The 71,639-nt window shown below is 32.9% G+C and overlaps 7 protein-coding genes across 7 annotated transcripts; 2 read left to right on the top strand and 5 right to left on the bottom strand.

Annotated features, from left to right (window-relative positions):
* Window positions 1-16,945: 16,945 nt before the first annotated feature.
* LOC114719451 (uncharacterized) lies at window positions 16,946-17,857 on the bottom strand. The gene is made up of 2 exons (XM_028904957.1): window positions 17,246-17,857; window positions 16,946-17,157 (listed from the first exon to the last, which is right to left on the bottom strand). Exon 1 carries the CDS (start codon window positions 17,829-17,831, stop codon window positions 17,409-17,411), a length of 423 nt encoding a protein of 140 aa, XP_028760790.1. The 5' UTR covers window positions 17,832-17,857; the 3' UTR covers window positions 16,946-17,157; window positions 17,246-17,408.
* Window positions 17,858-24,987: 7,130 nt separating this feature from the next.
* Window positions 24,988-26,947, top strand: LOC114719421 (probable E3 ubiquitin-protein ligase RHY1A). The gene is made up of 3 exons (XM_028904916.1): window positions 24,988-25,406; window positions 25,508-25,626; window positions 26,363-26,947. Exons 1-3 carry the CDS (start codon window positions 25,254-25,256, stop codon window positions 26,652-26,654), a joined length of 564 nt encoding a protein of 187 aa, XP_028760749.1. The 5' UTR covers window positions 24,988-25,253; the 3' UTR covers window positions 26,655-26,947.
* Window positions 26,948-31,015: 4,068 nt separating this feature from the next.
* Window positions 31,016-32,283, top strand: LOC114719484 (uncharacterized). The gene is made up of 3 exons (XM_028904995.1): window positions 31,016-31,475; window positions 31,575-32,217; window positions 32,246-32,283. Exons 1-3 carry the CDS (start codon window positions 31,152-31,154, stop codon window positions 32,281-32,283), a joined length of 1,005 nt encoding a protein of 334 aa, XP_028760828.1. The 5' UTR covers window positions 31,016-31,151.
* Window positions 32,284-35,368: 3,085 nt separating this feature from the next.
* On the bottom strand, window positions 35,369-40,103 carry LOC114719482 (uncharacterized). The gene is made up of 6 exons (XM_028904994.1): window positions 39,915-40,103; window positions 38,269-39,083; window positions 38,088-38,181; window positions 37,820-37,993; window positions 36,294-36,436; window positions 35,369-35,498 (listed from the first exon to the last, which is right to left on the bottom strand). The coding sequence occupies exons 1-6, from the start codon at window positions 40,035-40,037 to the stop codon at window positions 35,369-35,371; spliced, it is 1,479 nt and encodes a 492-aa protein (XP_028760827.1). The 5' UTR covers window positions 40,038-40,103.
* Window positions 40,104-44,391: 4,288 nt separating this feature from the next.
* LOC114719401 (probable protein phosphatase 2C 27) lies at window positions 44,392-47,927 on the bottom strand. The gene is made up of 4 exons (XM_028904874.1): window positions 47,769-47,927; window positions 46,652-46,849; window positions 45,618-45,829; window positions 44,392-45,099 (listed from the first exon to the last, which is right to left on the bottom strand). The coding sequence occupies exons 1-4, from the start codon at window positions 47,925-47,927 to the stop codon at window positions 44,529-44,531; spliced, it is 1,140 nt and encodes a 379-aa protein (XP_028760707.1). The 3' UTR covers window positions 44,392-44,528.
* A 6,658-nt stretch (window positions 47,928-54,585) lies between these two features.
* Window positions 54,586-56,375, bottom strand: LOC114719427 (40S ribosomal protein S11-like). The gene is made up of 5 exons (XM_028904929.1): window positions 56,238-56,375; window positions 56,101-56,141; window positions 55,897-55,997; window positions 54,993-55,347; window positions 54,586-54,871 (listed from the first exon to the last, which is right to left on the bottom strand). The coding sequence occupies exons 1-4, from the start codon at window positions 56,247-56,249 to the stop codon at window positions 55,124-55,126; spliced, it is 378 nt and encodes a 125-aa protein (XP_028760762.1). The 5' UTR covers window positions 56,250-56,375; the 3' UTR covers window positions 54,586-54,871; window positions 54,993-55,123.
* Window positions 56,376-58,126: 1,751 nt separating this feature from the next.
* Window positions 58,127-60,017, bottom strand: LOC114719426 (40S ribosomal protein S11-like). Its single transcript, XM_028904928.1, has 6 exons — window positions 59,925-60,017; window positions 59,783-59,823; window positions 59,581-59,681; window positions 58,759-58,903; window positions 58,550-58,639; window positions 58,127-58,432 (listed from the first exon to the last, which is right to left on the bottom strand). Exons 1-6 carry the CDS (start codon window positions 59,934-59,936, stop codon window positions 58,342-58,344), a joined length of 480 nt encoding a protein of 159 aa, XP_028760761.1. The 5' UTR covers window positions 59,937-60,017; the 3' UTR covers window positions 58,127-58,341.
* Window positions 60,018-71,639: the final 11,622 nt, after the last annotated feature.

Below are 71,639 nucleotides of genomic sequence, written 5' to 3'. Positions count from 1 at the left end.
TGATGATAGTTCGGTTGCCATGGTGGCAATGAGGATGATTGGCTCCCCTGTGATTCTTCATTAGATGGATTTTTAATGTCTATTGCAATTTTCTTTATATCCTCTCAAAAACAACGCTATGGTCTAAAGGTGGATAGATTTAATCTCTCAAATAATATGTCTTTTACACACTCTTTGGCGGAAAAAAGGAATCAAACTTTACATCATGAAAAAGAAGATAGCCCTTTGACAATAATTGGGGAAGTAAAACAAATTATCAACTACTAGGATCTTCCATTCTCAACTTCTTTCACGGTAAAGTTGGATAGACCAAAATCCGTTGTTGATTTCAGTCTAGCTTTGCATAATGATGAAGTGAATGTTCTCTTTCACAGATAAAGAAAACATGTTTTTGTCATGAGATTATGTGTTAGAGTGGATCCCCCATGAAGAAATTCTTATGGAAAAATAAAACAGCCATAGGGACAACTTTTCTTTCCAAATGCTTTCGTACTGCTCTTTTTTGAATTCATATCACAAGGATCTTACAAGCAAATGTTAAGGCACCGTTAATGACTTATTTTGTTAGGATATTTTTTCTTCAAACTCATTCACAAGTTTCTTCAACTCTCAGTGTCACTTGGTGGGAGATTTTAGCGTTGCTTCTTAGTTTCTCTGTTGTTAACTTTGGGGTTATTCTAATATCATATTTTTATAATTTCCTAGGAATTCATGTTATTTTTATAACTATTTGTAACTTGTAAACTCGTATTCGTCCGGTCCTTAATATAGAACCTCATTATTAAGTTGATTTTGGTTCTAAATATAAGATCTATTTCTCATATTTATTAATTTTTCCTAAATTATCCATATAGATACTTCCTCAATCATAATCAAGTAGAAGAGAAAGAGAGGATATTAAGGAAAATAATTATGGTATTTTAAGAAAAACATGTCATATTTCTTATAATTAACTAACTTACCTAAATTCCTTAATCTAATTAAATTAGTTAAGTAGGTCTTATATTAAAAACCGGAAGAGTACTATTTAATATCATTTTGTCTCTCTTTCTCAAAAGCAAAAAAGTTGATAGATCAAATCCGAACCTAACGACTCTATGGTTAGTACTAACGATGAAAACCTTAGCTTTCAATCTCCCTATCTTTCATGGAAATGTTGTTCTATTTGGTGGTGGCGAATCCAAAGCATTGGTGATGGGAATATGATTTATCATCGAATATTTCTCACTGTGCAGTCGACCACAAATTGTCAAATTGTTCTTTTTAAAAGTTCTTATCTTCACTTCTTTTATTTTTTTAAAAATTGAATTTATTAAATTTATTTATTTTTTTCCCTCTTCATTTCCCTTATACTCAACGGATCTTTAATTTTTGTTATGGTTGGTATTTTGCAAGTTCTCTTTAGGTTGTATAAATTTTTTTAACTTTATTTTTGTATGCCTTTGCTTTTGAGTTTCATATCTCTTTTTGTCTGTTTTAATGGAAATACTATTTTCTCTAGTAAAAAAAAATACAACATAATTTTCTATTGATCAAATTTATAAATGACATTGTATGGACTCTAGATTTTAATAGAAAACCTGACGTGTCTCTACTAAATTATTCATTCAATTCTTAATATAAAAAAGTTATTTAATTAATTTGAATAGATTAATAAAACTAATTAAATTACTTAATTCTAAGAAATATAACCAAATATCTCATAAATATCTATACATAATATTATTAGTTTATAAGTTGGATAAATTAATTTAAATAATAATAAATTGAGAAATAAAGCGAACTAAAATATTATATCTAGAACAAAATTAACTTCCTAACAAAGTTCTTAGATTCAAAGCCGAACTAAGGAGCATCAAACACTGCAAATCAATAATTAATATATGTGGAGCAGGCAACCATTAAAATAATAAATCTTCAAGTTTGAATGTGAAATGCGCGTGATTTGAGTAGAATTTGAATTCATCACCCTCATTAATTTGGTCTAATTAGAGAGAGAGAGAGAGGAGTATTTCAAAGTTGAAATGGGCATAGAAAAAAGCTTTGAATATGTGATTTAAATAATAATAATAATAACAATAATAATAATAATAATTAAAAAAAAAGGGTATTTCAAAGTCGGCAGTCAAGAGTCAAATGGGAGAGTGGTAGTTGATCGTTAAGAATCAGTTTGGAGGGAGTAGGGTCAGTTAGGCATGGCCATGGGATTAGATAATGACATTTTAAATTCTTAGAAACATGAGACCCCCACACCCACTTTCTCTGCAATACGCCAATGGATAAGACACCTTATTGCGGTTTTTGGATTAGATTGATTCTGTCCCCACCCCCCGCCTCTCTCTCTCTCTCACTCTCTCTCTCTCTCTCTCTCTCCCTCCCCCCCCCCCCCATCCTTCATTTATGGCCCCACCAACATGACCTGATCCCACATTCACACCCCTAATTAATTTTTTAGTAATAAAAATTTAAATTTTTATTATAGTTTTTCTAATAATTAATTTAAATTTCATAGAAAGTGTCTGATATAGAATTATTTTTATTTTAAATTATATATCTATTAAAATAAAAAATTAAATTGAATATGAGTGATCTAAAATCAATTTGAATGGCCCAAGATAAAATTAGTACTTCATGATTTTCTCCCACATGAACTTACCCCCAATTAATTTTTTAAATAAAAAAATTTAGCTACATTTGTGCTTCCTAGAATAAGCCTCCACCCATGTGCTCACATCCACAATTAAATATTTTATTTAGATTGCCTAAATTAAAAAAATAAAAAATGTTTAATATATGTGTGTGGGTGTGGGTGTGTGTAATTTTTAACATTTGGATCTTGCTTAAATGAATAAACTATGTAAAAAAATTTTAAAAAAATGCATGAAAACCAACAAAAAATGTAGAGACAGACTAAAAAACTTCTTTTAAAAATTAGGTAGAGACTAGAAGAGTGAAGAGATGCATTATCAATTAGTTGTGAATACTACAGGTCCTCATAAGTTTTTATATTTTATTTTAATAATTTGATATCTCAAAATTCCAAATATATAAAATATTAAATTAAAATGAAATCAAATCAACATAAAATATGTAAAAACAAACTATATATTTATGTTATTTACAAGTTACATATAATGTGAAGCATTCTTAATAGATGGACCCACCACTGTAATTTAATCTCAAGGACTAAGATGAAATCCATACTTTGAATAGAATATTCAGAGAATCTATGAAACTTTTGGGTGGGTGTGAAACCAAGAAAGTGAAGAAAAAATAATATTGGGGGCATTTGAGACAAAATGTCATCAATTATCATGCGCACCTGAGTTGATATTTTGACACTTTTAGGCCACTCTTTAGCATGTCGTTGGTCAAAAAAGAAATGTTTTTTTTTAAAAGCTAAATTCTTTATTAGCATATTTTTTTTCCTTCTACATTCCATTCCCCTCACCTCTATTGCGAATTTATACAGTTACATTTGTAATGAATTGATTGATTCGATTTAATGTTTAATAATTCTTTAATGTGATAAATATAATATTCTTATAGATACCCATGCAAGTTTCTTTGTCACTTCAAATTTCTCAAAGCATATGCAACTTTTGCAAAGCTTATTAATTTATTCCCTGATTACTTACATTATTATTATTATTATTATTATTATTATTATTATTATTATTCACTTCACATTAAACTGAATAAGTTATAAAACCATGCCTATAAATAAGGAGCATGTATAATGTAATTGGTATTTTGAAAGTAAATGAAAAGAACCCACTTTTTTTTCCTTTCTCTTCAATGTTTCTCCTTTTTATAATTTTCTTTTAGTTCTTGTTGAATATCATATACATTTATTTTATTTTCATATATCACATTTAAACACCTAGAAGAATAGTAGGTTTTTTTTTTCCCCCGCCGATAGAAGAATAGGAGTTAAACCCCAACGATTCACTACATATTTGACAACTAATCAGTTGGTAATTGACCTAATTTTACTCAATTAACCTAATTTTCATCATTAGGGGAATAGCAAATCACATCAAAACTATTATTAAACTTTCTCTCAAAGTTCCATTCTCACTTGCATCTAATAAATTTCTCTTACCCTTATACCTCTCCATCTCTTGATTACTTTGTCTAAATAGTGATGAGTTTTCAAAGTGAACTGTTAATTAACAGAATTAATAGGTAAACTAATAGTAGTGTGATATGGACAAATAATTTAGAAAATGATAAATATAAACTATTTAGGCCCCACTTTTAAATGAACATAAATTTAAAAGTCTATATGTCTACTCAATTAATGCCCTCCATTTCAAGCCTGATTTTGACAATGTTAAATATTAGGTATATACAGAAATGACGTCTTAGATGTGCTAATTGGTTATTTGTTTAATTAAGTTGCTTATAAGTTAAGTTAGCAATCCTTGAAACTACAAAATTTTGGGATCACTCAGCTTCATTTCTCATATTTTTCCAAAAGTTAACTCCCACAAACCATAGTACTTCTTAGAAAATTAAATTCTCAGCAAGTTTAACGCCTTTCTTTTCTTGTTTAATATTTTATTTCTTGAAAAATTAAATTTATTTTTAATATTAATGATATAAATATCCTTGTTCTGGGTTTAAGATGTTTAATTATAAAAAATATTTTTAGAAGTTAATATAAAACATTTGGGAAGCACTGTTACCAAAGTTTTCACTCAAAAAATTGCTTACAATGTTCATGGAAAGTTGAGACTTTCATCTTTCCATAAGAAGCATCACACCACTCCCAGTCCCATTAGATTCCAAACACCGGAAATAAATGACTAATTTGTGTAAAAATTAATTAAATTAATTACTTGCAAAAGAAAATGTGTGCTGATTTTTTTTTAAATACCACCTTTTAATTATTTGCATTGAAACTAGTTAAACTACCCTTCAATAGAAAATGTCATTTTTAATATACACAATCAACGAGGATAATTTGGACTCAATAATACATGATCTAATGGTTGACCAACTAAATCACTTAGTGGGCCAACTGTGTTCGAAATTTTGAATGCCCCCTTTTTAAAAACTAAAAAAATGCACTTATTAGGAGGGGCATCCTAATCGCAAAATCCTGATCTGGATAACTAGTTGCTCGGAATAAAATTTGGAAAAGGATAGTTTAAAAAATTATAAATTTAGAAGAACAATTAAATGAGCATCTATACTTTGAACTAAATAACATTTAGTTACAGGAAAATATGATTGTACGAACTAATCATCAACATATCTCTTCTAAAAAAATCTTCGCTTCTCCTCTTCACTTCTTCCATACTAGGCAATTCGTGGGGGGAAGAGCACTGGTCTCCATGTAACACATAAGCCACACCACGAGCCTCAGGGCTAAGTGAGTCCAGTAGATTAATGAAATTATTTAAATTTGATTATTTCTTATAAAAGATCAAAATCATTTTTAATAAACAATGATTAATTAGAGGGGTTTGGTTAATTAGTTAGGATAAGACATACTCTTCCAGTCCTAAATATAAAACTTTTTTTTTGGTAAAAAGAGGTTTAGGTGGGTTCGGCACCGGTTATCCCACCAAGGCCAGGGCACGACCCCAGGGCTCAAAAAGTACTTACAAGGGACTTATGAGATCGCCTACCAACAGAGCCCTCACAACGGCATGGGGAGTCGAACTTGCGTCCTTGTGGGATACAAGTCCGCTCCACTGACTATCTGTGGCAACGTCTGTTGGCAATATAAGACCTTTTTTGCAGTATGTATATGGGTCTTATATTTAGAACCGAAGGGTTTTTTTTTTTTTTAGGTTAAAGAGGGCTGGTCCAATGGATCAATTTACGTTTTGAACTCTCAGCATTGTGCGCGTGTGTAGGAGTGACGTCTTTCATATGTGAGTTGGTACTTTAATTTGTTCAATTCATTGTCTTACGAATTAATTTAAAAGATAATAGTGTTGGCTGAAAAGAACAAAAGAAGGAGCCAAACATAATTAAGCTTAATGCCGCAATATCATACGCGGTTTTCCCTTTTCACTTTTTCTGTTTTTTTTCCCCTCTTTGGTTGAAATTAAAGAAGACGATTCATAACTATGACGGGCATAGTAAAAGTGCGGAGAAGAAGATAATGGAAAAGGAGAATAATAATGAGGCACAAAACGACAATTTGTCCGACGCGTTTTGAGATCAGACAAAGTTTGAAAGAAAGAAAGGCACGAACTTTTGAATGAGGATAATGGAAAAGTGAAAAGTGATTTTGATAAATTAATTAATTAAAGCCTAAGACGATTCTGGAGCTTGGGTTTCATTATTTAATAATAGTATCATTTGTGTGATAATCTTACTTTTTTTGGGAAATTTTTATAATTAGTTAAGTAAGTTACGTAGCATCATTCTCCACTTACTTGCCATACACGTTTATCTGGTTGTTTCATTTAGGAACGAAACTACTAAACTCTTTGTTTTGTTTGTTTTTTTCAGCTCAACAACCACACTGATATATATATATATATATATATATATAAATATATATTTCTATGTTGTAATATTATATATATTATTCTATCACATGAAATTTGAAAAATGCATCGCATTATTTATGATTTATGAGTAATATTACTTTTTATAGAGAGGGTTTGTGCAATTTTGGGAGCTGTGATATTTCTCGGCTTATGTGGCGAAATAATTTTTAATTGTAGAACAAAGGAAAAAATTATATTGGGAATTTTACATCTTATTTATCCTTGACAATATTGGAATCTAGATTAACTGGTGGTACTATTACTGAATATTAAAAAAAATAAAACAATTTAAAATGTTAAATTATTTCAACCCCCCCCCCCCAAAAAAAAAGTCCCTATAAAATGATCAACCTCTGAGAGGAACTAAGATTGGACAATAAAAATTTCCATGTGAATCTTGGGCGCCAAGTTTGTTTTTTGGCATCGAGTTACTTGTGGACCCAAAATCTAATTTTGGAACAAGCCCAACAAACTTGCATCTTAAATGGGGACAAAAATTTTGATGACGTAAATGACCATTAATTATTATAAAATTTAAATCTCAAGTAGGCTGATATCTTGTTGGAATTCAAGTTTTGACCAAAGGTTTTTGTGGTGTTGTTTGGATCTCTTTCCTCTCTTTGCAAGATAATTGGTGATATCACTCAGATATTGGTGATTCCAATTTTTTTTTAAAAAATGAAAGTTTAGATGTTTAAATTTATGTACTCATTATGCTTACTTTTAATCAAATCAAATTAAAGTTAGAGGATTTTAAATTTTAAATTTGAAATTAACCTAAACGACGACGGTTGATTTGATTGGAATGAAATTACATCAAGTATATGATAAGTTTAAGAAACTAACTACTCCTCCGGTCCTTAATATAAGACCCATTGAACTAATTTGATTAGATTAAGGAAATTAGATAAGTTAGTTAATTATAAGAAAAGTGACACATTTTTCCTAAAACAACATAATCAGCTTTCTTAATACCCCATCCCCTTTTCTATTTAATTATAGTTGAGGGAGTATCCATAGGGGTAATTTAGAGAAAATTAATAAATATGAGAAATGGGTCTTATATTTAGGACTAAAACCAACTCAAGAATTAGGTTTTATATTAAGGACCGGAGGAGTATATAAGACCTTTAGTCCTTCATGAGAAATAAGTAAAAACCCCTTTTTCACCGTACTTTGGAGGACCAAAATAACCTTTCTTTCCATAATTTCAAGCCAAAAGAGTATAATATACATGAAAAATTAATCATTTAATAGAGAATCAAAAGTACTTTTTTCGCCAATTTTCTTTTTTTCAACAACCAAAAAACCATTCTATCTTACATTGAAGCAAATAATATACTAGTGTTTTGAATTTGTGGTGACCAATACGGGTGGCAAAGACCTGAAAGCAAGAAGTTATTGTGTTGTGACTGGTGCGGATGTTTTCACTTATATATACACACAACTCTGGTCATTACTGTCAGTGACTTGGAGGAGTTTCTTACATGTCAAGAAAAACATGAAAATAGATGAAATCTTTCATTTTTTTTCCTTATTAAAAAGATATGAGTATTGGAAAAAAAAAAGGAGTTAATTAATTTTTTATTATAATCAATAGGGGCAAAATTGAAAAAGAAACATTAAATAGTATATAAGTGATTTATATTTAGAACCAAAATTCACTCATAACAAATAATAACGACTGGAGTGATGTGTACGTATGTATATACTACATCGGTGATAGAAGATAACTGATGGAAAACTTAAAGGCATATCACATCATTTCATTAATTTTCACCGCATTAATTTAAAAATATAAATTACACAATAAAATAGATATTATATTGATAACCAGAAGTTACGTATCCACATACAACAAGAGCGATACGACATGGCATATACGTCTCGGTTTCTTTGTGATCTTCCAAATTAAATTACTTCTATGTGATATTTATCTATTTTTCTAGTTATAATAGATTTATCTTTTTTTTTTATAGTCAATATATTATATTTCCTATAAACGGTTCAAATTCACAGGAAAATAATATTTCAATAAAATAATATGAATTCCTAAGTAAGTATCATTCGCGTATAAATTGCACATATTCGAATGGAACTGAATTAACAAATCCGTGGCAAAATAATTTTGCAGGAGAGTTTCGTCAATTCCCGTGAATATTTTTGTTGTTGTTGTGGTATAATTATATAGTTAAATTGAAGTTCAGGATAATATAAGAAGAGATTGAGATTATTTAATTAAATACGTAATTCAAATAAGACTTGGGCACTTTTTTTTTTTCCCGTCAGGGCAAACAATTAAATTAAATGCATGAAAAGTCATAATCATAAACCATGCATGAGACGATGAAACCAAAATGCCAATATTTTAAAGGAAAAATGACATTGAGGTCCCATGGAAACAAAATACATCAAATAGGTCCCCTGAAATCTGATAATTTTTTTGAAGTCCCAAAGGGACTTAGATGCAATTTTCAGAATCCACTAATTACCGTTTTGCCCTGCCCCTGCCATCAGAAAAAAAAGACGGGAGAATGAACTTTGAGGATTTCCTGCGCAGAAGCTTGAGGGAGAAGACATTGGGAAAGAGAGAAGGAGCCATTTATGATGAAAAATCTTCTCCATTACCATCATTGAACTCCAAAGTGCTTCCATGTGAATCTTCACAAATCTTGAGGTGTGAAACTTTCTTTTCTCTCCTCTCCTACCTTTCTTGACAGATTCTGGATTTGTTTGGGAATGAGAAATCAAAAAATCGTTTTTGCCTTTGGTATTTCAAAGCTTTTGTTTTTGGTTTAGGATTCAAAGTTAATGAATGGAAAGGCTGTGTTTTTGGTTGGTGTGTGTTGTGATTTAAGTTGGGTGTGTAGAATGACAATGGGTGCTCTGTTTTTGGATTGTTTTTGGGTGGTTTTCCTCTGTTTTGACGTTACTTTAGTGGCAAAGGAAGAAAAAGATGAAGGTTAGTGAGGGTAGAAACCCTTAGCACGAAATGGGATTGTGTTGTCAATCAGGCCGCGATTTTTGTCAATGTGTGCCGCCACTCTTGTCAATGTAGCTCCTTAAGTTGTCAATGACAGTTGCGTGCTGGTTGATACGGTTTAAGTTACTGATGGTATTTCAAAGCTTTTGTTTTTGGTTTAGGATTCAGAAGTTAATGAATGGAAAAGCTGTGTTTTTTGTTGGTGTGTGTTGTGATTTAAGTTGGGTGTGTAGAATGATAATGGGTGCTCTGTTTTTGGATTGTTTTTGGGTGGTTTTCCTCTGTTCTGACGTTACTTTAGTGGCAAAGGAAGAAAAGATGAAGGTTAGTGATGGTAGAAACCCTTAGCACGAAATGGGATTGTGTTGTCAATCAGGCCGCGATTGTTGTCAATGTGTGCTGCTACACTTGTCAATGTAGCTCCTTAAGTTGTCAATGACAGTTGCGTGCTTCTTGATGCAGGTTTAAGTTACTGATGGCAATACGTCTGGAAAACATCTATTTTGCTTTGTTCACATAGGGAGAAAGTTTATAAATGATGAAGAAGATGATATGAGATATGTGGAGGAAGTGTAAGAACAACCAATGTAAAGGAGGGCACAAGTTATGAAGAATTGAAGGAAATTATATCATCAATTGCTGGAAAAAAAAAGCAACTCATTTCTTCTGAAATTCTCAGTTGTGTGAAGAGAATTTTTTGTAAATGGATATACACCAATAGTTAGTTTTGTAACTATATGCAACCCTTATGTTTTTTTTTTTGGATGGATTGTGAAATAAGTGTAGTTTTATGTATATGAAGGTACAAATAAAAGTTGGCTATGAATTGGCATATTAGATTCTGCTATCATTTCAGTTGTCATTACCTGTACCCTGTATTGTCATTAGACCTGTTATGACTTGTCAATAGAGCACTGTGACTTGTCAATTAATTTGCTGATATAAGTTGTCAACAATATGAATTCAAGTTATTTAACCTGTTTTAGTATCATATGATATTTTTAATTACTTTATCATATTATATTTTGGTTATATTGTCATATATAATCATTATTAATAAAGTGTCAATGGTGACACTATGACTTATTAATGGTCGCACTGTGACTTGTCAATAGTGGCACTGTGACTTGTCAATAGTGACACACTGACTTGTCAATGGTAGCACTGTGACTTGTTGTTTGCCGAATAACTTCTTAAAACGTTGGGTGCCACGGCGAATATGATCAAGAGCCGTGGCGCCTTGCACAGAATGACAGCTACTTGGGACAGATGGGGGGCCGCGACGGATTTATATGGTCACAAGTGATATTAACAATTTCATAACAAATAAATGTGTGAATATTAACAATTGATATTCAAAATTTTTACAATTGAACGTGTTATTTATTTATAATGTTAAGTAATATTTGCATTAAAATATAATTATTAAGAAGAAGGTGTTACTCAAATTTATATTCAATTGATAAGGGACAGTGCCTTCATTAACAAGTCACAGTACTTCATTGACAAGTCACAGTGCTACCATTGACAAGTCATAATGCCACCATTGACAAGTCAGTGTGCCACCATTGATAACTGATAATTTGCCGCGGCGTCTGACCATATCTGCTGCGACTCCCCCATTTGTTCCAAGGAGCTGTCATTCTGTGTAAGGCGCTGCGGCTCTTGATCATATCCGCCGCGGTACCCAACCCTTTTAAGAAGTTATTCGATAAACAACAAGTCACAGTGCTACCATTGACAAGTCAGTGTGCCACCATTAACAAGTCATAGTGTCACCATTGACAAGTCATAATGCTACCATTGACAAGTCAGTGTGCCACCATTGACAAGTCAGTGTGTCACTATTGACAATTGATAATTCACCGCGGCGTTTGACCATATCCGTCGCAGCTCCCCCATCTGTCCCAAGTAGCTGTCATTCTGTGCAAGGCGCTGCGGCTCCTAATCATATTCGCCGCGCACCCAACCGTTTTAAGAAGTTATTCGGCGAACAACAAGTCACAGTGCTACCATTGACAAGTCAGTGTACCACTATTGATAAGTCATAGTGCCACTATTGACAAGTCACAGTGCGACCATTGATAAGTCATAGTGTCACCATTGACACTTTATTAATAATGATTATATATGACAATATAACCAAAATATAATATGATAAAGTAATTAAAAATATCATATGATACTAAAACAGGTTAAATAACTTGAATTCATATTGTTGACAACTTATATCAACAAATTAATTGACAAGTCACAGTGCTCTATTGACAAGTCATAACAGGTCTAATGACAATACAGGGTACAGGTAATGACAACTAAAATGATAGCAGAATCTAATATGCCAATTCATGGCCAACTTTTATTTGTACCTTCATATACATAAAACTACACTTATTTCACAATCCATCCAAAAAAAAAACATAAGGGTTGCATATAGTTACAAAACTAACTATTGGTGTATATCCATTTACAAAAAATTCTCTTCACACAACTGAGAATTTCAGAAGAAATGAGTTGCTTTTTTTTTCCAGCAATTGATGATATAATTTCCTTCAATTCTTCATAACTTGTGTCCTCCTTTACATTGGTTGTTCTTACACTTCCTCCCACATATCTCATATCATCTTCTTCATCATTTATAAAGTTTCTCCCTATGTGAACAAAGCAAAATAGATGTTTTCCAGACGTATTTGCCATCAGTAACTTAAACCTGCATCAAGAAGCACGCAACTGTCATTGACAACTTAAGGAGCTACATTGACAAATGTAGCAACACACATTGACAACAATCGCGGCCTGATTGACAACACAATCTCATTTCGTGCTAAGGGTTTCTACCATCACTAACCTTCATCTTTTTCTTCCTTTGCCACTAAAGTAACGTCAGAACAGAGGAAAACCACCCAAAAACAATCCAAAAACAGAGCACCCATTATCATTCTATACACCCAACTTAAATCACAACACACACCAACAAAAAACACAGCTTTTCCATTCATTAACTTCTGAATCCTAAACCAAAAACAAAAGCTTTGAAATACCATCAGTAACTTAAACCTGTATCAACCAGCACGCAACTGTCATTGACAACTTAAGGAGCTACATTGACAAGAGTGGCGACACACATTGACAACAATCGCGGCCTGATTGACAACAATCCCATTTCGTGCTAAGGGTTTCTACCCTCACTAACCTTCATCTTTTTCTTCCTTTGCCACTAAAGTAACATCAAAACAGAGGAAAACCACCCAAAAACAGAGCACCCATTGTCATTCTACACACCCAACTTAAATCACAACACACACCAACCAAAAACATAGCCTTTCCATTCATTAACTTCTGAATCCTAAACCAAAAACAAAAGCTTTGAAATACCAAAGGCAAAAACGATTTTTTGATTTCTCATTCCCAAACAAATCCAGAATCTGTCAAGAAAGGTAGGAGAGGAGAGAAAAGAAAGTTTCACACCTCAAGATTTGTGAAGATTCACATGGAAGCACTTTGGAGTTCAATAATGGTAATGGAGAAGATTTTTCATCATAAATGGCTCCTTCTCTCTTTCCCAATGTCTTCTCCCTCAAGCTTCTGCGTAGGAAATACTCAAAGTTCATTCTCCCGTCTTTTTTTCTGATGGCAGGGACAGGGCAAAACTGTAATTAGTGGATTCTGAAAATTGCATCTAAGTCCCTTTGGGACTTCAAAAGAATTATCAGATTTTAGGGGACCTATTTGATGTATTTTGTTTTCCATGGGACCTCAATGTCATTTTCCCTATTTTAAATTGCATTTAAGAAGTTTCAAGCGAGGGCCCCACCCGAAAGTCCACGTGTATTCATGGATTCATGCTGCCTAATTTGGACAATGAAGTAAGAATCTTGTGAATTAAGGAATAGGGTCATCAATCACACCACGTAAACCTGAAAATTTCAATTCTCTCCCATTCATATATATATAAATATATATATTTTTAATTTATTATAAGTTTGTGTTTTTCTTTTTAGCATTTTTCTGACTGTAGCTTCCCAAGTTTAAGATATTTTCTTCCTTTTTAAAAAAACTTATATTGTTGATCAAACTTGCAAAGCAAGGAGATTTTTAAAGGTTTACTGCAATTTTATAATGTAATATCCTTTATTTATTGAAGCGAATGGATATAATGCGTTTTAAAAATAATAAAATAATTGTGTGTGTTAAAAAATACTTTTAATTGTTTATTGTAATTTTATCACATTTATAGTTGATACTTGATACACATGACGGTATAATTAATGTCATTCATCGTGCGTGAAATATCTTGTTACTGTATTTTTAAAAAATTATTTTTACTGGTTTGATGGGCTTTTGTTTATCTTTTTAACTATTGATTCTAGGACCTTAAAAATTAGATTTGAATTCTCGTTTAAAAATGCTAACATTTATTACCTGATAGTATTTTGAATAAAATTATCTTTAATAAAAAGATACTTATACTTAGAAAAAAAATTTAAAAATTAGACCAAGTGGGCCCCGATAGCAGAAAATTACATATGATGTTTTATTCATTATAATTATGTATTATTTTAAAAAGTGTATTTGAAATTTATAATATAAATTCCATATTTATGATAAAAATAATATACTCATTTACTTGAAAATAAAAAATTAGAAATTTTTGTCGTGGATGTGGGTATTTTAATCTTTTTGGAAAAAAACTGTCCATGTGTTTAAAACAAAGAAAAAAAAACTTAAGTCAAGTTATTTATATCTATTATATCAAGTTTTTTAATTACACATGACCACATGTCTTTTTTTGTTTCATTTATATTTACAATTAAATGTTAATATTTCATAAATAGGAGGCATTGTCATATGTGATTGAAAAATTTGATATAATAAATTTACTAAACTTATGTAGGTATTGTCCTAAAACAAATCCCAATAAACAGTGAATGAAAGATAGCAGGCATTTATTAGTTTCATGCTGATATTATAAGATGAATTGTAAATAAATAATTATGGATGATTTTGATTTTATTTAGTATATCAATCATTGAATTAATATCAATAGCCTCAAAAGAATAGTGAGTTTACATTTAGCAATGAACTCAATCAATCTGAATCACACCTCACCTGACTATGGAATTAGTCTTTTTCTTCCTCCTTTTCAAAGGCATGATTACTTCTCATTCTGTTATTATTTAGGCGTAATTATGTACATATATTGACGCAGCATATGATTAAGCTGAGTGGAGTCAAAGAACAATGATAATGCACACGCTTACTTCTTTTACTTTTTATTTATTTTAAAATTTTTACATATATATATATATTTTGGTGTGTGTATTTGAGCTATATACATGTAAGCTCCTTAGACTTTAGAAAAATTGACAAAAAAAGAAATTGAAAATTACTAAATGCCAAATAATAAATATTAACAAAAATTTGTTGTCATTTATAAATTCAGTATTGTGAACACCAAATAAAATATTGTTGCCAACCCTGATTTGAAATTTAGTAATTTTCAGGTTTTTTTTGGTTATTTTTTCTAAACTTTAAGTATTAGGTAAAATAATGGGGAGTTATATGCATAAATATATGAATTCAGGAGGATTTGTCGTTCGCGGTAAAGTTTCGACGTTTAATGAGGTTATATATATAAAACATAAAATTTAGGGGAGTTATATATAATTTTTCATTTAAAAAAATAAAAACTTTAACAAAATTAATTGCATAAATAAGAACATAATTTTACATTTTTAAACAAACTTTTGGATTCCATGGTTTCCATAATTTTATAAATAATGTGATTTCTTATAAATTTTATTTTATACATAGATATAATTTTCTTGCTTTGGTCTTGATAACTAGGATAGGGTTTATGTTCTTTGATTGTTGCATATATTGAGGGTTGACGGGCAAATGAACGATAATGACCAAAATTAGGAAAGGTTGGCAAAGAGAATGACCAAAACTAGAAAAGAGGAGCGAGCGGCATTAGTTGGCACATTACACTGTGGAAGATGCTGCGAGTGCGACCGTTGCAATTCCCAAGTTATAATTTTCCTTTTTTTTTTTTCTAAAGAACCAGTGGTCCTTATTTATATGGGAAAATGACTTTTATTTTTTGGTGACCATCACATGTGAAATTGACAACATACCTGAATAAAACAGTTCCTTTAATAAATAACAAAAAAATAACATATTATATCTAGTACTAAATGAAAAATCTAATTATGTAGTGTACAAAATGAGTCTTGCATTTGCTAGCCAAAAAAAGAAAGAGAGTCTTGCGTTTATGACCGTTGGAATACTTGCTTTTAAGTCAAATTTTTTATATCTATCATGTTAACTTCTTCAATCATATATAACTATGTATTCTATTTTTAAAATATTAACATTTAATATCATTTAATTATAAATTCACATTAAAAAAAATAAAACACATGTTGATACAATGAATATAAAGAATTTAACCTAATTATTTTCTTTTTATACTATTCACTCCTAAATATAAGAGTTATATAATGAATTTGTGGACATTAGTTAAATTAATTATTTATAAGAATTTTGTGTTGGTTTTCCAAATTGTTTCAATAATCATTTGCATTGGAAAATGTCCATGATAGAAACTATTTTGAAAAATATATTATAAATTCATCAAACAAGACAAAATAAGCTCTTATATTTAAGAATAAAATAAACTCAGCTTATAAATTTAGGATCGGTGTTGATCAAACAAGCCAATCAATGTAAGTCATGCGGATAGCTTGCTTAGGCATGACTGTGTTTAGCGCAGGGGAGGGGGCGGTGGTATAGGGAGTGGACGAGGTTGAGGGAGGCTAGACTTTCAGTATTTGGGCCACATATAGAATTATAATTGGACTTCCCATTCAGGATTTGTTTGAATTGGTAGTTAAAAATATTTATAAACATGTTTTATGTAAGTAGAAACAAAATTTCTCTAATATATCTTATATTTCATAAATTATGATTAAAAAGCTACTTATAAGTCATCTCAAACGAGTCCAGTCTTTCTTATGAAACATATAATATTTGCATGAAGTGGTTTCATATTTAAATTAAAGCTTGTTAATTAATGATCAAATAGATTATGCTATTATTCAGTGTCGTGTCATAGTCATCGCCATTATTTTTCTAAATTGATCTGACACCAACAACCTCCATATTTATCTCCTGCCCAGTCAAAAAAAAATATCTACATTCTTTTATGAAACAACATATTTTTGCAAAATTAACACCTCCAGCCAATAACAAAAGATACAAAATAGGTTGAAATCTTAAATCCTCTCAGTCTTTTAGTTAGTAGCAACATGAATAGTTTGATCCGCTAGAGCTCTGGAAAATCATGCATCCAATCCAATACCAGCAAGGGGAGAGATAAATGTTGACAGATTCCAAAACAATGGATCGATCGCAGTACAGATTAGTCTTATGCATAACCTTTTTGTATTCATCTTCGATTTTTTTTTTTTTTTGAAAATAAAGGTATGATATTAAAAAGAGGTAAGTTCTTTGAAAGTTAAAGCCATGTGACTGGACTGAGATGATACTCAAATATTAAAAAGTATACACTTTTTCAATCTATTTCTTTGCTATGGTCAATTTCTTTTCTTCGTTCTTTGCCATTTCTGGTTTTGCTTTTCCTTCGTTATTATTCCTCTGCACATATGGTGGATCGCATTCACAATTTACACAAAGACAGGTAATAAGACTAAGAAATAAAAGAGAATTAAAAAGCAAGAAAAACCTCAAACACCAAGTTCGGCAGCATTTCGCTTCTGCTCTTGCTCCATCAGATAGTATCGCCGCCGCTGCCGCCGCCAGGGCGAATTCATGCTCTTATGACTTTCTCTGTTTCGCAATCAGTAACATATTCTAGATCTCACGCAAAACTTATCACACATTACGTATTATAGATCGACTAAGAGCGGCGATTTCCCTGTCGTCTTCAGATCCGAAGACACCTTGGGCAGCGGAGACACGGGCAACCTCGCAGAGAAATTCCTGAAGTCGCCCGCAGGCCTATCGTCGTCCATCGCATCGTCTTCGAAATTCAGAGCATAACTGAGCGCATCGTAATGGAAATCGGCCGAGTGCCTCCGGCGGTGGCGGCCGATCCGGGAGATGAAGTTGCTGCACTTCTCCTTCAGATGAGGAAGATCAAAAGAGTGGGAAGGCCTGTGCTGAAGTGACGAGCTCCGAACCAGTTTCGGCTTCACCGTGTGGCGGTGGCGGTCAGGGTCGTGGTGGTGGAAGCAGCACAAGAAGCACAAGGAGGATCTGAGTTTGTCCTTGAAAGAGAGGGGCGATTCAGGAGCTTGATCGTCCGCCATGGACGCAGATCGAGAGACGGAAAGAAGGAAAGTAGATTTGTGAGTGTACTGCAGCGCTGGGATTTTTTCACTTAGAGATGTGGTTTGAAATGACGAAAAGGGACGCGGGTGTCGCGGGGATGAGGGAAGTTTCGATTTCGGAACGCCGTGTATGGCCGTGGGGATTAAGTGGAGGGGTATTTTCGTCAATTGGATTGACGAATATCGTACCAGTTAGTTGCAACTTGCCATTTGCGTAACTGTCAAATTTCTTTCTCCAATGCTTACCTCTGAGCGAATATTTATGTTCCCTATAAAATAAATTCCATGACAAAAATTTTTAATCAAAAGAAAAAAAAATTAAAAATCACTAATAATAAATAAATAAAACTATCAATGTTATTACAAAATATAAAATTTATAAAAAATTGCATTATCCACGTTGTGAATAATGCAATATGTTTATTATACCCTACACAATATATGAGGTCTAATAAAATCTAAATTTGATTATAATGACAATTTTTTAATCGATCAAACTAGAAAAATAATTTTGTGAGGATAATGTGATTAAACATTCCTACTGTGCAAGTATTTCCTCATCATTACCCTCTACGAATCATCGAGATGAATAAGTTTTAAACACATTCACCAATTCGAATATAGCTTTGTTATTGGCTAATGTTAACTATTTTTTTCATGCGATAGCTATTATGCTCCTCTGCTCTTAAATATAAACTCTTAAGTGTGTATAAAATTTTATATTTAAGACCGGAAGAATATATCCTAATGATTTTTCCTCTTTTTGTTCGTAATGAACACAACACTAAATAAAAAACTCAATCTTAAAAGACTTGTTAGGAGAGAGAGCCTCCTAATCTTATGAACCATGATCATATTAACAACTAAAAGGGCGTGTAAAATGTGCAGAAACTAACTAACAACTAAAATCCTAAGTATAAAATCTTCCAAGAGGATGGCTCTTTACTTTGAAGGGGGAATATTTACGACAACATCGTCAACATCCATTCGATGATCTTGCTGGGTTAGAGAATCAACGAGATAGTTAACTTTTCTTGACATAAGATCAAATGAATCAATTTAATTACGCAATAGAACGTTACGAGTTTGTCTAATCTAATCATTGAGGGAGAGTGATTATATACTCCTCCAGTTCTTAATATAGGACTTAATTGTTGAGTTGGTTTTGGTCCTAAATATAAGATCTATTTTTTATATTTATCAGTTTTTCCTAAATTACCCCCATAGATACTCCCTTAATCATAATCAAATAGAAAAGGGAGGAAGGATATTAAGAAAAATAATTATGGTATTTTAGGAAAAAAATATGTTATAATTTTTATAATTAACTAACTTACCTAACTTTTTTAATCTAATCAAATTAATTAAATAGGTTTTATATTGAAAATCAGAAGAGTATTATTATACCGGTGTAGATGAGATGCAGAGCTTCGGCAGAGTTGCTAAACATAGCAATTATGTAGTAAAAGTGGTTCCAACTTAAATATATACCTTTTTTTTTTTAATTTCTGATAGAACCAAGTTTTCAAATTCCTTTGCCATCTCAAAATATGAGAAAAATTACAAGGGGATTTTTTTTGGCTAAAGTATATGTATCCTTTCATTAGAAGTAATTATATTCGAAGTACTCTCAGACATAAATGTGAGTAACTTTCCTAACAGAAATTTAAATCTTGATTTGTCACGTATGAGGGATTAGCTTTTTTTTGCCAATCCAACCTGTTGGTTTACAACACGATTTGATTGTCTTAAGGCATGCGTCTTCTGGAAAACAGCAAGCTGACTTGTTAATTGGGGCCATGAGATTACATGGACGGATGATGCTCGAATGAATGTAGAGAGAGTTAATAGTTGGGTCATATAGTTGTTGGGCCCATAGTTAGTTAGGCTTCTGTTATTTTAATTATTTGGTATGAGTTGCGCTGTATGTGCGTGCGTGTGATCCAGAGTATTATGAACAGGTTTGTATGAGCTGGGCTCTTCGCCGGGTCCAACACATCCAGATCTGCCCAAAATAAGTTTCTGCAATTTTTTGTCCTCATAATTTTTTTTCTGGTTACATGAGGGGCGGGAAACCCCTTCTTTTTTTTTTTTATCCTCGTAATTTTGATTTGGGTGTAACTCGATTATAAACTTTATTACTTTATACTGATACAATTTAGTTTTGATAGTTTTAACTCAATTATAATTTAATCATTGAACTTGATGCAACACAATTCTTATAATTAAACCATATAAAATACTAATCCTTATATTTTAGAAAAAATAAAATTTATGTGTTTCAGTTAAAATTATATGGATTGAATTGTGCCAAGTCAAAACTTAAGTACTAAATTACCCGATCAAAACTATAGGAGTACTAAAGGATTAATTTTCATTAAGTTCTTCGTAGTATCCATGATTAACAAAGTAATCGAATGAGAATCTTTATAATGCCCAACCAAATTATGCAAAGAGAAGACGCATTTGTTTGGTTAATAATAATTAATTGCCTTCAATTGATCTTAATTTATTAATGATTAATTTGAAATATATAAAATAGATGACTCAGAAATATAAGGTGGCCTCTAAAATAGAAAAATGCATCAAAATTGATAAATTTTGCACCATTATTTTTCATTTTTATGGACATATCATATAAGGCTCCCATTAGTTTCTTCTTTTATTTTAATTGGATGAAGGTGACTCTGATCTCATTTTTAGACTTGATTGACGATAACCATTATGAGCCTCTCTTGAACGCGAGTCGCCTTTAAATATTTTGGTATCACTTTAAGATTTGAAGACTTGTTTGGCGGGGGAAAAAAAAAAGATTTGAAGACATGTTATATCACGCAATATATATCTATATACACATATATTTATATATATTTGGGAGAACCATACATTTTTTTTAATTTTTAATTTTATTTTGTTAACATCGTTAGTTTGTAATTTTGTTGTGTTAACATAGCAAAGTTACAATTTACAGAACAAAACTAATAGATTTACTAAAAAAATGTATAACAAAGTTAAATTAAATGATTTAATAAAAAATATAAATACAAATTAATAATTTAAGAAAGGGGAAATCTCCAAAAAAAAAAAGACCATAAAAATTGCAAAATTTTAAATTACAACTCATTACAAGACTTATATAGGTTCTGATAACAATCAAATAACAAGTAATAACAAATTTCTGACAAAATACTAATTTGTAGTTGTTCACTTTTTTAGAAAAAAAAATTTTCCTAAAAGAAAGGTATCGGTTACTCCTACATTTTTTTTTAATGTTATCTCTATATTTTAAATTATTTATCACATGGAAGTGGGACCCACTATATTTTACATTTTTTTTTTGGATATCTGTAAATGCGTATCTTGAGGATCCTCTATCGGTTAGGTAACCACTAACCACTTTGGTCCAACGTATCAATGTGAGTCTATAAATATAATATACAATGTCCGTCCAAATATAATGGTCCTCATAGGAGAGGCATCATAGCTCAATAATTGTCTTTTAATTTACAATTTTAATCATAATTCTTACATGCAAACCAGATCATTAATCAATTATTAATTTCACCTAATCAGTAGTAGTGGAGAATGGAGATGATGGATTAGTGGTATGTAGCCAAAAAAATGAAAAGCGAAAAGGCCATGAGATGGTGAGCACCTATTTGGCTATCTTTTGTTTTTAACAATAGAGAAAAATTAATATTTTGATCTTTCAAGTTCTAATTCACTTATAACTTAGTTCTTGAACTTTTAGTTCTTTTAGAACTCAATCCTTAATCTTGTCACAATTAATAATTTAATTCTTATAACGCATAAGTTATTTTGAGTCATCAATTAAAAATCTTATGTGACAAAAAATATTTTGGAGATTTCAACGTGGCAGAAAAAAGAGCTTGGATTAGGCTAACTTCAAGGTAGACAGAAAAGGGATTCTAGCTTTAAGGTTAGTCCAATGGCAAAGACTTAACCTATGTATTCTGATAGAAAGTGGATTTAAATTGTATTTATTTTGTGAAAATCTTCTCAGTAGATCACTTGACCTTGCAAAGAGCTCTTGCATTTGTAGGTGCAGGGTGTTAATAGCTCTGCGATTTAATAACATGAAACTCCCTATCTAAATGAGAAGTCTCAGCGCTTATAATCTTAAATTTATAATACCCATACTTTTAGTCTTTAACATAAAAATTATTTTAACGGGTTATAAGTATAAAATCACAATTAATCCTGTTTTTCAAATTTATAATGTTTTAACAAAATATTCTTATTGATTGCGAGGATTCCTACCAAGTGATGGCTCTAATGCACATAGTTAAAGTTTTTTTAAATTAGATATCTAATTTTTATATTAAAAACTAGAAGTAGTAATAAAACTTTAGATATTAGATGCCTTAGCTCGATTGATATGAAGATATATTTTTTGTGAGTAATTTATAATTGTCCTGGCCCAACAATTCATGGGATCCAGCTTCCTGTTAGTTTTTGATTTTGAAGCAGCTAAATGTTTTTTTTTTTCTCAAAAATATATTAATCATACATATTTAAAATAAGTACATTTATAAAATCCGCAGATCTTAATATCATTTCCACTTCTTAAATTTGATAAAGGTTTTGACCCTTTTTATTCCATTCCATTCGGTGAATCTGAAATGTGATGCTAGTACGTTTTTTGTATGCACGTGCTATTTGGTTTGGAAGCACAAGCCTCTCAACCTTCAAATTCTGATTGCAAGTCCAAAAAAAAAAAAAAGTTCTAAACACTGTTTGGCACAAGAGGAACCTGCTACTGTACGCAGGCACAATTTTAAATCCAGAGAAAATCGATCAAGAAATTAAAGATGAGCCTTCATATCTTCAAATGGCTTTTAATTTATTAGCAAGTAACCTACCAATTAAAGCTCTCTATTCGGACACCTTACCAACACAAGGATTATCAATCTTAATGAAAAGAATTATAGGAGGAGGTATACATCCTGCTATCTTATTATTCCCTCTAGAGGAAAAGTTATTCACTCATTCTTTGTTAACAGTGTTTTTTCCACTTTGTTGGTTTTCTTTTTATTTTCCTCTGTATTTAATTTTTGCTTTTGTTATTCTGCTGCTACTGTAACTCTTTAACTCTGTATGCTTTCTTATTTTTAATATCATTTTGCTTTTTTCTAAAAAAAAGAGTACATTATTTATTTTTTATAAAATGATCGTAATTTCTGAAAGTTATTTTCCTTTCTGTACAATTAATTACTCAATCCCTTTTAATCCTCTACTCTTATTTCAAAATACTTCACAATCATCTTTAATAAGACATGTTATTCTGATTCTTAAAATCTTTATTTTCAACGTGTTTGGAGAATTCTCCAGTTTTTACTTTTTATGCGGATGTTGGTCTGAGATCACAAGACAACATCTGAGAATATGATCCTAATTAGCATGATGCCTCTTGATGCTGCCGATAAAGTATTCCATTCTTAAAAACGTTTTGTCGTTGTAGTTCAGTTTCCCAATATTCTCTTTCCTCACTCGTGTTTTCTTCATAATTTAATAATACTATTTCTATTTGTCGAAACAAGAGTTATTTAATTAATTTGAATAAAAATATACTCTTTTAATTTTTAATATAAGACTTATTTCGTCAATTTGATTAGATCAAAAAAGTTAGATAAGTTAGTTAATTATAAAACATATGATATATTTTTTTTTCTAAAACACAATAATCATTTTCCTTAATATCGTCCTCTCTCTCCTATTTGATCATAATTGCGTGAGAATCAATAGGGGTAATTTAAAAAAATTGATAAATATAAAAAATAGGTCTTATATTTATAGTAAAAATTAACTTAATAATTAGGTCCTATATTAAGGACTGGAAGAATATAAGACCTCAATGCATTTTGTCTCTCCAAATCTATAATGTTTTATCTAAAATATCCTTATTGATTATAAGGTTTTCATCAAGGAATAGTTCCAAAATTCCAATACATATTATTAAAGATAGTCCTCTAGTCTTATTTGTAGGGTAGAAAGAGAAGGTATTTTTTGATCTTATTTATAGGCACTGAGAGAAATTTTTTGTATAGATGCACAATTTTACCCTTCATTTATTATTGTGTTGATTTTGTTTATATGAGATATAATATATATTAAATAGGGATAAAGTTGGAAAGTCATTGAATTTTAAATAAGAGTTAATGAAGTTTAAGGTTTTCCTTAGTTTGTATGAAACATACTGGAAATGCTTTATAAATAGGACTAAAGAAGTAATAGTTAAGGCAAATCAACACAATTATGACAAATAACGAACTTAACTAATTTTTTTAATCTCTCAAAATTAGTTATTCAACTCTTATACTAAAGACCAAAGGTAATACAATCAATAGGGATACTTTGAAAAACAAATGGTTAATACTCCTCGATCCTTAATATAAAACATCTTTAATTAATTTGATTATATTAAGAAAGTTAAGTAAGTTAGTTAATTATAAAAAATATAACATGTTTTTACCAAAACACTATAATCGTCTTTCTTAATATCCCTCTCCCTCTTCTATTTGATTATAGTTGAGGGAGTATCCATGAAGGTAATTTAGGAAAAATTAATAAATATGAAAAATATGTCTTATATTTAGAACCAAAATCAACTCAATAATTAGGTTTTATATTAAAGACCGGAGGAGTAGTATTTTTAGTCCCTCACCTCATTTTGATTTTGGTTTTCAAAATCGGAAACCAAATGGTTTTGATGGTCCTTAAAATTTGATTTTATTTTGGTTTGCCTAAAGATCTCTATAACATTGTTTCAAGAGCCAAAATTATTGATTTTGAAATTTCATATGTTAAAATCAAAATAAGATTAAATTTTAAAGATTAAAAATTGTATTAATCCAAAAGTGAATTATAAATTCAGAAGAGAAAATAAAACAAAATTTTATATTTAGATGACTAAATTTAACTCCTAAATAGCTGTTAGATTAAAAATAGAAGATATTATTTATTTGATTATTAAAAAAAAATTTTGAGGGTCACATCTCACGTGAGTGAAGGCTCAGCAGCGAAGAGTACAGTGTGGTGGTGGGATCGGTTACGACTGTTCTATGAACGAAGCTACCCTGTGAGTGACCCCTCACCTTCATCGAAACTTCCTGCTTTTCTCCAACTTCTCAACCATCCATCTTCTCTTTCTTCTTTCTTCTATATATTTTCTCTCATTTCTCTCTCCCTCTTTTTTCATTCTTAAACCTGCAATTCTGATTTCTTCCCTATCTCCACCAAATCTGAAACATCGAAGCATGACCCAATTTTGTCTCCCACCTCCTATTTAATTCCTTTGTCTTCATCTTCTTTCAATTTGCCTTCAATCGAACGAATCTGCTTTTCCCTCTCATTTTCTCGAGAAATTATCGGTCCCCCTCAATGGCTGGTATGCTTGCTGGAGTCGAATCAGCTCGAAGGAGACGCTTCCATCAGAGCGGGGCGTCCTCTGATTGCCCTTATTTTACCAGACGATCTTCCTTCTGCTTATATTCAACCAATCACGACTTCCTACCTTCCTCTTCTTATTTGCAGGTTGTGGTCTTTTTCTCTTTTCTCAGTCTCGCTTTTCTTTCATTTATAGTTCTGCTTTTGTGACTCGTGCTTAATTAGATTCTGAATCTGAAAATGAACAGAAAAGAAGCGTATTACACCATGCGCGCACAGATGAAAAGCTCGCAGGAGCAGCCGGGGAAGCCAAAGAAAGATTGGATGAGAGATTACGATCAGCTCAAATGAAATCATCGAACAAAAGGTATTTCATGATTTTTCTTCATTAGTCAGAATCCAGGGGATTTGTAAAGCATATAGACATAAACGATGTGAGTTCAAGACGTACAGAAGGAGATAAAAGAAAAAACCCCATATTCTATATTATTAGATCTGTATTCTATATTATGTTGGCTTGCTGATGCTAAGAAATTAATGAACAGAATGACGTAGGCGGAATTAGTGAGACAAAATTGGGCAAACACCAGTCAACGAGAACAGCTATCCTTTCAATTTTCTTAAAGTTTAAATTAATCAATACTAATAAAAATTTGCAGTAGTCTGAATCTTTTTCAAAGCTCTTACGTTTATTTTGAATTCCATCGGAAGATAAGTATTTTCAATGTTCCAGCCAAGGAAACCCTCCTTCTTTTTGGTAGATTGCTAAATTCATTCATCCCAAGCTACTTGTATGTAATTTGTTTTCCCCCCTTATCTCTAGGCCAACAGATTGATTGATTTTTTTTAATTTCTGGGCCAACAAATACTTTAATAAACAACAAACCAGCAAAAACAAACAGTGAATCTCAAGGATATTAGAATCTTGATGAATCTTGTGAAGTATATAGGAGTATATAAAGTTAACATCGGTTTTGCTAATCGGTGTCTCTAAGACCCAACTCCATTGAAAAATAACTACGAATAAATCAGTTTATGACCAAACCAGGCAGGAATGTGGTTCTTTTCTGTACTTAATCGTGAAGCTTGCCATTGATTGACAGGGAAAACATCAAAGAAAAGAAGAAAAGCAGAGAAGGAGGACCAGAGTTACACATAGAGGTCTACGGATCAAAGAGAAGTGGTGGGTCGAGGATGATGTTCAATTGGAAGAAACTGGGCTGGAAGGCTTCAGATCAAGAGGATTGTGCTGTGTGCCTGGAGTCATTCAAGGTTGGAGATACACTGATCCATCTTCCTTGTGCTCACAGGTTTCATTGCAACTGCTTGGAGCCATGGCTACAAAATAATAGTTATTGCCCATGTTGCAGAACTTCCATAATTATATCTCACTAGACATCTCATCCCTTTCAAGTCGTGCACTTTTTTAGTTCCCGGTAAGAATTTGGGATCGTGATGATGAATTGATGGGTTTCTTCTTTGACATATGCGGCATATGGGTGGGTGATCTGTAAATTAGATTAGCACCTTCCATTCATTGAGAATGTTTGCTAAATCCGAACTGAGTTTCTGAATGTGAGGAAATGATAAAGAAGATTTTAAGCATGTGATCCATTCAGTTATGTAAAAAAGTATTTCTGTGTAGACTTGTTTTGATAAATTATCTCATGTAGTATATTTTGTGTATTTGATTTACTTCTGAACATCTGTTTAGTGTGCTATACGTTTAACCAAAAAGTGGGAGGATCCAGCTAGCAGGAATATACTGTCTAACGAACAGATGCTGAAATTGAAACTATATAAATTGGACTGTGGGTGTTTGGATGTATAAGCGGAAAAAAAAAGAATCTTTTTTCCTCAAAAGTCAAAACCATAGTTTTGAAGAACATCCAAACGCCCCATTCAAATCCAAGAATTGATTAATTATGTCAGAATATAGTTTCAAGGCCAAAAACGTGGTTTTTCATGAAGCTGGGGTAGTTAGCTTTTGAGAAAAATAATGACAATGTCAGCGGGCATCATACCAAAATTACCTTCCATTCAGCTGCAAATCTTCTCTCTCTCTCTCTCTCTCTCTCTCTCTCTCTCAATTATCACATTAACTCATGTTTTTTTAGTAATTTAAATATAAAAAAAGATTTTCATAACAACTGTCCCAATATTTTTATTTATTAATTTCATTTTTTAATGAAATATATCTACTCAAAATCTATTTTTCAAAATCACTTTTTTATATACTCTCCTATTCCTTATTATAAGAGATAAATAACCGAATTACGTTAATAAAAAAACAGTTAAAATTAGTTAAGAACAATTAATGTGTAAAAAGTACAATTTTTCCCTTAAAAAATACCCTCATTAATAAAGAAAGAGAGTATAAGAGAGAACAATTAAATTATTAAAAGAAAGAGAAGTGGAAGGGAGAGAATGTGTGAGTTGGAGACAATAAATATGGGTAAAATAGGAAATCAACACAAAAAAGTAGAGGCAACTTTTAAGTGTCTCTTATATATAGGAACATGCTATAAGTATCAAATGTCTCTTATAATAAGAAACGGAGGGAGTAACATTTATTCAAACTCAATTTTTCAAAAGTTAATCTAAAAAAGTTTCTTTTCATTCTAGATCTTATTTCTAGATTTATTTTCAGCTTCATTTTATGACTTGTATCTTGAAAAAAAAATTGTGGCAGAAGACCCCGAGGTACTTGAAATTGGTTAAAATTAGGTTTCTTTTTTCATATAATTGAGACCTTTAAGATATTTAACACACTTAGTATGAATGCAGAATTTCTCAGTCGACTAATAAGCTGTTAGTTGAGATGGTAAGCGATTTTATTCTCATAGGAAGAAGAATATAAGTTTAAGTTTAGAGAAATATACTTGTTGAGAAGGTTTTAACTTTAGGGCTTTTGACTCAATAGAAATTTTTATATAAAAAAAAGAATTTCTCAGTCAATAATTACTTTTAATTGAGAAATCAATTGAGAATTATATTAGTTATGTTAGTCATTGAAATTCGTTTGATAACTGATATTATTTTTAATTAGGGAGAAATACAGCCAAGTCCCATATAAAGGATTTGTTCATATGTAGGTCCGTTTGTCAAAAAAAAAAAAGAGCAAATAATGATTAATGTTGTAGCATTGTACGTGATATTATAATTGTCAATATTAAAAGAATCATAATTTTTTATAAAATTAAAAAAAATCATAATTAAAAAGGATCTGAGTGGAAGAAATTAAACTTGGTTATAATTCTGCCTAAAAAAGTATTGAGGTGAGCCGGTTATTCGCATGGTCGATTAGTATCTAAATCAAGTATTTACATTTTATATCTTTTTTATTAAAAGAAGTTAATTGTAAACAAAAAATTAGTTTTGCAACAAGATCCCAGTATCAAAATTATTAATTTGAATAACTAATAAAGAGTTGGTAGGGCTCTACTAGATTCCTTTAGGTCTCGAGTTTGAGTCTTAAAGGAGGTATTTTATACCAAGAAAAAGCTACGCGATTAGCCAGATGATAACATTAGAAAAAAAATTGTTAATTTGAATAACCATTAGGTTAAAATATTTGACTAAACTTCTCAAATTAAGACCCCCATTCTTTCTTTCAGTTCTCAATTGTTGTCATCGTAATTTTTTTTAATTTATTTGTCCTTAAATTCAAGATTAGATGTAAATGAGCGATTTCATACTTGATCATAAATACGGAAATTCGGTTTTTTAATTATATCCTACCTTGTAATGAAATTTTTTGTTTTTCCTTGTTGGCCGTAAGCATCCATATGTCATATCTAATGCCCAAAATGTCATTAATTAATTAGTGAAAAATTTTTTATTCAAGCTCGTTGTTTATCATCTATAAAAAATAATAATGGGAGGGAAAAAACCATCTTCCACGTAGTATTATATACTTTCTCTCAATTTTTAATTTAGTGCCTTCATGTTTGGATGAAAAAAAAATTAAAAAGAAAATAATACTAGGAGAGACACAAATTAAGAAAATCTCGGAGTTTTCTTTCTATTATTCCCTGTCTATTTTTCCCCCGCTTTTCCTCCTCCAAACATATTATATGTGTATTTTTTCTCTCTTAATTAAATAATTTAATTTGCTTTATTAGCATTGTTAGCTCCTATATAAGGGCTAAGAGTGCTAATTGAGCAAACTTACAAGAACTAATAATGCTAATGAAGTAAAATTAAAGTATTAAAAATATATGGATACTAAATTAAAAATTAAAGAAAAATATAGGTACTTGTAAAATAATTTTTTTCTGTATATAAGTGAACAAAAAATCGTTATATCTGACCCCTAAAATCTGTTTTAATTAGCATTCAATGTTAACACTCTAAAGTATTTAGCACAAAGTATTTTTACATGTATTTGGTGCGATTTTTCCTTTAAAATTTAGAAAAATTGCAATTAGATCCCATCTAAGAGAATAAAATACAAAAAATCCCTTAAAATCATCAAATTATTTTGAAGTCCAAAGGGATTTCATTACAATAAATTTTATTTGTTTAATTATCAAATTACTCTTTCTTTTAAAGTTTGTATTCACAACTGAAAGAGCAGTCGTTGACAACTTAAAGTGTAATGATTAACAACTATTGCGACATGTATTAACAATTGATGTGCTGAGAAAATGTGTTATCAATACTTACTACGATAGTTGTCAATCCTATCTTAAGTTGTTAACAACTGTCTTTTCAGTTGTAAATGCAAACTTAAAAAAAAAAAGACAATTTAGCAATTAAACAAATGAATTCTCTTGCAATAAAGTCCCTTGGGATTTTAGAATAATTTATAATTTTAAGAGACTTTTTTGTATTTAATTTTTTGTGTGACTGTGTTGCAATTTTTTCCTTAATTTTTTTTAAGAAGTATTACCCTAAGCTTAAAATACTAGTGCTATTGGAGAAAATACTTTGGAATGATAGCCATGCTAAAATATTTTTAAGATATTTAATGTGGTTAGAAAAATACTTTTCTGGTCCTAAATATAAAATATATTTTATAATACTACAAAATGGATCTAATATGTAGGATTGGAGGAGTACTTTAAAATATTAAATGTATAAAAAATTATTTAAAATATTGAACATTACTGAAAGAATGCTTTGAATGTTTCCTAACCCTAACAAATTCATATATTTTACTTTTAATTAAAATTTGAAGAATTTATGATATTTGAATAGTAAGTTAATTCCCCAAATGTGAAAAATTCCATCCCAAATATTGTACAAGTAATGTTTTTTTTCCCTTTTAACGTCAAGATAAAATACATTACCTAACAAAACATTATAATTTTTTTTGGATTAATATAATCTTTGATCCTTCAAGTTTACTTTCATTTTAGTTTCAATTAATCAAATTTCAAACAATCAGTTTTGATCCCTCAAAAGGCAAAATGGTCCAAGTTTTGATTGGATTATAGAAACCAATGTTTTGAATGAAAAGAAACCTCAGAACCAAAACTTATAGTTTAAAACTTGAGGAATCAAAACTAAAATGAGAGTAAATTTGAATGATCAAAATTTATATTAACCCCTTTTTTTTTTCCAAAAAAAGAATCTTCAGTTGCTAAACGACGCCGCCGCGAGGTCCCGGTGAATGGCCACCTCACCTCCAACGGCTAGTTTCAGCTTCAAGTGACCGTTTTCTCAAGAGCACATCGACGCTAATTCAAATTCCCAGCCCAACCTCCTGAAGCACCGTTTAGAGAAAACGCTCTTCATTGAATTGACTTTGCACCATTTCTAATCTTCCCAACTTCGAAACCCAAAACCTGCAATAAAGTTGAATAAGTCCGTGCAAAAAGCTTCAATTTTTTGTGTGTCAAATCTCTCAGGGATTCTCGTTCTCGATCTGATAACAACAATTCGAAAATGGTCTACTCGTACACACCCACATACTACTCCACCCTCCAAGACTCCATTACGTCTCTGTGCAAGACCATTCTCCCTTTCAGCTTCAAGAAACGGTGTTTGCCAGCATCGGAGCTGAAGCTGTCGAAGCTGCAATCCGATAATCTCAAATGGCAGCAAGATTCTTTCCACCAGATTCTGAATCTCATGGGTCTTCACAAAGAAGGAATTGTAGCTGAATCCGAGGTTGTGGCTTTCAGAACAAATCTGCTCGAGAAACTCATTGCTTCTCCACCAGATCATGAACACCACGTCGTGTTGAGGGATAAATTACTCTTCTTGCAGGTATGTTTAAAGGTTAAAACTTTACAGCCAAGTGGGCTTTTCATGAATGGGATCAAATCTTAAATTATACACCCTTTATGTGTGTGTGTGTTTGTTTAGGAGCTTCTTTATGCGAAATGCATTTCTGAGGAAGAGTACCATTCTTCGAAGAGGCCGTTGCTTCAGAGATTGGCAGTTCAAGGCGCTGAGATTGAAGCCCGAGATGTGATCGTGTCCGGATCGAAAGAGATGAAGGAGAGTTCAGAAGAAGAATGGTCGGTGATTGACTTGAAGGACGAGCAATCATTTATGAACAAAGAGAACATAAATTCAAAGATCAAATCAAAGAATATTAAAGGAGCATCCTCTGTTTTTGGCTTCGTTTCTGCTTACAAACCTGGAAAGAACAGAACAGAGAAGAGCATATTCGAATCCCCTTCTTTGGGTATGGATTCAAGGAACGAACCAATGAGTCCAAAGGGCAAACAGAGCTCGATTCTTATGGAGGAAAGTGGACCCCCGGAACCCATGAAGGAAAGCTCTGGTGCAGAAAAGCTGAAGAGGAAGCCATTCAAAAGTCTGTTTCAGAAGGAACAGAGAGATGGCCCTGAAGCAACAAAAAAGCATCAATGGGGTTTTGATGGGTTCAAAAAATGGAAGAAAAGTGAATCAGAAGATGAAGCACCTTCATCTCAAGGTACCATAAGAACCCTTGGGGAAGGACCAGACACCAAGCTAATTAAGAAGAAATTGCATTCTGATGGCGCCCCATCTGATTTTTCATTGATAAGGTTTGATGGGGGTCTACCATTTTCATCAAAATCTCTGAATCCCGTACTTTTCTGCTTGTTGAACCAATTATTGTCTGTGATGAACAGGTTTTGGGGGAGAGAGGATAAAGAAAGAACTGTCAAGAATCCAGACAGAACTGAGTACTACAAACCCAAGTCTTCAATTTTCGTATGTATTCTCAACGATAATCCATTTTCATTGTTTAATTTGAATTTGAATATATAGTACTTGTTTTCTGATTTGGGGTCGCATGAACAGGAATGATCAAATGGAAGAGATTTCAACAAAACTTCCTGTGGATAAGGCCGAGTTGAAAAACTACTTTCCAAAGTAAGTGAACAAACTTAGCTGTTAATTTTATGCTTTAGCTTACCATCCCATGCGATCTGAACAATATTAAAAGAAAATATGCTTAAGCCGTCTTGAAATAAAATATGAGCACTAGTGGTTGCGGTATTTGCTCAGTTATATCATTAATCTAGTACTCGTCCGGTCTTAAATGTAAGACTCTTATATACACTAGTATAAGGGTCTTACATTTAGGACCAGAGGAGTATATTATTACTTTATCCTTTTATTGGGCTTTTGAGCTGAATTCTATACCATTTACTTTTTGGGCTGTTTGGTTAGGTCGTTTCTTTGAAGTTAATATATGAAAATTATCCACTTCAGGGTATATATATTTTTAAACTGCAAAGTCAAACTTTGTGACTCTTCATACCCTTAGTGTTGTAACAATTATCCTCATGAAATTCATATTGCATAACTTACTATTCATACTGTCGGTGTTGCGAACCATTTCCAAAATACTACAAAGGGTTGCCTCTATAAACGTAAGAGCTGCCATCCCCAGCTAACCAAACAAATCAAGTTGGGTTACTTCGATAAATAATAAAGTGCAGCTATATATGCAACAAATTACACCCCCCCCCCCCAAATCTTGTCAACCGGATTTTTTTTTTTTTTTGCATGTCTTGTGAGGGTAACAACCTTCCACATCTTCAATCACATAAATTTTCTTATTTTGGAATTGAGTTTCTATCCACATGGGCATCTACATTAGAATAATTGCTGATTACATAAAGTGGAGCTTTGCGAACTTAGATTTGTGAAGGAGTGAAAGCAAAATATTCCCATATTGATACATGAATTGGCAAAGAAACTTAAAACAGTGAAATGCCAATAGTACGGGGAAATGGTATTAGACCAAATGTTGAGTCCAAGCTAATTGAAAATATGTTAAGAAGTGAAACCTTGGCATCACAACGTTATGGATTGAACTGTAAAAGGGGATGTTTGCATTAATCCTGCACGACATGAATGCTTGTGCCTAGCTTGGCAAATGTAAAGATTGAAATGTTCATATATGCTCATGCATGCGTTGCAATTAAGCCATATTATGGTAGCAGCAGATTCAATGATTACTTGTTCATGAACTTATTGTAGCCGCCATTGCCAGAATCTCAATTTCAAAATAAGAAAATATATTCCGGTTTAAGATGCGGGAAGATTTTGTCATACATGCAAGACTTGTAGAAACCAAATCCATATATAGCTTCATTTTGTAGATGATAGTAACCCAACTTCAATTATTGGATATAGGATTATAACAGAGTTCGATGTCACTTCTAACCTTTTCCCAATCCGTTGGATCACCTCACATCCACTCTCATTTTACACTAAAGATTTTATCATATCATTTCTCATTTATTGATAGCCACCAACAGTGTTGAATCAGATGCTAAACATTGGTTATGAAAGTCCACTCTCATTTTACACTAAAGATTTTTATCATATCATTTCTCATTTATTGATAGCCACCAACAGTGTTGGAATCAGATGCTAAACATTGGTTATGAAAGTCAATAAGATGCCCCCTCTTCACCCGAAAAAGTAGCCACTTGTCTGAAATAATTTTTAAAAGCACAGCACCAACACAAAGCGCTGGACAACCTTTGATGAAGATGGCGAAAACTTACACCCAAACCTTTTTGCTCATCATCAAGATAATAATAATAATACTCATTCCGCAGCAGCAACATCAATCCATTTTCTCATGGGAAGTGGAACTGAATGATTGAGCATGAATAAACTCCTCTGTGACCATACCATATCTTCATGGTTAGGCACACCAAGAGGACTTGTAACTATCTATATTATGTAGCTGGTCAAAAAAAAAAAAAAAAACTACTTATATTATGTATCTATATTCTATTGTAGAAACCAAAGAAGAACTTTGTTTCTTCCAAGTAAAGGAATCCAAATTCCTCTTGTCCTATGGACGCATTTATTTCCCATCTTTAGTCGGATCATCTGTTCATATCAACTTTTTCCATAAATTGAGTTTACCTCATCAACCATGTTTGGCTTGCTCTTCCTTTTCACAATCCGAAATTTTCTTTCCTAACCCCAGTTTTCCAAATGCCCTTCAAAATTGGATTTTCTATCCTAAGTTTTTGCCCCCATCACCGAAATTTTCTATCCTAAGTTTTTATATTCAATTGATCCAAATTGGATTTTCTATCCAATGTGAATTTCCAAAGGCAGTAATTTCCATACATTTAACCCCCATCATCACCGCACCGAAACGCATATGCAAACACAAAAAGGTCCACCCTGAAATTACAAGTGGATTTCCTGGGCTCCTGCATTCCTTGAAGTAAATTTCTATTTAACTAACAAGTTCTTTAGGAAATCATAACAAGATTCAGTTACAATCTCGTACTAATAGGATGCATTAGGAGCATCATTACCAAGGAGAAGAAATGAAGCTAATATTTACATGCATATGTACAACATCAGCGAGACAATGCTTCTGTGATTGAGCAGAAGACTCGGTGAACCGTCCTCCACAAACATTGCCACAAAGAGAGACACGCATACCCTGGTATGAGGAGAAGGGTAAAGATTATAGATACTGGAAAGATATAAAAGAATGACGAATCAAGTTTTAGTGACAATACCCATGTAATTTCCTTAGGCCACTTCCGTGTTTGAAGCAGAAGACCCGGTGAACCCTCCTCCACAAACATTCCCACGACAGAGAGGACATATACTGTGAATAAGGGGAAAAAAGATTATTGACATAATGGGAATTAAGAAAGATATAAAAGAACGAGGAATCAAGTTTCAATGACAATACCATGTATTTCCTTAAGCCACTTATCAACGCATGCCATGTGGAATTCATGATTGCAAGGCAGAACACGAATTTTGTCCCCTTCTTCATACTCCACCAGGCATATATGGCATCTAGCAAGTTGATCATCATAAACAACAGCAGTTGATGAGTAGAACAATTCTCAACTGCTAAACATTGTTTATAGCTATATTGGTGATGATAAGATTTATGGCAAGATTGTTATTTCAATTCTTTGGTTAACGTTGTTACGTTCAACTGTTTGTTTCTGCTAGATATGTTCAATTCTATGACAAATTTCAAGCTATTTTTCATCTTGTATATATCTTACAATGCGTACCATTCACACTATGAAATTTTGACCTTTGGATTGACTATTCGTATTGCCATTTGAGAACTATGTTTCCATCCCTTCAGTTTCAGTTTTATGCTAGACTAATAAACCAATAATAATAAAACCTAACTCAGCCCTCTTGAAAATTAAATTATGACCTCTCATATTTCAAATTTTCATAAGCATTGATTTTGTGCCTTTTGGTGAGTTGTAGTTGTACTGCATCAATTAGGCTATATGAAATTCAAGACGAGCAATGTGTAGGATACAAGCTTTGTAAACAAGTCCGTTAATTGAAGGGAAGTTTCTGTCAAATTGAAACCAGTAGAGTCGATTGTATCAAAACCCTCAAAGGAGGACAACATAATTAGCTTCAAATAAAAACAAAATTCTCAGATCAACTAGAAATTGTCGGATGCACTTAGAAAGTTGTAATTGACCTGCTAAATAACTATATTCACAAAGACAAAGAACCCCACCCCCAAAACAAAACAAGGAAAGGGTTCTAATTTGACTTGATTTGTGCGCACTTATTGATTTGTGGTAATTTCACAGTTGAAACAATGAGACTTACTGTTCAGTATTACTAACACCATCAGCTGTGCCAACCGTTTTGTGACACTTCAGAGGGAAAGCATCAACAACTGACTCTGGCGCTGGGAGAGAGGCCACAGATAGTGAAAATGGCGTGGGTTGGCGATGAACTTCATCTAAAAACTGCAGCCAATAGATAAATTGCCGACATTTACAAATCAGACTCTTTACACTTGAATAGAATATGGATATGTTAAAACCATTATATAATCTATTGATGAAACTCAAGTTTTATGGCTGCACAAAGCATGCTAACTGAAAAGAACTAACAGCTTGATAAACTCAGCAGGCTTCACTTGCATAATATCAGAGAGGCTTCGATTTAAGTTACTATCGCACAATGTAGATCACTTAATATTAGTGGATCACAGCTTGATTTCATATCCTATAAAGAGTAAAATAGCCACAAACAAAAGGTCGAAAGTGATAGCGACCCACTTTTACATGGGAGGTTATCTTTACACAACCAGTCAACCTAAATATTCATGATGACATGAACTCAAGCATATTGCAATTTTTAAAATATAGAATAGAATTTTCTGATTCAATTGAAGTGTCATTCTATTGGAGTTTCAATTGTATCTTAATGAACAGGATAGAGATAGGCATGTCACTCGTCTTGATCTCCACAGCGAAACAACAGAAAATATAGAACATTTAATCCACTGCTGTATGAACCCTAACCAACACAATATGAGTCAGCATAACTAGGAAAAGGGATTAAGGTGCAAATTTGCTCTGGATGTTTTCACTTAGGAGCGCTAGGTACCCGAAAGTTTTTTTTTGGAGCAAATTTACCCTAAAAATTTAAAATCATAGCAATATTGCTCCATTCCATTAAAAATGTTACGTTAGCTTTTTAACGGTATGAGGCAATATTGCTATGATTTTAAACTTCTAGAGGAATTTGCTCCAAAAAAACTTTTGGGTAACCAGCACTCCTAAGTGAAACCTTCTAGGGCAAATTTGTATCTTAACCCTACCCCATAAGTAAAACATTTATATTAAGCTAGAATGAAAAGATGCAAACTTGATAAATAGACGTGAATTTGCGGTGTTAGCATGCCAAAATATAAAGTTAGACAAGCAAGAGTTTACTGAGCATCGCATGGATCTCTGGTATTAGAAAGAAAACAAAAAAGGGAAATGCTTCTCCATGAAAAAAGTCATGAACACAACAGCCCAAGATAGCAACAGAAAGGGCCAAAGATAGTTAAAGAAACCCAAAAAACATGTAGAATGAATTATCATGAAATAAGACTGTGGAAGATGCGACTGAATGTTGGGTACAGAAATCAAAAGCTGAAATACATACAAGCAAGCAAATCAAGATGCAGAGTTCAAACTGATTCAGAGCGCCCCCCCCCCCCCAGCCCCCGGGGGGGGGGGAGTGTTGAGCACCAAAGAAACACTAATAAAAACCAAAACAGAAAAGAATAGGGTCGACAGCTTAAATGAATTGCAACTTAAAGCTAACATATTTGAGACTTGAGAGAGGGATACAACCTCAAATAAAGCTTCTGCAAGCATGACTATTCTTGACATGCTAGCTCGAGTATTAGATTCCTCGGACATGGAGAAAGGCTCACAGAAACACCTGCCATCAGGATGGAGTCCTAATGGACAAGAATTAGTCCACCGATCTGTTTCATTAAGGCCATCACGAAGTCTTTCCCAGATCTATATACACAAGGGAACCAAAATCCAGCTATCAAAGTCAAGTGGGAAAGAAAAGTGATTACAAGCACTCTATGCTAAAAATATTGAGAATCACCTGAGATCTTGAGTGCAGCATTCGTGCATTAGATCTGCGGATTCTACTGCCAAGATATTCAAAATCCTCTCCAACCTCATCATTTGAGAAACCACTGCTCAAATCAAGAAACCATTGGTCTTGAGATGCTATATCATCAGGATCACCAGCTGAGAAGACAATGGTTGGAGAAATACGAAACCTTCTTGAACTACGATTTGAAAAAGCATCCCAAAATGGTCTCCTACCATTTCTCCTGGTACTACGATCAATGGCATCAGTGTTGCTATAAGACAGAGTATTGGAAGATATAGTAACCACGTCAACATGAAGCACACCCTCATTCACATGTCCTCTTTCCCGGTCGGGAACAAGAAACCCTAAACTTGGAGGAATTGTTTCTTCATGAGATTCATTTTCTTGCAACAGAGAAGTTACAGGCAGATCTGAACCTTGAGAACTGGGACTTGAATCAGAATTCTGGGAAGCTATAGCTGCACTACTATGACTCTCAACATAATTTTCATGAGAACCGGAGTCTTCAGACACTTGAGGGGATGAACTCCTTAGATGCAATGTCTCATGAGATATTGGATGGATACTACTATCCACTGAATTATCAATATTATTAACTGCATCCTTGTTAGCGGAACTATTTACAGAGACTGGATCTGAAGACTTTTGTTCTACAAATGAAGCACTAGCTGTGTTGCTGCTATCCCTATAAGATTCATTATAACTATGATCAGTACTTACCTCATAAGGAGAAACTAACTCCTTTCTTTTAAACAAACACTCCCTCTGATTGCTGGTTGCAACACTTCTGGAAGAATCTTGAAGATTAGCATTCTCACAGGATTGAATACTGCTGCCAAAGGAGGTTCCAGTTTGACCATGTGAGCGGCTAATTCCAGCTTCTGTTGAATGTGATAAAGACGATTCCTCTGTAACTTTCTGAACTTGATCATTAAAGTCTGTAGCAGAGTCTACTAGAAGTTCAGTTGGATGATCTTCAATCTAAAATCAAAAATACAAGCAAATACTTCCGGCATCAATCTCTCTCAGTACCTCACAATAGGATTCCCTCAAAATTTTCACTTTGTTCAGACCAATTAACATGGTTCAGTGCAGAAATTCAAGCTCGAAACTACTATGATTCTAAAGGCTTATCATTAATGCACAATAGGATATCAACCGAGGGACCCTTACAATAAAACATAAATTTAGTGTGAGTACGAAGGAATACCATTATAAAATAAATGGAGCAAGAGTTCGATTAAAAATCTAGAATCATGTGAAAAATAATTTTTTGAGCTTCAAAGATTTAGATCATTCAGTGAATTCAATCAATTTAAGGATACAATATCTCAAATCCCAACAGAAATCACTAATATAGTTACATACAGAGTTCGACCAAAAATAGATTCCATCCTACTTCAACTGCATATCGTTGAACCTCTATGTAATTTTTCTCATGACGTATTCCAGCAATCATGAACATACGATTTCGACCTGATTACCCAATTCAGAAACAAGCGGATTATAATACTCGCCCATCACATCAACCAACAGAGAACGAATTCACTCATCCAAGATCAGGACGATACAGGATCATTTAAAGTATTAAAACACAAATGATTTCGGAAATCATTTTAGTTCATCTGAACAGCCTCGGGAATTGCCAAGTTGCACTATCAACTAAATAAGCCCAATCGAAAATTGGGTCAAACTGACTAATCTCGAATCCATCAAGCCCACCAATACAAAGTCTTTGCCAAGGAAAAATTTGCGTATAAACGGGATGGGTATTAGGGAAATAGGGCAGAATGAACAGTGGGAAAGGTGTACCTCATAAGTAGCGCGAGAAGTGGAGGCACCGCAGGGAAGAAGAGAGGAAAGACTGAAGCGGTTGGTGTGGTTGACTCGCCGAGAAGAAGGGCGAGAAACGTGTCGACTATTGGTACTACCCATGTTTGGGAGAGATAGTGAGGAAGAAGAGAGATGGAGCAGAAGAAAAATTGCAGAAAGAGAATGAAGGAGAGAGAAGGAGGGGAGAGATGGTAATGGCGGCCAGAGAAGTGAACAGTGCCCCGCTGACGTTGAAATGGAAGGCGACCGACTAGGAGCGTTTAATTTAAATTGAAAATTTTTTTTTATTTTGTGGACATTTCGGAGGGTTCCCATTTGGTGCTCATCAGGTGATGAGCACCCAATGCTAATCACCTGATGAGCAATCTGTACCGTCCAGATTTAATTTGGATGGTCCAGATTTAATATTATTAAATAATTATTTTAAAATAGAAAAAATTATATTTTTAAAAATGATAGTTATGAGATTATCTTTATTTTTTATCTAATACCTATTAAAAAATATTTTTTTAAATAAAAATAAAATAAATCTAGACCGTCCAGATCAGATCTGGACCGTCCAGATGGGTGATGAGCATTGGGTGCTCATCACCTGATGAGCACCCAATGCAAATCCCATTTCGGACAAGCAACTACCGCCCAATTTTCAACTTAACTAGATTTTATGCACCGTATTATGCACGGCAACGTTCACTTTTGTTCAGTTGAGGGGAGAGGGAGCAGAAAAGACGTTAGAAAAATCCTTGTAAAAACTTAGAATGGTTAAAATGATCTAAATTTGAGCGCTTATGATCTTTAAATGCAAAATATTTTTCAATGTGTGTGAATAATTTTTGAATTAATGATTATTACATATTATTGATAATATGTTATACACAGGAAAAAAAAAGTTATACGCACGAATCATAATTGTATTTATTTAAATTTAAGTTTTTTTAACCAATTAAGTTTTTGAATATAGGCCTTTAACCAAATTACTCAAGACTTTAATGAATTTAATTGTATCAAAAAATTTTAAATTAAAATAAAATATAGGAAAAAGAGAAGAATAAGTAAAAGGGTTAAGGATGATTTTTTGTGTGAATGTATCCGAAATAAACAATATCATCCTGACTATTAAAAAATAAATATTAACGATTAAAAAAACTAATGCTAACTATTAATGTTTATAAACAAGCGACATTTTTGTACTAAGACGAAAAAGACTTCAGATAATCATGGCTCTTTTGCAAATAGTTTAACCAAAGCCAATCTTAAGCCTAAGTAAAATTAATAACAACTTTGGATCTCACATTTTCATGTGACTCAAACTTCCCTTCATTGTCCGTCAATCAACTGTGCGGAATAACAATTAATGAATATTAAAATATTTAAATAAATATTTATTTTTTTGAATAAATAATAATTTTTAAAAATATAAAATAGAATTGTATATATAGGAATAACTAAAAATTTGTCTGATTTTGGAAAAATACTTTTTAATTAAAAAATAATTCCATTATAAATAAAGAAAAAATTGTTAATACAACTAGACGATTAATAATAAATTGTACAGTACTAAATTAAAATAAATAATTAAATTGAAAATATTAAAATTAATTATAGACAATTCACACAGACCATCTAAAAATGAAAAATTATAACTTTATAAAATATTGAATATTAAGAATTTATTTTTTTAATCCAATAGTGGGGATCGGATAAGGAAAAGTCAAAAAAAACAGGGAGCATCCAAATCCATTATTATGATCGATGAAACTTTTTAAACTTCTAACGTATTATAGGGGCATAGACTATTGACTTTGTGGAACCAATATTTGTCTTCTTTCCTTTTCCTTTTTAAAAAAAAAGTTACCAATAGAGTAAAACATTACTAAAAAAATATTAATCGGTGCCCCAGCCCAATAATAGTTCAAAGGGTTCAGGTTAGTTAAGAACAATAATATAATATTTATATTAATATAAATTTTTTAAGAAAAATCAAATTCCATGTTATCATAATTTTTAAAAATAAATTGCATACTTTGTTTCTTAATTCCATTGGACTTATATAGACCTATTCCGTATTTCAAAACCTTATTTTAATTTTACAGAAATTCCTTAAATTTTAGACTATTTTTTAATTGTAGACCAAAATCCTTTGTACGAAAGAATAAGTTTACATTTTATTGTAGCTTGAAATTTAAATACATTAATTTTGAAATGTAGAAAAATATCTATTAGTGTTAAGAATAAAAATAAATTTATTTCCTATCAAATGTTATTCACATTGAAGATGCCGTATCCCGCGCCCAAATCACATCTAAGAAACGACATTTTATGGAATCAAATTTCTTTTCTTTCATTCTCTAACAGACAAAACAAAAAACGTAGATTGCTGTCTTGTGAATTGTTGGGATTTGCAGATCTTGTGAAAATATTAAAAGTTTTATGTAAAATACTCTTCTAATCCTAGATATAAAACTCATTTTATAATGTAAATTGTATTATAAAATGAATCTTATATTTAGAACTAAAAGAATATTAATTAAGAATATACAAATAAACTAGAAAACTTTGCAGTGGTAATTATTAAAATTATATTTCTAGACATATACTATGATATTAAAATTTATTTAAATTACAATACATAAATGCATAATAATATAAAAAATAAAAGAAATATTATACTATGTGTAAAAACTTATATATAATAGAAATGGTAGAATATGTACTTGATAAGATCATATTTTTAAGTTTTTAATTAAATAATGCATAAAAGAATTCATTTGTTATATAAAATTTTATGTAACCTTTTCAACATTAATAATCAAATTAATGCTAAGAAGTACATTTAGTTTTTTTGTTTATATTTTTATAGTTATTTAACTTTTTTTTTTTGCCCGAATAGTACGTTATATAATTGCGTAAAGAAACAGTACAAGTCTGAGTCAACTTTTTTTTTTGGGGATAAATAAGTCTTGAGTCAGTGTTCATTAGAATATTGAACTACAAAAAGAAGTTTTGGCCGGAAAATTACAGGCAGAAGTGACCGATGATAAAAAGTGAAAAAAAACTACACATCCGGTCCTAAGGAACTTTTTCGGTGGCGGGATCTGAAATTTTATATAAATCATTTTGGGGAAAAAAAAATTCCTTCGGTCCTAAATATAAGACTCTTTTTGTAGTACAAATTACACTACAAAAAAAATTTTACATTTAAAACCGGACTAGTAATTACAGATATCGTCAAACATATGACACTCGTGCATTAATGAATCCCTTTAAGGGTAGGGGTTGAAAGTTGAAAATTGAAAATTCATACAAGTCTTTTTTTAAAAAAGAAAAAATCCTAGTGTGATAAAAATAATTCATAACACTGTCCCACAAGTTCAAAACATCATCAAGATGATAGGTTTTCTGTCAATGTTAAATGTAGATTAGTCCCAGAAGTATTCATCTCGGAACGCTGCGTATCTGGAAATTTTTTTGGATTTTCAGCAATTTTACCTTTTGCTGTTAGACTGTAAAAATAATGAAATTGATCATTAACATTTTTAATTGCTACGATTTTAAATTCTTATAACAATATTGAACCCAGAAATCTTCCAAGACAAATTTACATCTTAACTCTTTTCTTTAGGAGGAAGAAGAAGAGATAAAAGCACATGACAGAGGCCAGGGTCGAGGTTCCTAATGATTAAGATGAGAATGGTTCGATCATGAAGAGTAGGGATTATGATGACGATATGCGTGGAATCAGCCAATCAGGCTTCTTCAGTTCAAAACTCAGCCTCGTGATTGGCCAAAACAAATGGGGGCTGGCAGATCTTCTTGTTGAATCTTGGTTGCTCAAATGGCTAACATGAGAGGAAAGGAAAGGTATTCTACAGAGACCAGAGGACAGAAAGAAACTTGTATAATTTCCTGTGTACTAGTTCTGTTGGAGCTGCTCTTGGGCTCCCTTTTGGCACAACAGAAGCTATTTTATTTGCGGCTTATCCTTGATTCATCATTCCTGTTGCTATAACTGAGATCAGAGGAGCTGAGCACTGAAAAGATAATCACATATTTGATATCTTCATAGATGAAACCAGGAGAAATCCATTCATGACTATTATTGTCATTCTTTCTCGCCATTCTAAGAAGACAACTGTATAAGAACGATCTGATTCAAATGAGCTAATTGAATAAGTTAAAAGGGTTCTGTAAGAAGCAACAGCAGCAAGCCTTCAGTGAAAGTTTGACAGATTAACAGTTTATTTACAGTGCTTTAACTTTAAGCCCATGGAAATAGGATTACAATGCATCAATTATGCGTAACCCCTGTACAACTCACACGATTCCATCCTGCTTTGCCAATAATAATGAGAAAAATTGCTTCAAGATTATGATAAGAATCTCTTTAGAGTCATGGCAACTCACTGTTCTTTCCCCATCCTCCTCAGAAACAAGGCTTGCATCAATCAGTAAAATCAGCAGCTGGAAGGCACTTTCTGTCTGATGCTTGAATATATATATATATGTATGTATGTATGTATGTATGTATGTATGTATGTATATGTACATAACCGCTCAAAGGAAAAGAAAACAGCAGCTTCACAGGGAATCTTTCTATCCTTCTAACAGAGCTCTTAGATGCTGGAGTCCCTCAGCTGAAATGCTTCTCCTGACTCTTGACCTTTCTACCACCACAGGGGGCGGCGGATCTGCATGGAAACAGACCATCACAACGGTTAAGTTGTCTGTTGATCCTCTCTTCATGGCTTCCCCTACCATTTCCTTGCAGCATAGTTTCACATCATTGTGCTTTCGAAGCCGCCTCCTAGCAAAATCAATGGCATTTTGGCTGGTAAATACATCCCAGATTCCATCACACCCAATTATCAAGAACTCGTCTTCTTTAGTTAATGTCATCAATTTAAGTTCTGGCTCAGCGGTCAATGGCCCTCCTTGTCCTCTTTCACTCATTTCCTTCATTCCTTTGAGGTGCCAGTCGCCTAGAGCACGCGTGACACCAAGTTTGCCATTCAGGTAACCATCATCATCAATAAATCCACCTAAGGATTCAATCCTCGTCCTTTCTTTCGTACACAAGGGTCTATGATCTTTGGACATTTCTATAGCCCCTCCACATCGGGACAACACTGCCCTGCAGTCTCCGGCATTGGCTACAAGCAAAGACCTGTACCACAAAATGATGGCATTCCTTTTTAAAATTAATCTCATTCAAATGATGCTTCCATAATCAGTACTCAACCATATGTATGTTTCCCTTCTAACTTTTTAAAACAAGAACAGAATTTGCTTTTCATTCTCAGAGTCCCTTCTCATTTCAAATTCTTTTAATTCTGTCGACAAAAAGGCTCCTAAAAGTAAACGAATCAAGATTGCTGCTACTCAGCATCCGATGGAGAGGGGGGAGGGGGCACAGAGTGCAAATACAACAAGAAATTCTCAAAGCCAAGATATAAAACTCAGCATTTGCTAGGATCTGTTTCTTTTAAGTGTGCCATGCAATTGAGGGAGTAAAATGAATGTGATTAACTGCTGATGAGATATTTTACCTTCAATTTGATAAATAGAAAGACAATATTAGCACTGGTTAACTGCTAATGAGATATTTTACTTTTAATTTGATAAATAGAAAGACAATATTAGCATTGTTATGAACACAAAAGAACAGCGGAGACAGTTGCTCACCTGCCATGTACAATGGCGGTTAGTGCAGTTGTACCAGAAGGCATGCAAGACTCAAGAGAACAAGACTTTGCAAATGCAGCATCAGTCTCCAAGAATGACCTTGTGACTACCTTCTCCATCTCCAAGGGAAAGTCAGCATCTTCAACAATCAGTCTTGGCAGATAATCACGGACAAATTTTGCAGCACTCTCACCATCATGTCCATCAAATACCTGCACATCAAGTTTTTTAGCCATTACATGTCAAAATCTGACCAAAGGGTTGCATATTCTGCAAGATAAAAAGAACAAAAGAACTAATAGTGTTTGAGTCAAGTGGAAGAAACTCTATTTTCCTTAAGTGAGGTGAGAGTTCAAATCTTATAAATGGAAAAAAATCATAATGGGAAAGTAAATTAATTTCCCCCAATTACTGAATGCTTCCCTTGCGTTCTTCTAATTGGTTTTATCGACACACGCAGACTAGTTAGATATTTTGTTTCAGTGCATATGTAAAATAACAAGGGAGAATTACAATCAAGTCCCAAGGAAAAGAAATAATTACTAAAAAGTCCCAATAACAACCTAAGCAGCCTGTAATGACTAGTTCTAGAGTAGAGAATAACAACCTCTAAGACTTGTTTTGTAATTTTTTTTCCTTCCTTAGAACCTCGTAATTCTCCCAAATAGCAACCATGTTTCTAATTAACTCTTTTTATTTAAGGAAAAGGATCATGACAAGAAGAGGGAGAAAGTCCTAGTCTCATCCTTAAAATTTGTTCTTCAAATGGAAAAAAAGAGAGTTTGATGCTCAATCTTTAATCACGTGGTTAATAAATGAAGACCAGCCAGTAATCAATTAGTGGGAGATGTTCATCAAGTGTTAGCTTGGATTCTTAATAATAATATCATATACTGGTGTCTGGTCCCAAACTTCAGGATACATAAAGAGTGTTGAAACTTCCTAATGTTATCACAAAATAAGATGTTGATCAAAGAATGTACTTGAAATTGATGACAGCAACAGAAACTAGTATAATTAGTTAGATGGCTTACTCCATAAAAGGAAACTGCTCCCTCACTGATGACTTTGTACCCAAATTCCTTCGCCATGTCTCCAACACATATGTGGGTGTCCTCCATATAAGGACGATCTCCAATATCTGACCACTCACCAGACCGACGAACAGGGATGAAATTCATCAATGTCTGTCTTTCGTCTCCAATCACTGCATCCTCGCCTATGCTTTCCAGCTGAATGTGCCAAAGGAAGAATGAAAAAGAATTTGAGACAAAATGATGATAATAAGAACCAATAAACAATGAAGAAGAATAAGCAATTAAACACGTTCAGCATTACTTGAGAGCCATCAAAAGTAAGATCAATCAATCTCAGATACACAATCAGATGAGTTAATTATGGAAATGGACGATACAATTATGAAGAACAAGAAGTGATACAGACTGAACTAAAACTCGAGTAGAAAAGGAAATGCTAACATAAAGAAAGGCAATTTGTATGTCATCCTACTCCCGGAGACATACTAATTCCTAAGATAAACAGCTGTATCTTCAGCAAGACTTTCGTAGTCCCAACCAAGAGATCACAGGACATCACAAGAACAAATTATCATCATAAAATTCGCAAGGACGGGAATCTCACATGGAACAAGAATTATTTAATAGAAATGCGTTCCACATTCCTGTAGCACTAGCACTTAAACTATTACCAGTAGATAGGCATCATGGTACATGTAAGCTGTAGCATATTCCTATTTCATTTATGGAGAAGCTGTTCTTCTGTCAAAGAACATTAAGGAGAATCAATATAACAAAGTCTAAACAACTAGAAGAGAATCTATGACTTGACACAGAAAAGGAAGTGAATAAGCAATAAGGTTAAGCTAAAGTTGGAGGATCGTTTCACGTGAGGAATGCAGTACCAATTGATCTCAACCAAATCAGAAACATTGACTAACTCTAAATAACACCGGACAATAATATATCTAAGACAAACAAAAAAAGACAATACAGCAGCCATCCAATAAAAGGCCTTAACCCAACGAGGAAAAACAAGAAAAATGGCTTCCCATTTGACATGAAGAATCGAAAGAGAAATCAAGAACAAAACTACCAAATCAACAAAGAGAGGATCGGAGAACCGAATACTTACAGGAAATGAATTTCCAACACTTGAAGTTGTCAAAGGAGGTTCCTTTTCCCAGTTCTCCATCTCGGTACGCAAGAAATCACAATGCAAAGGCCATGTCCTCCTTCTGCTCTCATGGGTCTCCATATCTTCACCAACTTGCTCCGCGTCTTGCACGCCCATGGTGACAAACAACTTGCAGGCCTGGAACAGAAAAAGTTAAGAGATTTGGATATAATTCTGAGTATAATGGAGAGAGAAAAGAAGATTCCGCGAATATGTTGGGAAAAAAAGGAAGGAAGGGAGGTGGTGTGCGAGTGTATAGTAATTTCGAGACAGTGGGAAAAGGATCGCGAACGAGTAAACTTGAGATTTTTTTTAATGAAACGTGGCTGGAAATTGATTGGTTGGGTTGTGTTATAGTATTATTTATGAGGCGACTTTGGTTTTAGTTGTTGGTTACGGTCTCGGACACGTGTCCTTCTCGGTTTTTGGCACCAACCACAATGCTTCTCTTGATATTTTCACGGTAATTTTTTTTCCAGATGGCAAAAAAGAAATAAAATATTAAAATACAAAAGAAATGAATATTCCATGTTTATAATCTCAGGCTAAAGATCTCTAAACAGTGAACAGAACCTCTTTTTTTTGGTTCCATCCTCTTTCTTTTTTTTTTTAATTATTTATTTTTTCTTTTTTTAATTATTTCAATAGTTTAGATTTTAATTTTATATAAACTATTTATAAAAAGATTTTAAAAATATTTAGCGCATTTACAATCCATTAGAATTAAATTTTAATATTAGTTTGTAATTTATTATTTATTTATTTTTATAATTTAATATATTAATAATAGTTTTAAAAAATTTAAATTTGAAATGTTAAAATGTCAATCTAATGATTAAAAAGAAAGAGAAGAGAAGAAGATGAAAAAGAAAGAAGAGAAGTTCCAAACCACTCGCTATGCAGGAAATTTTACGTTTTCCACGCAAGTAAGGGAATCCCAAAACTTCTTCTTTTGGGGGAAAAAAAATCCCCAGACACTTCTAGGATTGAGAGAGTTAGTGAAAACTGAAAATGTTAGGTTTTTTTTTTTAATCTGATAGAGAAGGGATTAATATGATCAAATAATATAGGTTAATTTTATATTTTAAAATTGATTGATGATAATTTAATCTATTTGGTTGACTTTTAACGGACTTTTTAGGTTGATTCCGATATTACAAACTGAACCAAAAATTATTTTAATAATTTTCGATCAAAACCAATATCATTTTATTTTTAATGCCTTAAAAATATGAAATATAAATAAAGTTTACCTCTTCACACAAAATGCATATGTTATTTATTAATAAATTTTCATTTCTAACCATTACTTTATATTTTCAATATTATATTTTATTCCACCCAATGATTTGAGATCTTAATCAATTAATTATAAAATTATGTGATTAATTTGTTTATTTTTAGTTGAGAGATTTTTTTTTTGGGACTGAAGTTGAGAGAGGGTTTGAATTTGAATGGCAGGAGAAACGAGCACTCGCTTAGAGGAAAGTGATGAACATTTAATCCTCTATAGACAAAAATGAAGTACACGTGGAAAATGCAATAGAAAGCTAATATTTAAAATAATAAAGGGCCTCCATTATTGTTATTGATGGTGACTCTCTTCATTTGTACGAAAATGCCTGAAAATTTGAGCCTTGAAAACGGCATTTACAATTTATTAATCAAACTTAACAATTTTTTTTTAACTATATTCATATTTAACATATACAACCTATAATAGAATAATAACCTATATAAGAATAAATAAAGACTAAAATAATGCATCCATATTAAAGATTTCATAGTGACTTATAAAACAGAGAAAAAGAAACATTCACTTTTATTTGCCTGATCCTATTTCGGACTTTTTTTGTTTTTTTGTATGTGTTGTTGTTTAATGTATAATTCATCATTATATAAAGAAAATTAAACAAAGTTTTATTGAGAGGGGGTAGGTGCGTGCCATTTACTTTATTGGTTGCTTGATTGCTGCAGCTAGCAATTCCCAAATTTGTGGCCATGTTTTCTTCATTTCTTCCTCTCTTTTTTGTGTGTGAATCCATTCTCAAGTTTCTAGAAAGTCAAATAGGGTAGGTCACAGAATCTAATTACTTTTCTGCCCTATCCAATCATATTTCTATTATTTACCCATCAAATGTTTGCATCATTATTACCAATTAATTAACTTATCTTGGGAAAAAAAATTGAATTCTTCATGATTATACATTCTAATCTTTTCAATAAAGCTAACTTCTTCATTATTTTGTTCTTTTTCTTTTTTTAACATATGCACCCGTATCCCAATCAAACCCTTTATGAATCAAGTCATGATAGGATCCATATGGGTAGCAACCCTATCACCTACACTGCTACATGTCTAAAAGATCGAACCTGTGACTTTTGATTAAGTTGGAATAATTACTACCAGTTGATTGAGTGCTCGGTGGTCATTATTTTGTTCCTTTTATACTCACTTGTTACCACGAAAAAAAAAGAAGCTTAGATATGATTCATATTTAGATGAATCGTTTTGTGAGAATTATGTTTTCATATATATAAAAAAAAAAAAAAGTTTAGTTGGGATGGGCTTTAGAGACTCATCAAAGTACTAGGGTATATCTTCATATTTAAAGAAATTTTGCAAATGTATTTATAGATTGCTTACCTATAAGACCTTTCAAATCGGCTGTATGATTTGAACTTATAATCTTATAGATCATGAGCAAACTTTTTACTAATTGAACCAGTGTCTGTTGGTTCAAAGTGAAATTTTTTCTGAGTTGCATTTTATCAATTAAAATTGACTTATATTTCACTAAAAAAGCCAGTTTGAATCCCCATTTAGTTTTAGTAACCCAAAGACTTCAAAATGTTGTTTCAGGTCTAATTGGCTTTACGAGAAAAAATTTATTTGATTTTAAAGTCAATCCAGATATAATTTTTAGGCTGAGATTGGCTTTTGAATTTTTAAACGGGCTTTTGAGATTATGAAATCCAATCTGAACAAATCCAAATTCGTCATTTCAAATTTGAATCAAATGTTGGTTAGATATGACTTCTTCTGGGCTTGTGTTCATTTGAAAACCAATCACTATTTAAGAAATGAAGAGCTGAACAAGGGTTCTATGAATAAACGCCAAGTGGATTCGTTGGCTTAACAATTAAATTGCAACATTTGAAATTGCTTTGCCAAATAATATATTGAACACTGTGGGATTGCAAGAGATTATGTTGGATTATTGTACAGAATATGCCAGGGGAGTAGCTAATATAATAATTAAATGCAAAAACAAATATGTGCCAACTACATTTGTATCATGCGCAAAAACAAAACAAAAAAATAAAGGAAAAATTACTGTGACTTTAAGAAATGAATGTAATTATTAAAAAAATTCCATAATAATTTAATATTAAATTTCAGCATAGGAAACAATAATAAATCCATGTTGTTTATTTGCCATTAAAATTTTTGATAATTATACTATTTTTCTAGCAACGTCAAAGTGCTTCTCCCAAAAAATAAATCTCCAACTATATGCTTAAAAGACAAAGCCATTCTACTTGTCATATTAATTGCAATTACACTAAAAAAATGACTGTTACATTTAAGAAAAGTAAAGTACTTTCTTGCCAAGTAAAAATAAAATAAAATATACTTGCAACTTAAGAAAATCAGGTTTGTATATCTAAATCCTCTAGGGTATCTTTCACAGAAAGAGCAGACAAGATGGATAAGAAACAACTCCAGTTTATGCTTCAAATATTAAGTAAACTTGTGATCAATTTACTTTTCTCTGTGTTACTACCCCGATTCTTAATATAAGAGCTGGTTAATTAATTTAAAAAGCTTAAAAACCTAGTTAAATTAGTTATTTGTAATAAATAGATGTTGTCTTTTCTAAAATATCTTTACTAATCAAGTGTGTTGGTTAGAACTATTATTATTACAAAGACTATCTCAAAAAGAATAGATAAATGTAAGAGACAAAATGAATTAGGATCTTATATTTATGATCAAAATAAAAGTCAAATAAGCTTTTATATTAAGTACGGGAGGTAGTATTTTTAATTTTTTTGCCCACCTTGAATCTTCAAAGACTTTCTGCTTTTTCTTTGTTGCCAACTTCAGAAAAATTTCAACAGTTATCAAAATTGTGAAGATTTACAGATAATTCCAGCTTTTAACATTAGCTCAACTTATTAAGGCTTGGCTAGGCCCGATGTGGCCATAGCTCACACGTGAAAAAACAGATTTTGGGAAAGCCTGGCTTCCCGTGTCTCAATATTGTTTGTTTGGTCTAAAAATTGATTAACCTCAAAGTAGCTTCTCATAGAAGCTGAGTCTAATAAAAGAAATTAGTCTCTCATAACGTAATGAATTATTAAGGTTGAGATCTCTATTAAAAGATATGTTTATGTTTAGTACCTAACACTCCAGCAAAACCTTGAAAGAAAATAATCGTGCCTTGCCCCGAGGGGGGGGACTTAAAAGAAGCCCCCAACAAAGCATAGTCATACTTGATTGGTGACTACACACATCTTTTTGTATGACAATCCTAATGACTTGTATTACCAGCAAGCAGTTGCTAGTTAAAATAATAAGCAATCTTACTCTATTAAAAAAAAAAAAAAACGCAAGTTCAAATCTGAGAAACACACCCTTCACTTACCTCTTTAATACTATTTACTTAGATCTAATAAAAAAAAAATCTAATGACCTGCACCATTCACTTGTTTCGTTAATATATAAAGCTTTCAATGTATTTACTAAAACTAAAAAATATTAAATCTTATTAATTCTATTTTAAAATTTAATAAATTTTCTAACTTTAATAAGTGAGAAATGAGAAGTTCAACAAAAATAGCAATATATAAATAGTAAATCAAGATAAGATCATATTGATATTTCAAATTGCCCTCATTTTGATTTTGTTCTCTCATATTTCAAATCATATATTGTGGTCTCTTAATAGATAAAATAACTGTGCCTTGAGGGGGGGGGAACCTTTAAAAGAAGCCCCCAACATGGCATAGTCATAGTTGATTGGTAACTAGACACATCTTTTTGTATGACAATTCTAATGACTTGTATTACCAGCAAGCCGTTGTTGTTAGTTAAAGTAATAAGCAATTTTTTTTCATAAAGGAAAAAAATAAGTTTGAATTTGGAAAGCACACCTTTTATTTACCTCTTTAATAAGAGTACTATTTACTTAGAGCTAAAAAAAACTAATGACCTGCACCATTCACTTATTTCTTTAATATATAAAGCTTTCAATGTTTTTTTTTTGGCCTGAAAGCTTTCAACGTATTTTACTAAAACTAAAAAAAAAAGTTAAATTTATTATTTCTATCTCAAAATTTAATCACTTTTCTAACTTTAATAAGTGAGAAATGAGAAGTTCAACAAAAATAACAATATCGAAAATAGTTGATTAAGATAACATCATACTTTTAACCTTGAGTTAATATAATCTTTGATCTTTCAAATTACTCTCATTTTGATTTTGTCCTCTCAAATTTCAAATCATATATTTTAGTCTCTTAATAGATAAAATGATCCACATTTTTATTAGATTATAAAAACAAATGTTTTAGATACCCCAAAAAAAAACCTTAACAGACTAGAGTTTAAAATTTTGAAGAATCAAAACTCAAATGAAAATAAAATAACTTGCATTAAAGGCAAACTCCTCCTTCTATCTTAGATTTTGGGTGTATTTGGATAAAACCAAATCATAGTTTGGAGAGTAACTTCTAGAGAATAGATTTTATGAAGAATAGATTTTGTAAAAATATGATTCTGATAAAGTGAAAGGTTTGGATAGTTGTTATTAAAAACACTTTTTATATATACAAATTACTAAAAAAATATATAAGTTAATATGATAATTACATAAAAGATAGATTTTATAATATATTTTAATTTGAAGGAATAAAATTGTTAATAATATCTTTTTTACTAACATAATTAATAATATATAAGATAATATAATTAATAAATAATTAATATTTATAAATATAAAATTAAATATGTTTATAGAAAAATAATTGACAGGCATTAAACTCGTATTACTGTTAGGATATACAATGACAAGTACAATCATACTTTCTAATTTGAGTCTGAAACATAATAGATTTACTTCTATTGAAACTATAGTTTTAAACCCAAAACCGTGATTTGCCTATTTGTCCCCCTATTTGGCAAATTTCTGACCCAAACCATGGTTTGGGTATTTTGCCAAACAGGACCAAGAATCCCCTCAATAAACGCAGCCCATATTTATGTTTTTTAAGTAGAAAACACAGCCCACATTTAATTAAATAGCATGCATTTTCCTTCCGCTGTAAATTAACAGAATCAGCAAGCCGTATGGCCACCTTTGAATCTTATTAATGAGAGCGATCAATGTGCCAGCCCACTTTAAGGCTAAATTTTTTTTCAAAAGGAAATACTTTTCTTGTTTCCGACATGTACTGTTATTTGGAATGGGACTCCTGCAATATCCAAATATTCCAACTTAAAATAAAACAATACCAAATGGAATTACTCAAATATATCGATATCCTCTCTCTATCAATAATACTAGTCGAGAATGGCAGAAGAAGATTCAGAGAGAAACCCAAGGAAAATATTGAATGTAATCTAAAAGCCATATAGGAAAGACGGGAATAGTAGGAAGAAAAAATTGCCAACAAAGATGGGATAGGTGATTCCCCCCGTCCTACTAGGATAGGGACAGGACAGCCAGGAAGGGCATGTGATGAACATCCCATATGAGATCCACAATAGTTAAAATTAAATAACGATCTTCTATATAAAAAGCTCATAATCTTCAGCACTTAAACATTCACAAACCAAAACCAGAAAGAACTCCAAAATTGATTAAATTAGTATATGGTCAATTTCAAAAACAAAAGGCTCAAAATAGAGGCTGCTCCAAACCCCAAATTTCGTACCCCTACAAACATAAATAATAATCATATATCATATTCCAGTAAATGCCTTCTTCACACCACCAGAAGATCCAGCCGGGATCACTTTTAATACGTTGAACCTCACAGTCTTTGAGAGTGGCCTAAAAATATAACGACATTGAAGGGAATCAGTGATGACCACATTAAGGCGTGCAAGTAATTTACAACAGTAATATCCTGAACTTTGTGCAATCAAAAAAGGTTTGTTATATAAATTCTAACCTGCACTGGCCGATGGTCACATGATCACCTTCCTTTACACGAAAGCAAGGTGATATGTGAGCTGCAATGTTTGAGTGCCGCTTCTCATACCTAAATATTTACAAGACAGAAGTGAGAAAAACATATGAAAATTACAAGTTAAGCCGAAACAATGCTGCAAAGGCCAAATAAAATGAAAAATGAGCATAACAGCCAGATGAGAGGGAATACCTCTGGTACTTCTTGACAAAATGAAGGTAGTTCCTTCTAACAATAATGGTTCTTGTCATCTTAGCACTATGACAGGTGCCAGCTAGAATACGACCCCTGATAGAAACAGTGCCAGTGAAGGGGCATTTCTTATCAATGTAAGAGCCTGTATGAAAGACAAAAACGCGAAGGCTTTCCATAAGCAGAAGCGCATATAAACCAATGGATCGAGAAATAAACAATCATTCATATTGAATATCACAATAACGTGAATAATCACAAACCAGCAAATGCTCGTTTATACACTAGTCCTGTACAAAAACAGTGAAAACATAATAACCTGATAAAAAGCAAAACAGGACATTCGATGCAATATCTTGTACTAGCGCTAATTTCAGCAGTGTCCGGTATGCAAACTAGATTGCAATACGTAGACTAAGATTACAATGGCATTGCAGAGAGAGAATGACGACAGATAGCCAGCAACTAAGAGTAAAACTTACCATGCAACCTTCAGCCCACAAAAATATACTTACCATGCTACCAAATCGGAAATTGAAACAGGGGCCGAATTTACGAACAACTCCCATCAATAAAATTTACCAGATATATCAAACGAAATCCGAGCTCCCAACAACGACCATATAAACAGTAAAGGAGGCATCAAGGCAATGTAGATTTTTACAAACATAAAGAAAGTATTTAGAGAGGAAACCTTCAATAGCGTCCCTGGGAGTCTTGAATCCAAGTCCAACAGACTTCCAAAAGCGATTCCCTCCTTTTCCAGGCCTCTTTCCCTTCCCAGATTTCTTTGAGCTTGAAAAGCAGAAGCAGCCACAAACAAATTAAGCAAAACAACAACAAGAACTTAAAAGAAAACAAAAGAAGAAATAAACTTATTCATGTCAAATTTGTGTACCTTAGAAACACTTTTGGCTGCTTCAAAAAAGCCTTCTCAGTCTGCCGAAAGGAAAACAAACCACAAAATGAATGAATGAGAGATCGAAAAGTAGGAATTATTGACACAATCAAAAGGAATCATCGATCTGAATGTACTTGTTCCGCCATGGTTCAAGCTCTTGAACGAAGCTACGGAGCAGAGTGGCGAAATCGTGGCGAAATTCAAAGAGCGCGAAAGCCGCAGCCAGAAACCCTAGCCAGATTTACGACGAAGCTTGACGAACCCAGTTTATTTGTTTTGGTCTGCTTTCAACTTATGGGCCTCAACTAGGCCCAACTTTATGGACTTCAATTTATTTCGTTAATAATATGGGCTAGTTACAAAAAGTACTATGAGCTGGGCCTTTGTTTAAATAAGATCCAATCAAGCGCTACCAAATCTAAATTTTTGTTGTCTCCATTATCAATTTTCTAGAAAGTCAAATAGGGTAAGCCACACAATCTAATCACTTTTTGACAAAATTACAAATAAAGACCTCTGAATATATGAAATTATAATTTGGAACTCTCAATTTGAAAAATAGCAAATAAGGACCCGATCTTATTTTTGCAAATATGAATGGTTAAATGTCTGAAATATCCCCTCAGCCAAATGACACGTTGACTATGAGAAATAACAAGTTCATTTTGACGAATGACGACTTCAGTAAACCAAATCACAACTTGACTGAGGATATACCAAATGATGAGTTGACTACGAGAAATGACAAATTCATTTTAACAAATGATTTCAGTAGATCAAATCATAATTTAACTGAAGGTATGCCAAATAAGAAGTTGATTGTGGGAATGATAAGTTCACTTCAGTGAATGACAATTTCAGTGGACCAAATCACAATTTGGCTAAGGGGCATTTTAGACATTTCATCCATATTTCATATTTGCAAAAATGAAACTAGGTCCTTATTTACTATTTTTCAAATTCAGAGTCCCAAATCACAATTTTACATTTTAGGGATCTTTATTTACAATTTTCTTTTACTTTTTCGCTCTATCCAATCATATTTCATTACTTACCTCCCAATATGTTTGCATCGTTAATACCAATTAACTTATCTCGGAAAAAAAACCAAAGAATCATTCATGGCTATATATTCTAATTCTAATCCTTTTAATAGATTTCACTTCTTCATTATTTCGTTTTTTTTTATACTCATTACCACAAAAAAGGCCACGCACAATTCATATTTAGATTAACATTTGTGAAAATCATTTTTTTTAATAAAAAATTTAGATAAGTTGAATTTTAAGAACTCATCAAGTGCTTAGAGTCAAAAGTCAAAATTTGAACTCACGTTTTTTTCCCAACTAGACCAACATTTTATTCCATTTACATTTTATCAATTTAAAATGACCTATACCTTTAGTTAAAAAGCCAATTTGAATAGCCATACAGTTTTTAGTTGCCCCAAGACTTCTAAATGTTTATCCTAATTGGCTTTTGTTAAAAAGAAAAAAAAATTATTCGTTTCTAATGTCATTTCAAATATGATTTCTAGACTTGTATTGGTATGTGAATTCACAAATTGGCTTTTGAGATTATGAAATACAATCTGAACAAATCCAAAATCTAAATTTTAAATTTGAATCAAATGTTGGTGAGATATGGCTTCTTCTGGCTTTATGCGTTCATTAGAAAATGGAATACTTTCCTTGGTTCCAAATTGTACTAAGTTTTTGGAATGGTGCTCCAGCAAACTACAAATACTCCAACAAGCAAAAGCAGAATACCAAATCGAATTACTCAAAAATATCACTATACCCTCTGTATCAGTAATACTAGCCCAGAATGGCAGAAGAAATGTCAGTACGAGAAACCTTAAGCGAAATACTGAATCTAATTTAAAAGCAAAATAGGAGAGATGAAAAAATAGTTGACTGAATATACCAGGAAGGGAAGTGATCCCCATCCCACCCCGAAATGAAGGGGATGGGGTGGACAGGAAGGGTACGTGATGAATACCCCTCTATGAGACCCACAATAGTTAAAATTAAATAACCACAACAGTTAAACTTAAATAACCATCTTGTATATGAAACGCTCATAATCTTCAGGATTTAGAAATTCATATATCCAAACCAGAAAAGAACTCCAAAATTGATTAAATTAGAATACGGTCACTTTCAAAAACAACTAAAAATAGAATCTGCTCCAAACTCCAAATTTCGTACCCCTACAAACATAACTAATAATCATATATCATATTCCAGTAAATGCCTTCTTCACACCACCAGAAGATCCAGCCGGAATCACTTTTAACACGTTGAACCTCACAGTCTTTGAGAGTGGCCTAAAAATATAATCAGAATGAAGGAAATCAGTGATGACTACATTAAACCGTGCAAGTTACAACAACAATATCCTGAACTTAGTGCAATCCAAAAGGGTTTGTTCCATAAATTCAAACCTGCACTGGCCGATGGTCACATGATCACCTTCCTTTACACGAAAGCAAGGTGATATGTGAGCTGCAATGTTTGAGTGCCTCTTCTCATATCTAAACATTTACACGACAGAAGTGAGAACAACACATGGAAATCACAATTATGCTGGTCCAAGAGTGCAAAGGCCAAATAAAATGAAAAATGAGCATAACAGCCAGATGGGAGGGAATACCTCTGGTACTTCTTGACAAAATGAAGGTAGTTCCTTCTCACAATAATCGTTCTTGTCATCTTAGCACTATGACAGGTGCCAGCTAGAATACGACCCCTGATTGAAACAGTGCCAGTGAAGGGGCACTTCTTATCAATGTAAGTGCCTGTATGAAAGACAAAAACGCGAAGGCTTTCCATAAGCAGAAGCGCACATAAATCATTGGATGGCGAAATAACCAATCACTCATATTGAATATCAGAATAACGTGAACAATCACAAACAAGGAAACGCTCCTTCACGCACTAGTCCTGTACAAAAACAGTGAACACATATCAACACACTTTGCTTCAAGTTAAGCCATTAATTTTATCAAAGCCGTATCCTTCTATTGACATTATATTTCACGGAGTATAGATTGAGAGTCACAACACTCCAATCATGTCTCATTGCCAAAAACTGCTTAACCTGATAACAAGCAAAGCAGCACATTCGATGCAATATCTCGTACTAGCGCTAATTTCAGCATTGTCAGGTATGCAAACTAGATTGCAATACGCGGACTAAGGTTACAGTGGCACTGCAGAGAGAGAATGACGATAGATAGCCAGCAACTGAGAGTAAAATTTACCATGCAACCTTCAACCCACAAAAATATACTTACTATGCTACCAAATCGGAAATTGAAACAGGGGCCGAATTTACGAACAACTCCCATCAATAAAATTTACCAGATATATCAAAGGAAATCCGAGCTCCCAACAACGACCATATAAACAGTAAAGGAGGCATCAAGGCAATGTAGATTTTCACAAACACAAAGAAAGGATTTGGAGAGGAAACCTTCAATAGCGTCCCTGGGAGTCTTGAATCCAAGTCCAACAGACTTCCAAAAGCGATTCCCTCCTTTGCCAGGCCTCTTTCCCTTCCCAGATTTCTTCGAGCTTGAAAAGCAGAAGCAGCCACAAACAAATTAAACAAAACAACAACAGCTAACTTAAAAGGATAAAAAGGAAATAAATTAATTCACGTCAAATTGGTGTACCTTAGAAACACTTTTGGCTGCTTCAGAAAAGCCTTCTCAGTCTGCCGAAAGGAAAACAAACCAAAAAAATAAATCAATGAATAAGAGATCGAAAACTCGGGATTATTGACACAATCAAAAGGAATTATGAATCTGAATGTACTTGTTCCGCCATGGTTGAAGCTCTTGGACTAAGCTAAGGAGCAGAGGGGCGAAATGCAAAGACGGCGAGAGTGGCAGCCAGAAACCCTAGCCAGATTTATGATGACCCTTGACGACCCCTGTTTATTTGTTTCGGTCTGCTTTAAATTTATGGGCCTCAATCCAGGCCCAGAAGTATGGGCTTCAATTTATTTCGCTACAATATGGGCCTTAAGCTACCAAGGATGTGAGGGGACCTAATCATGGGCGACTTACATAAACAAAATATTGTCCGGGCCTGGGTCTTCGTTTAGAAAGATCCAATCAAGCGCCATCTGCCCTCAATTTTTTCCGTTTCGTTGTTCAGCTAGACCAACTGAGCTACTTACAAGAAAAATGAGTTAAAGGAAAAGGTATCTATGAAATTTAAAATAAAGACCATCCCCTTCTATGCTATCCCACGTAAGGAACTTTGTATGGGGTTCTACGCAACAACGTAAAAGCACCCACCTCATAAATTATATTGTCAGCCAAAGCAGTGTGGGGGAAGCGGGCTTAACTCGCTTGTGATTCAAAATTCCGCCTTTTCTGATGAAACTGGCCTATGTTGCTAGCACTAAGCCCCATAGGGTGGTCAAAGCCGAATACAGATGGAATGGTAAGGAGACTAGTAACATGAGGAATACTAACGCCTCCTGCCTTTGGAAATGCTTGGGAAATATTTGGAATGATATGGATCTAGGGTTATGTTGGAAAGTAGAAAATGGTAAAACAGGTCGTTTCTGGGCAGATTATTGGATTGGAGAGTTGAGGCCTCTGTGCAATTTGACATTCAAACCTCTGGATGAAGAAGAAATGCAATGAACCATTGATTATTATTTTTCTCCAAATGGAACTTGGAAATCAAGAGAGAGTTCGGAAGGCATATGGCAGCAAGCGACGTCTGTGGTATTTGTGGCAAGGCAATTGAAGACATAGACCATGTCCTGCGCTCCTGTAACTTAGCTTCATCTTGTTGGAAGCTCATTGACCCAACTTCGCTCCAGACGCGTTTCTTAAACCAGCCTTTCTTTGACCGCTTGTAAGGAAATCTAAGGACGAAAGATTCCAACCCAGCTTGGTGTATCAGGTTTGGAACCCTTTGTTGGAAGTATCGTCATGTTTTCTGCAGTGATTCCACTCGAGCTCATCGATTGATTAATGAAATTTTATCTTTAAGTGATCATACTCTGAATGCTAAAAACTTGACTCTGCGTCCGAGATAGACTCTTTGCCTTCGGCTTTGTTTTGTTTTTACCTCTTAATAATTTTTCTAAGTTAATAAATTTCCCTTTTCAGTCGGGAAAAAAAAAAGACAATTGAGATTAGACAATAACATAGTTTTTTTTGTCAATAACATAATAATTGCCAATTAACGATATACTTCTCAGGTACTTAATATAAGACCTAATTAAAAGGTTAGTAATGGTGCTATATGTAAGACTTATTTCATATGATTATCAATTTTTTTCCAACTTAACTTTATTGATATTCTGGAAATTAATGAAGATACTTAGGGTGTTTTAGAAAAAACACACCATATTAACTAATTCAACTAAAATACTTAATCTATTTAAATTAGTTAATTATGTCTTATGCTAGATATAGGAAGAATAATTAATATTGCTATTCATGATTTCGGGGGTGTTTGGCAACTTTCAAAACGAGACAAATTCCTCCACATATTTACTTCGTAAACCGTAAAAGTACTTCTGAAACCATGGTTTGATTTCTATCCAAACACCCCCTTCATTTTTTCCTTCCTCAATGACAATACAATTTTTCATAATATAAAAAATTACTACCTCTGGTCTTAATTATAAAAACTAGTTGACTAATTTGAGAAGATTAAAGAAATAAGTTAAGTTAGTTATTTGTAATAAATAGGTATTGTCTTTCTTAAAATATCATTACTAATTAAATATGTTGGCTAGAACTACCATTATTAGAAGGATTATCTTAGGAAAAAATGCATAAATATTAGAAACAAAATGAATTGGAGTCTTATATTTAAAACTAAAATAAAAATAAAATGAGGTTTTATATTAAAAATCGGAGGTAGTATATTATATTGAAGAAAAATTACGTAAGGATTAATACACATGAGATGATCGCACAAGCTAGACACCAATTTATCGGAAAGTTAGAGACCATACTATTGTAAGTATCCATATTGGTGGTCAAATTAAAATCGCCGGTGGACTAAAGGATTGAATTGAAATATTTGATCTCTATTGTTCTTAGTTCCAAATATAATATCGAAAACTAAATCAATTCAAAATCCGGGACGCTCTCAGATTTTTCTCTTCCCTGTGAGAGCGACCATTCTCCTTTTTGCGAGCTCAATAGCTTGTCCTCTTCAAGCCTAAACCCCTTTTCTCTTTCCGTTTGTTGATTTTGTGATTCTGTGCTGTTCATCTTGAGAATTATGGAAGTTGTAATGGATGATCCCAATGATTGTGCCCTCGACTGGGAAGATGAGGAATTGAAGACGGGGGGCTTTGTTTTAGTTGGGAAATTGGTTTTGCCTCGCCCAATCAATCGAACTACATTTCGCAAAGCTATTGATCATAGCTGGAATGTGAAAGGTAAGCTGGAAATACAATTTCTGGATGATAATGTCTATCCGTTCTATTTTGGTCTGAAGCAAGAATATGAAAGAGTTCTTCGGGATGGGCCGTGGGCGGTGGATGGATATTTGCTTAACTTGCGTCCATGGTCGCCGCTCTTAACAGTGAAGGAGGTTCTCTCAAGTAAGTGTATTTACTGGGTTCAGATACATAATCTACCACCGCGGGTGATGACTAAGAAGAATATTTTGAAGATTGGCAATGTGATAGGAGAGGTCCTGTGTTTTGAAGACCCAAAAATGGATGAATTGTTCTTTCATCAATTTTGTTCATGTTCGAGTGGAGATCGATCTCACTAAGCCATTGATTGCAGGATTATGGGTTCCTTGACCTAATTTAGATAAGACTTAGATTCAGTTTAGGTATGAGAAATTGTAGAGTTTTTGCTATAATTATGGAAGGGTGGGTCATGATCACCGTAGTTGCGAAAGGTAGAAAACTAAGTCGGAGGAAGACCCTTCAAAACCAATGTTCACAGCAGATATGAGAGCTAGTCCAGTAAAGGCCATGTTGACGATAGTGATGATTCGCGAAGATGACTCTGTTTTAGTGCAGATGGTGCCGGCACATGAATCATCCTCATCTCATAAGAGCGTGGATGAGTCCTTCTCTTGTGTGGGCCAGGAAATTAGAGTGACAGTTATAGAGGGTGTGAAAGGTAAGGAAACATGTCAGAATGGTGCAAAGGAAGGCAAGGGCAGTGTGAACAACTCTAAGGGTCCCTCTGCTAATGGCATTATACATACAGTAAATGGATTAGATTGCATCATGGATGATAAGGAGGTCTCCAGCCCAATTAAAGACCATGGTGGTCTGAAGACGGATATGAATATTCAGACTAGTCCAACCATGAATAGGAAGGATATGGACCAACCTGTACAAAATTTGAACATGGAAGAGAGTCGTATCTTTCTTAGAAGAAGGGGTCCAAATAAAGGTAATTGCAAAAAAGCCCTATTCCAGTCAGCTCCCTCAAAAACTGTTCATGAACATAGGACTCCTTATATAGTTGAACTACCTTATGATAGTGACAAGAGTAAGAGTCATAACTCTCCAGAATCAAAGCGTGTCCTGCCACAACTGACTTTCAAAGGGGTGCTAGCTCGGAAATTTGAGAGAGTTAATCTGAAAAGAGGATTAGAAGAAATTGAAGAAGAACAGGTTGCGAAATGCCAGAAGGTAGATACAGTGGAAGAGGCACCGATTAATCGGGATAAACAAAATCAACTAGCTTTCTTAGAGGGAAAGCATTCGGAGAATGCTAGGAAGAAGAAAAAAAGAGCTTTGAAGTCTTCTGGAAAGACAGGTGAGTCAGGTTTGTTTGAAATTCCAATTCTGGAAGCTAATTCGGTCCTTAGAAAGGTGCTGTCTGAAAATTCTGAGAACTTCTCCTATGTCTTTGCTGCTTAGGGGCTTGGTGGCCAGCCATAAATGGCCACCTAGTCATCATGAATCCACTAAGTTGGAACTGTCATGGGTTGGGGTCCCCCTTGACAGGCAAAACTTTAAGATTTCTGTGTGATAAATATAAACCTCCTCTAGTTTTTCTAATGGAAACTAGAGGGTTTAGAAGGTGACTGCAATTTCAGAATAAGCTTTATGTGGAACCTATTGGCATTGGGGTGGGCCAGCAGTTTAGTGGAAAGATTTGGTACAGTTAGAGGGCTTGATGGCGGATAAGAATTTAATTCATATTAAAATTAATTCTTGTCTAGATCCAGTTACAGGATTTATGAGTTTGGTATATGGACCACTTAAGGAAAGGCTACGTAGTTCTTGGTAGAGGAGACTGAAGGGGTTAAACCCTGGACAGGATACCCCTTGGCTCTGTTTTGGGGATTTTAATGAGCTTCTCTATGATTTTGAAAAAGAGGGAGGTAGAACTTGCTCCCTATATTCTTTAGAAGATTTTCAGTCTTTCATGACCACTTGTAATTTGATAGATCTGGGATATAAAGGCATGCAATTTACTTGGTCCAATAACTGGTTAGAGGAGAACAACGTTCGAGAAAGAATTGACAAAGCAGTTTGTAATGGTCCTTGGCATGATGCTTGTCTGAATGTTTAGGTACGCAATCTGGAGCCTTTAGGTTCTGATCACTCTCCCCTTTTGATTTCTTCCCATTACTCTAGTCTTGGTAGTGACAATGTTTTTTGATTTGAATTAAATTGCCTGGATCACTGTGGCTATGAGTTGCTAATTAATAAAAATTGGGAGCATTTCTCTAACTCTATGTTGGATGTTATGTACTTGTTTAAATCAAATCTTGATTGAGTAAGCAAGGTTCTAAGTGATTGGAACAAAAAAGCCTTTCCGAACAATCAAAAACTTCTAGCTAAGCTAATGGTTGATTTTAAACTCTGTTATGAGGGCAGCTGGAATGCTGATTCTGCTGTTAGAGCTAGTAATATAGCTGCTCAAATAGAGGAAATTTGGACTCAGGAGGAAAAATACTGGTTCCAAAGGTTTAGAGTTAAATGGTTAAATTTGGGGGATGATAACTCCAAATATTTTCATGCCACAATTACCCAACATAGACGGCGTAATAAGATTGTGCATTTGAAAATAGATGATGGAAATTGGACTGATGATTTGGATAAAATTAAGACTTGCTTTTCTATGTTTTATAAAAACTTGTTTACTGGTTGTGGTAATAGGAACTTTAATTCTGTGCCATCATATGTTCTCCCTGTAGTGACGAAAACTGAAAATACTAGCTTATTGGCCCCTATGTCCAATGAAGAAATTAAAAAAGCTACTTTTGACTTGGGAGGTTTGAAAGCCCCAGGTCCTGATGGTTTTCCAGGGGTGTTTAATCAGCACTCTTGGGAAACTGTGGGGCCTCAGATTTGTGAGATGGTGCGTGATTGGTTTGATAATGGTACTTATTTAAATATGGTGAATGATATTGATATTATTTTGATGCCTAAAATTGATGCACCAGAATAAGTAGGACATTTCCACTCAATTAGTCTCTGCAACTTTAGGTACAAAGTCTTTTCAAAGATTTTAAGTAATAGAATAAGACCTATCATGGGGAGGGTTGTAACTGAGCAGCAAAAAGCCTTTGTACCAGGGCATTTGATCCAAGATAATATTTTTGTGGCTCATGAAACTTTTCATTATCTTAAAAATAAACAAAGGAGGAAGTTTGAAGTAGCCATCAAGTTAGACATGAACAAGGCTTATGATAGGGTAGAGTGGGATTTTCTTGAAGCAATTCTTCATAGAATGAATTTTCATCCTAAGTGGGTAAACATTATTATGCTTTGTGTTTCTTCTGTGAAGTTCAATTTAAAGGTTAAAGGTAAAACTATTGATCAAATTGCACCTAATTGTGATTTGAGACAAGGGGATCCCCCTTTTTCCCTTTTTGTTTATCCTTGTAGCTGATGTTCTATCTAAGATCGTTAATGAACAGTTGCTCGTGGTGACTTAATTGGGATTAAGCTGGCTAATGCTTGTCCTATCCTTTCACACTGCCTTTTTGCTGATGACTCCATCTTTTTTCTCTAAGCTAGCAAGAAGAATTATACAGTTTTCAAGAGCATTCTTGAAGACTACTGTATGGCTTCAAGTCAAAGAATAAATCTGAATAAATCTTGTGTTTTCACTTACAAAAATACCCCTGATGCCATTAAGAATATGGTTAGTGATGTACTAGGCATTCCCAATGATAACTCACCCGGTTGTTACTTGGGTCTTCCAATCCTTTAGGGTAGATCTAAAGTTGAAGCTTTAGCTTTTGTTAGGGACAAGATTAAACAAAGAATTATGAGGTGCAATAAAAATTTCCTTTCTCAAGCCGGTAAAGAGGTGCTAATTAAAGTAGTCACTAATGCTATACCAACTTACTCTATGGCTTGCTTCTTGTACCCTAAGAAGACATGCCAAGAATTAGATAGTATCATCTCCAATTTTTGGTGGAGAGAAACTGATAATAAAAAGAAAATACATTGGAAGGCATGGGATTCCCCAACAAGACCTAAGAAAAATGGGGGATTGGGGTTTAAGGATTTTCAGAATTATAATCTGGCTTTAATTGGCAAACAATGTTGGTGACTTTTGGTTGAACTTGAGGCTTTTTGGGCTCATATGATTAAAGGAATTTATTATCCTAATTGCTCCTTTTTAGATGCTAAGAAAGGAGCAAGGGCTTCATGGGTTTGGAATAGTTTACTGGAAGGTAGAGCCCTTTTTAAAGATAAGGTTAATTAGAGAGTTGGCAAGGGAGATAGGGTGCTGGCATGGCAGGATCCGTGGATACCTTCCTTAGCTAATTTTCGATTGGTTATGGAAAGCATGCCAGATGACTGGAAGGATTGGAAGGTAAGAAATCTCATAAAGCAGGGGAAGTGGCATCTTGAGAGCCTGAAATTACCATGTTATGTTGAGGAGTCTATTCTCAGTATTTCTTTACCTAGAATGGAGTTACAAGATAAACTAATCTAGACTTTGTGTTCTAATGGCCAGTATACTGTCAAAGAAGGTTATAGATGGCTCCAAGCTCATAAAATTAGAAAAAAACTCTTAGTTGCTCTTCTCCAACCAAACCAAAAAGATGGAAGCTCATTTGGTGTTTAAAAATTCAGCCTAAATTAAAACACTTCTTATGAAAGGCAAACTCAAGCTCTGCCTACCAGGGAAGCTCTTTTAAAGAGCAAGTGTGCTTTTTCTCCCATTTGTGTGAACTGTAATTGTAGTATTGAAACTATTGAGCATTGCTTGCTTTTATGTAGTTGGTTCAGGAAAGTTTGGTTTGCTTCTCCCCTTGCTTTGCTTATTGATGATCTTACCCTTACTCGCTTTGCAGATTGCCTTTTAAATGTCTTGCTAGAACTTAAAAATGAAGCCTACTTGCAAGCTTTATTAGCTTAGATTTGTTGGTATCTTTAGAAAGCTAGGTGCTGTGAAATCTTTGAGCATAAGTCAATTGATTGTTTTTGGGTTCTCAATTCTACTTCTTCAGCTGTTCATGAACTCTAGCGTGCAAAAAAGCGGTTTAGTGATAATACTTCCTCAACTCATCAGAATCATGCGCATAGAAATTGGACTCCACCTTATAACCTTTGTCTTAAACTTAATGTGGATGGCTCCTTTTTTGCAGATACAGGCCATAGTGGTTGGGGTTTCATACTACGAGACTCTCAAAGAGAAGTGGTTGACTTATCCTGCCAAAAGAGTACTGCATCTTCTACTTTTTATAGTGAAGTGGAGGCCTTGCATAAAGCGGTGTTCTCTTACAAGGATAGAGATCTTGGGTAGCTGATAGTGGAGTCTAATTGTCTCCCGCTAGTACAAGCTGTAAAAAGTCATGCTTCTTGTCCAGATTAGAAGGCAGAAATGCTAGTGGCGGAACTGCAATCGGTTTTTGCTTCTGTCCCGAATTTACATTTGTCCTATATTCCTAGATCTTTTAATTTGGTAGCTCATTGGCTAGCCAAATCAAGTTGTAAGGGGATATGTCCTTTAGGTTGGGTTCTTTGTCCCCCATCCCCTCTTTTTTCTCTTCTTGAACAGGATAAGACTGACTGTAGAGAGGGAATCGGCTAATTCTCTATTTTTGGATTAATGAAGTTGATAGTATTTTGACAAAAAAAATTTCCAAATATAATATCACATGCAATGTTATCTCCTATATTAATTATTTCTTTCTTATCAAACCCTTATTTATCGGGACATTTTTATTCACATTAAATTCTAATTATTAATTGCAAGGAATTTATTGTTGAAATGTTACAATTTTCTTACATAATAATTATAAATAACCAATTTTAAGTTCATGTCTTTTTGTGAAATTTATATTTATGTCTTGAACTTGCCATAGACTATATTTGTTTCCCTATTGGTTGGGCCTCAAAAACCTTTATGAGCTTCCAATGTGCCATAGCACTACATTTATGCCCATCATAATACAAGGGAGCCCATATGAGAGCAACCCTCCAATTCCTTAGTGTGGCCAGTTTGGATAATTGGACCAATAAAATTGGGCCCTCGGCCTATTAATTCCCACCTCTTGTTTTTTATTCCCAAGATGGATGTATTTTTTCCCCTTTTTCATAGGTAGCCTTCTAGCAATCCTATTCAAAACACTATCAAACACTAAATATAGGCACATCTCCAGTAGGGATTCAAATAACCTATCCAAGTTTGAAGAGGATGCTAATAACTAACAAAAGTTAATCCAATTAATAAGGAATCGACTTATAACTCACAAAATCATGAGTTTGAATTTTATTGGGGATCTCATTCACAAGTGACCTATAAATACCTCTGAAAGCACTCTCTCAGTCTGAATGTATGTTTTGGCCCTTGTGAACCCTTAAGACTAAGCTCACCTAAGTTTTTTGGTATTAAAAAAAAAAGATGATGCTACTAATAGAGGTCATGAATTTGATTCCACTTGTAATTTTAGGCGCCTAGTATCTGTTTTCTAATTCAAAAGGATGGAAGAAATAGTCCTCAAATAATTATGAGAATTTGAACTATATGGGTTAGGCAAAAAATTATGGGGAAAACATTTAGGGCTGTTTATAAGACAGGACGGGACCAAGATATGTCTGTCCCGGTCCTGTCTTGGTGAACAGGGGCGGGACAACATTTTTGCCTTATCTCCCATCCATCTCAAGGTCGTCCCCGTCCCATCAAGACAAGGACAAGACGGGATGTCCCTTTTTTTTTTACAAACTATTGTAATTTTGGGTATGGATCTTTTTTTTTTAATGTGGTAATGTCTGTTTTTCATTAGGCTTCTAAAGATAAGAATATTATAAAAAAATAATATGTAAAAAGCCTAATTATATAATGTAAAAAAGGTGTTAGAACAATACTCTAAAAAAATCATTAAAAAACACGATATAAAGGTTTTATGAATTATTTTATTGATGAAAAAATTTTTGTTGAGATAACACTGCAGCTTAAGAGCTAAAAATCACTGTAAAAATAATTATTATTAATAAGTAAATTGAATAATCTAATATAACAATTGTTAACAAAATTATTTTTTTAAAAAAAGTACCCTAGGACAGGAAAATCTCGTCTCGTCCTGATCACTATTTTGTCCCGCCCCATTCTAAAAGTTTTATGTCCTGTCCCAAATTGATTCAAACTAGAATGGGACGGCTAGGACGAAACAAGTTGAATACCCCTATCATCATTGGGGAAAAGAAAAAGGCACGGCATAATTCTTGGGCGGCATCTTATCTTATGGAAAAGCAATAATAAGTGAGACAAATTCAAAAGGATTTAAGTCCTTTCATATTACTATAAGAAAGAACAAAACTACAAAAGTGTTTAGGTTGACTAGCTTCCATTTTACTGTATTCATGATGTGGATACGGATGCTGTGATTAATGGGCATAAAAGCCTTAATTTTTGACTTTTTTAACTGTTGCTCAATGTCTGAGGCTGATATCTTTTTATTAAAAGCAGTAATTTTGTTTGAGATATAATTAGACACTAAATACATGCATTTTTCTTAACAAAGATTCAACAACTACAAAGTAAAAATGAATTACACACAATTAAAAATGAGTTCCATCGATTTGAAGACTACGTGAGATTTGAAGTACCTTTAATAACCAATTTTTAAACTAAATGTGCAATGTTACTTCTAATCATGAGGCACAGCTAGATCTTTCTAGTGATGTGATATTTTAATCCTGATCTTTGAATGCAATTTTAGGAGTAAACTTGTATTAAAAAAATTATAAATAAAATTATACCACTAAAAATATCATAGTGCTGCGTGTACTTAAAAAATTAAAATAAGGGTTGAAATTTTTAGCGCACATATGCCAAATTACCAATCGCGTGATTTTTGTTCCGTTCGGCGGGCCATCAATTTCTGAAAACGGTCACTTTAATAAATATACATTGAATGTAACCAAACCAGGCCCCAGTTTCTCTCCGAACTTTTATGGGAAATTCAGCAATTAAGGAAATCACATCTCAATTCCAAAGGAGCTATCTAGCTATCTAGCCACCCTAATTAATACTCATGACTCAACAGAATAATCAACAATGTTGAATTTAATTTTGACTAAGATGTGCTCCCTTCACTTCAAATTATTACTTTAAGGTTTCAAATTTTGTTTCAAAATAGTAAATGTTGATTTTTTTTTTACCAGCAATGTTGATTTATAATATATATATATATATATGTATGTATATATATATATAAACGAATGGCCTCGGTTGAAACATTGTAAAAATAAATGATTATAACTTCACAACCTATTTGATGTTTAAGAAGCTTTAAAACAGTACTCAGAATTTTTGGTATTATGTTTGTAATAATATATAATACTCTCTCATGTTCTAAATATAAATAAGTCTTATATATAGGACCAGGAGAGTATTTTTTATCTATATAGATTTTAGATTAGCTAGTAATTTTAGTAGGGGTACTAGGTTATAAAATTAAAATAAGACTTTTATATTTTTTGGATAAAGGTATATTTATATTTTTAGTATATATATACACAAGTGTAACGAATTGTGAAATACTCCTCCAATCCTTAATATAAGACCCATTTAACTAATTTGATTAGATTAAAAAAGTTAGGTAAGTTAGTTAATTATAAGAAATGTGACGCGTTTTTTTCTAAAATACTATAGTCATCTTTCTTAATATCCCCTCTCATTCTTCTATTTGATTATGGTTGAGGGAGTAGTATCCATAAAAGTAATTTAGAAAAAATTGATAAATATGAGAAATGGGTCTTATATTTAGTATCAAAACTAACTTAACAATTAGGTCCTATATTAATTAAGGATCAGAGAAGTATAACAAATTGTTATTTTCATACAGGATACCCATGACATAATAAATCAGTTTGCCACAAATTTTGTGACTAACTGCTTGGTTGTAAATTTATGACCAAAAAAATTCTGTCATAAATTCGGCAATGAATTTCTGTGTTATTGTATTTAACATGAAATTCTAAATATTTTGAAATGGAGAGATTATGATGTACAAGTGAAATAATTTGTGGTATATGGATACAAAAATCAAACTTTTGTGGCCATTTCTAATTGTGTATTGGGGGCTTTCTTCTTGCTGCAG

Source organism: Neltuma alba, unplaced genomic scaffold (genome assembly GCF_004799145.2).
Source record: "Neltuma alba isolate B1F8T4 unplaced genomic scaffold, ASM479914v2 tig00011916_pilon, whole genome shotgun sequence".
Lineage (NCBI taxonomy): Eukaryota > Viridiplantae > Streptophyta > Magnoliopsida > Fabales > Fabaceae > Neltuma > Neltuma alba.
This window is presented reverse-complemented; position numbering and strand designations above follow the sequence as displayed.

Excerpts from the sequence above, each read along its gene's own strand:
- LOC114719484 (XM_028904995.1), top strand. The coding sequence starts at position 31,152 with ATGGTCTACTCGTACACACCCACATACTACTCCACCCTCCAAGACTCC. Across the intron at positions 31,476-31,574 it reads ATAAATTACTCTTCTTGCAG|GAGCTTCTTTATGCGAAATG; the intron begins GTATGTTTAAAG and ends GTGTTTGTTTAG. Across the intron at positions 32,218-32,245 it reads GAAGAAATTGCATTCTGATG|GTTTGATGGGGGTCTACCAT; the intron begins GCGCCCCATCTG and ends TTCATTGATAAG.
- LOC114719427 (XM_028904929.1), bottom strand. Across the intron at positions 55,998-56,100 it reads CAGCCAAAAGTGTTTCTAAG|CTCAAAGAAATCTGGGAAGG; the intron begins GTACACAAATTT and ends CTGCTTTTCAAG. Across the intron at positions 55,348-55,896 it reads TCCCAGGGACGCTATTGAAG|GCTCTTACATTGATAAGAAA; the intron begins GTTTCCTCTCTA and ends TCTTTCATACAG.
- LOC114719426 (XM_028904928.1), bottom strand. Across the intron at positions 58,904-59,580 it reads TCCCAGGGACGCTATTGAAG|GCACTTACATTGATAAGAAG; the intron begins GTTTCCTCTCCA and ends TCTTTCATACAG. Across the intron at positions 58,433-58,549 it reads GTGACCATCGGCCAGTGCAG|GCCACTCTCAAAGACTGTGA; the intron begins GTTTGAATTTAT and ends TTATATTTTTAG.
- LOC114719482 (XM_028904994.1), bottom strand. The coding sequence starts at position 40,037 with ATGGGTAGTACCAATAGTCGACACGTTTCTCGCCCTTCTTCTCGGCGA. Across the intron at positions 37,994-38,087 it reads TGCTGCACTCAAGATCTCAG|ATCTGGGAAAGACTTCGTGA; the intron begins GTGATTCTCAAT and ends TTGTGTATATAG. Across the intron at positions 36,437-37,819 it reads TTGCAGAAGCTTTATTTGAG|TTTTTAGATGAAGTTCATCG; the intron begins GTTGTATCCCTC and ends TATTGGCTGCAG.
- LOC114719401 (XM_028904874.1), bottom strand. The coding sequence starts at position 47,927 with ATGGGCGTGCAAGACGCGGAGCAAGTTGGTGAAGATATGGAGACCCAT. Across the intron at positions 45,830-46,651 it reads GAGCAGTTTCCTTTTATGGA|GTATTTGATGGACATGATGG; the intron begins GTAAGCCATCTA and ends CTTGATGTGCAG. Across the intron at positions 45,100-45,617 it reads ACCGCCATTGTACATGGCAG|GTCTTTGCTTGTAGCCAATG; the intron begins GTGAGCAACTGT and ends TTTGTGGTACAG.
- LOC114719451 (XM_028904957.1), bottom strand. The coding sequence starts at position 17,831 with ATGGCGGACGATCAAGCTCCTGAATCGCCCCTCTCTTTCAAGGACAAA.
- LOC114719421 (XM_028904916.1), top strand. The coding sequence starts at position 25,254 with ATGGCTGGTATGCTTGCTGGAGTCGAATCAGCTCGAAGGAGACGCTTC. Across the intron at positions 25,407-25,507 it reads CTTCCTCTTCTTATTTGCAG|AAAAGAAGCGTATTACACCA; the intron begins GTTGTGGTCTTT and ends GAAAATGAACAG. Across the intron at positions 25,627-26,362 it reads ATGAAATCATCGAACAAAAG|GGAAAACATCAAAGAAAAGA; the intron begins GTATTTCATGAT and ends ATTGATTGACAG.